Source organism: Microtus oregoni, unplaced genomic scaffold, assembly GCF_018167655.1.
Source record: "Microtus oregoni isolate MIOR12 unplaced genomic scaffold, Mior012 000045F_ref0000178, whole genome shotgun sequence".
Taxonomy (NCBI): Eukaryota; Metazoa; Chordata; class Mammalia; order Rodentia; family Cricetidae; genus Microtus; species Microtus oregoni.
Genome location: NW_024543219.1, coordinates 8,287,532 through 8,356,933, shown reverse-complemented (window position 1 = coordinate 8,356,933; position 69,402 = coordinate 8,287,532). Strand labels below are relative to the sequence as shown.

The 69,402-nt window shown below is 48.4% G+C and overlaps 4 protein-coding genes across 7 annotated transcripts; 2 read left to right on the top strand and 2 right to left on the bottom strand.

The window, feature by feature from the left end:
* Nucleotides 1-11,700: 11,700 nt before the first annotated feature.
* Sdr39u1 (short chain dehydrogenase/reductase family 39U member 1) lies at nucleotides 11,701-14,838 on the top strand. Its single transcript, XM_041633927.1, has 6 exons — nucleotides 11,701-11,793; nucleotides 12,085-12,191; nucleotides 12,279-12,361; nucleotides 12,700-12,821; nucleotides 13,599-13,742; nucleotides 13,980-14,838. The coding sequence occupies exons 1-6, from the start codon at nucleotides 11,778-11,780 to the stop codon at nucleotides 14,390-14,392; spliced, it is 885 nt and encodes a 294-aa protein (XP_041489861.1). The 5' UTR covers nucleotides 11,701-11,777; the 3' UTR covers nucleotides 14,393-14,838.
* Khnyn (KH and NYN domain containing) lies at nucleotides 13,230-25,325 on the bottom strand. 4 transcript variants are annotated; one of them, XR_005972528.1, is made up of 9 exons: nucleotides 25,171-25,325; nucleotides 24,305-24,522; nucleotides 22,685-23,802; nucleotides 22,438-22,568; nucleotides 22,261-22,357; nucleotides 17,811-17,918; nucleotides 17,532-17,633; nucleotides 14,741-17,076; nucleotides 13,230-14,638 (listed from the first exon to the last, which is right to left on the bottom strand). XR_005972528.1 is itself a non-coding variant. In XM_041633925.1 (8 exons), the coding sequence occupies exons 2-8, from the start codon at nucleotides 24,503-24,505 to the stop codon at nucleotides 16,824-16,826; spliced, it is 2,010 nt and encodes a 669-aa protein (XP_041489859.1). In that variant the 5' UTR covers nucleotides 24,506-24,522; nucleotides 25,171-25,325; the 3' UTR covers nucleotides 13,230-16,823. The 4 variants fall into 4 exon arrangements, 2 of the variants coding, with proteins under 2 accessions (XP_041489859.1, XP_041489860.1); XM_041633925.1 differs by having other exon boundaries at nucleotides 13,230-17,076; XM_041633926.1 differs by lacking the exon at nucleotides 25,171-25,325 and adding an exon at nucleotides 24,615-24,919 and having other exon boundaries at nucleotides 13,230-17,076.
* A 637-nt stretch (nucleotides 25,326-25,962) lies between these two features.
* Cbln3 (cerebellin 3 precursor) lies at nucleotides 25,963-28,656 on the top strand. Its single transcript, XM_041634100.1, has 3 exons — nucleotides 25,963-26,434; nucleotides 26,762-26,881; nucleotides 27,159-28,656. The coding sequence occupies exons 1-3, from the start codon at nucleotides 26,159-26,161 to the stop codon at nucleotides 27,354-27,356; spliced, it is 594 nt and encodes a 197-aa protein (XP_041490034.1). The 5' UTR covers nucleotides 25,963-26,158; the 3' UTR covers nucleotides 27,357-28,656.
* Nucleotides 28,657-36,380: 7,724 nt separating this feature from the next.
* Nynrin (NYN domain and retroviral integrase containing) lies at nucleotides 36,381-58,672 on the bottom strand. The gene is made up of 9 exons (XM_041634129.1): nucleotides 58,603-58,672; nucleotides 58,234-58,448; nucleotides 46,893-47,548; nucleotides 45,226-46,770; nucleotides 44,685-44,815; nucleotides 44,449-44,545; nucleotides 42,965-43,066; nucleotides 42,653-42,754; nucleotides 36,381-40,979 (listed from the first exon to the last, which is right to left on the bottom strand). The coding sequence occupies exons 2-9, from the start codon at nucleotides 58,429-58,431 to the stop codon at nucleotides 38,129-38,131; spliced, it is 5,682 nt and encodes a 1,893-aa protein (XP_041490063.1). The 5' UTR covers nucleotides 58,432-58,448; nucleotides 58,603-58,672; the 3' UTR covers nucleotides 36,381-38,128.
* Nucleotides 58,673-69,402: the final 10,730 nt, after the last annotated feature.

Below are 69,402 nucleotides of genomic sequence, written 5' to 3'. Positions count from 1 at the left end.
AAGACCTAAACTGAGAGTGTGTGTAAATGGCATTTTTATTACTGGCCTGCTGGACACAGGTGCTGATGTAAGTATCATTACCCCAGAATCTTGGCATCCGTGTTGGCCTCTTCAGAATGTAAATGTTCAGCTCCTGGGAATTGGAACCCTATCTCTAGTAAGGCAGAGCACGAGATGGGTTGAATGTATAGGGCCAGAGGGACAAATAGGAAAATTAAAGCCATATGTAGCCAATATCGCAATGAATTTATGGGGTCGTGACCTATTACAACAATGGAATACCGAAATTAACATTCCTGCTAAATCTAGAGCCTATATTTCTGAGAATAATATTAAAAGATATTACAAACGGAGAAAACCGGCCATTTGGGCTGTACAAGAACAAGCAATTGATGTCCATTCAGAGATACCAACAGCCTTGCCTCTAAAATGGTTGACTGAGAAACCAATATGGACAAAGCAATGGCCTTTAGCTGAGGAAAAGTTACAGGCTTTAGAACAGCTGGTACAAGAACAATTAGATGCTGGACATATAGAAGAATCTACCAGCCCTTGGAATTCTCCTGTATTTGTGGTTAAGAAAAAATCAGGTAAATGGAGAATGGTGACAGATCTCAGGGCCATCAACAAGGTTATTCAACCTATGGGCCCTCTGCAATCTGGAATTCCTTTGCCCTCTTTATTACCAAAAGGATGGCCTCTCATAGTTATTGATTTAAAGGATTGTTTTTTCACTATACCTTTGCAAAAAGAAGATAGAGAAAAATTTGCCTTCACAGTGCCTACTTAAAACAATTCTCAACCTTCGAGGAGGTACCACTGGACCGTCCTCCCCCAGGGTATGTTAAATAGCCCCTCCCTGTGCCAATATTTTGTGAACCAACCATTGCAAATACTACCCAAGAAATTTCCCAAATCTATAGTATACCATTACATGGACGACATCTTGTTATCCGATTCAAACATGGATACCTTGAACAGACTGTTTGAAGAAATAAAGATACTTTTACCTAAATGGGGATTGCAAATCGCTCCTGAAAAGATTCAGAAGGGAGATTCTGTTAATTATTTAGGTCATAAAATAGGTTTGCAAAAAATTAAGACACAAAACGCACAAATTAGGAGAGATCGCCTACGGACTCTTAATGACTTTCAAAGACTGTTAGGAGATATTTCCAGTCTACAACCAGCTATTGGAATAACACCTGATCTAATAATTCATTTGAACAAAACCTTGGATGGTGATAAAGATTTAAACAGTCCCAGAGAATTAACAGCTGAAGCAGAAAAGGAACTGACAATGATTGAGGAAAAATTACAACAGGCACATGTGGACAGGGTGAATCCAGAGCTCGATTGTATTCTCGTCATACTACCATCAAAAATTTCTCCTACAGGAATTTTAATGCAGAGAGATGATATTATTTTGGAATGGATCTTTTTACCACATAAACCAAGTAAGAAACTGAAAACTTATGTGGAAAAAGTCTCTGAGTTAATTATAAAAGGCAAGCTGAGACTTCGTCAACTAGCAGGCATAGACCCAGCAGAAATTATAGTGCCTTTCACTGCTGATGAACTAAAGAAATTATGGGAAGATAATGAACCATGGCAAAGAGCTTGTGCTAATTTTTTGGGAGACATTAATAACAACTATCCAAAAAGCAAGCGGCTTAACTTCATAAAGAGAACTTCTTGGATTCTTCCTCAAATCGTCCATGATGCTCCAATAACTGGAGCCCGTACATTCTATACTGATGCCAATAAATCAGGGAAGGCAGGTTACAAATCAGAAGACTTGGATAAGGTGGAACAAAGTCCGTATACTTCTGTCCAGAAGGCAGAATTATATGCCATTCTTATGGTGCTAAGGGATTTTAAAGAACCTATTAATATAGTTACAGATTCACAATACGCAGAAAGAGTTATTTTACATATTGAAACTGCTGAATTTATACCTGATGATACTGAACTAACCTCATTGTTTCTCCAGGTTCAAGATTTGATCAGGAACAGGCTTTGCCCTATGTACATAACACACATCCGATCCCATACGGGTCTGCCAGGTCCTCTAGCACAAGGTAATGCAGAAATTGATCAATTATTGATTGGTAGTGTGCTACAAGCCTCTGAATTTCATAAAAAACATCATGTTAATAGCAAAGGTTTGAAGAAAGAGTTTTCAATTACATGGCAACAAGCTAAGGAGATTGTAAAGAAATGCCCTACTTGTTCTTTCTATAACCAAACGCCACTGCCTGCAGGGGCTAATCCAAAGGGCACCCAAAGGAATGAAATCTGGCAGATGGATGTGTTCCACTTTGCAGAATTTGGCAAATTAAAATATGTACACCACACCATAGACACGTATTCAGGTTTTCAATGGGCTACTGCCCTGAGCTCAGAAAAGGCTGATTCAGTAATCACACATTTATTGGAAGTTATGGCCATCATGGGTATACCTGCGCAAATAAAGACAGATAATGGTCCAGCATATGTATCTAAGAAAATGAAACGCTTTTTTGATTATTATAATATAAAACACATTACAGGTATACCAAATAATCCTACAGGTCAGGCAGCTATAGAAAGATCAAATCGTACTATAAAGGATATGCTGAACAAACAGAAAGGGACTGAAAATACCCCCAGAAATAGATTACATAATGCTTTATTAACCTTGAATTTTCTTAACGTTAATGAGAAAGGAACGACAGCAGCAGAAAGACATTGGATAATGGAAAAGTCTGCTGAACTAAATCAACCGATTTATTTCAAAGATGTGCTGACCTCTCAGTGGAAGCCAGGAGATGTGCTACGTTGGGGAAGGGGTTTTGCTCTTGTTTCCACAGAAGAAGAAAAATTGTGGATACCATCAAAATTAATAAAGTTTCGATTTGAAGAGGAGAAACCTCTTGGAAAGGAGAAATGACAACTCATCCACAACGATGATATTCATACAGGTGGTAAGAAAAACATATAGAATGGGGGCAGGGTTCTGTTCTTATCTCCACAGGAAAACACTCATCTTTGAGAAATTCAAGGGACCCTGGATGTTTGGATACTGACAGATGGAAAAATACCTGCCCAATAGGAAATATCAAGAAAACTGAATGGGTTGTGTAAGTAATATTAAACCATATTTCTAAATTTATAAAGCTGGTTTTGAAGTTGGACTCTGGCTCAGTCCCTCTCCAATTCCAAGCCTGTTAGTAAGAGAAAAACCCAGAGTTTCTGGAGTTTCTGTCTCATGTCAAGAGCCATGATATGGGACAGAAAGAAATATGAGTTTAGAAAACATCTTTGCTTTTCTTCATATCTATCATACTTTTCATTGAATATATCTATCATGTCTTTCATTGAATATATATATATATGTCTATATGATTAATGTTTAAGTTTTTCATAATGAACAATGAGTTTTTCCTGAAGTGACATTTGAAGTTTCCAGGAAGAAGATGGGGCCCCATAACAACAACTCCACCTGGTTGATATGACGTCATGATACTGATAGCGCTACTACAAGACCTGCTTTCGGTACCAGCTGCACAAGACAGTTCCAACTTGGTTAGCTGAAATGGTGCACATCTTATACAACATTTTGGCCAGACCTGCACGAAAATACTCAGAGACTATTTGCAATTTTAAAAGACATTATCTTGAAATTTAACCATCATTTTACTTTCACAGGATCCCCCAGAAAGAACGTCGCCCCTATGACAGCTGGAAGTAATTCTAGAGAACGACGTCCCCTCTCCCAGTAAAGTTTGCCCTTGGGTTTAGGGACATCATTTAGGGGTTGATTATAATTAGTATATGATTGAGGGTTGGGGGAGGAATTTTATAAGCTCAGGGATCATTTTGAAAAAAAAAGAGGGATGATGGGATAATAGACAAATATATTGGTATAGATTCTTGTATATTGATACAAAGTTAAATTATATTGACTATTGTACGCATGCATGTTTCTACCTCTGTTTAAAACATTTTTATGTATTGACATATATTGTATTGATATATATATATTGTATATATTTACCATATTGCAGTGTACATTTCTACCTCTGATTAAGATACTTATATAATATTTGTGTATTGATATATATTTACCTACTGCAATGTATATTTGTACATTGTTTATATTTGGAGGTCATTGTCCTCATTTGTTTCACAGTCGTTTATTGTCTTATTCTTTAAGTTAGATAGATATTGAGAATTATATAGACTAATTGTCATCTAAGTTTGTCATTTATAATTAGACTAATCAGGTTCTTTAGATATATAGAGATTATACTCAGTATAGATAGATAATCTTCAACCTCTTCAAAGAGCTGTAGAAAATGGCCTTTAATCTAACTCAGAGTTTCGTGATAGTGAGACACAATTGCTCCTGGCAACACCGCTCTATTCCCGAGAAAATGTTGAGCACCAAAAACACTCCACCTGGAGCCTTTCTATTTGGCAGAACTGGCCTTTGGGCAAAGAAATGCCCATACCTCAACCACTGACACAGATACAGAGCGTGCATCAATGGATAAAGCAGGACTGTCATATCCTGCCAAGACAGGGTAAGATAGTTTTGAAAAGTTCCTTGCCTTTAATAATGGTATGTCAGTTATGTTAGGCCTTAGCCAAAATTGGTTGACTCAACGTTGCAAGCGAGACTTTGGGTGATTGCCCAGGTAGTCAGTTGTCTCTGTCAATTGTTGCACATTTTGGATATATCTCGTTTGTTGAGTAGTGTTTATTCCCTTCTCAGATCTTTGACTGAGTTGAAGATTATATAATTGTAGTTACTCTTTACATTATTTGGACTTCTTGAGATAGAATGTTTAGCAAAGCTTTTGTTCTCAATATTGTTTGTTGTATTTATTATTTGTTGTTATTGTATGTAGTTGTATTTGGTTTAGTTCTGTCTTATTTAGACAAAAAGGGGAGATGTAGGGATAAGTCCCGCCCCTTAAGGGGCGTGTTCGCCTCGGGCTAATGTCTGCCTATTTGGCGAGCAAGCTCCAAGCTCTCGCTTCTGCTTTCCTGGTCTCCGCGGGAACGGTGGTTCTGTAAGTCTATTTCTACATTAAAGCTATATATATATTTTTACACTCTGTCTGCATTCGTTTACACCGCTACACTGAACATTTGTTCAAACTCAGAATGTGAGTAGTCAAAATGCCACATTCTTTTTTTTTAGAGTATTAAATAATTTATTTAAATCTTATCACTGGGTACTTGGAGATAACATCAGAACACACAATTTTTCATAAACCTCCCTACTCTCTGCAGACTCTAAACCTTCTCCTGATGTTGAACACAAGTAGCATGTTGTCATTCGAATTCTTTTTATTTTTATTTTATTTTATTTTTTTAAACAATCTTTTTTGTTTTACATACCAATTCCATTTCCCTCACCCTCCCCTCCTCCTGCTCCCCTGCCTTACACACACACACACACACACACACACACACACACACACACAGCATTCCCCAACCACTCCTCAGAGAGGGTGAGGCCTCCCATGGGGAGTCAACAAAGTCTGTCACATCACTTGAGGCAGGACCAAGGCCCTGTCCCCCGCCCCCCACATCTAGACTGAGCAAGGTATCCCTCCATAGGAAATGGGCTCCAAAATGCCAGTTCATGCACTAGGGATAAATACTGGTTCCACTGTCAGTGGCCCCACAAACCTCCCAAGCCACACAACTGTCACCCACATTCAGAGAGCCTAGTTTGGTCCTATGCAGGTTCCCTAGTTGTCAGTGAGCTCCCACTACCTCGGGTCAGCTATTTCTGTGAGTTTCCCTATCATGGTCTTGACCTCTTTGATCATATTATTGCTCCTCTCTCTCTACAACTGGACTCCAGGACCTTGGTCCAGAGTTTAGCTGTGGATCTCTGCATCTGCTTCCATCAGTTACTGTATGAAGGTTCTATGATGACAATTAAGGTAGTCATCAATCTGATTACAGGGGAAGGGCAGTCAAGGTACCCTCTCTACTATTTCTTATATTCTTAGCTGGGATCATCCTTGTGGATTCTGATGAATTTCCCTAGTGCCAGGTTTCTCACTAACCCCATAATGGCTCCATCAATCAAGGTATCTCTTTCCTTGCTTTTCCTCTCTGTCCTTACCCCAACTCGACCTTCCAGATCCCTCGTGTTCTCCCCACTTCCCAATCCCCTTCCACCCTCCACCCTCCCCCACCTTCCATGCTCTCAGTTTACTCCAGAGATCTTGTCCATCTCCCCTTCCCAGGGAGATCCCTGTATGCCTCTCTTAGGGTCCTTTTTGTTTCCTGGCTTATCTGGGGCTATGAACTATAAAATGCGCTTCTTGAAGGTGTGTGTCCTGCCCAGGCTTCAGAATGGTTTTTGCCCTCTCTCAGCCAAAGCCTTTCCAGAGTAGATCATTGTACTAACTTCTAATTTCTTTTTCATGGGTATATTATTAGATTTACTAAAGTTGATCTTTTTTTATAAGAAGACAATGAAATCTGCATAACTGTAACACATATACAGAGGGCCTAGGTCAGACCCATGCCTGTTCTCTGGGTGTTGATTCAGTCTCTGTGAGCCTCTATGAGCCCAGGTTAGTTGATACTGTGGGTTTTCTTGGGGTGTCCATGAACCCTCTGGCTCCTATATTCCTTCCTTCAAGTCCTCCACAGGATTCCTTGAGCTCCACCTAATGTTTGGCTGTGGGTCTCTGCCTCTGTTTCCATCAATTGCTGGGTGAAGCCTCTCTGATGACAACTGGACTAAACACCAATCGATGAGTATAGCGGAATATCATTAGGAATCATTTAGCTGACTTTTTTTCCCCAATTGTGTTTGCTTCTATTCTAGATCTCTGGGCTATGTAATATCTGGGTCGTGGCCCTCGAGGTCCTGTCAGAGGTGGACTCCCTTTCATGGTAAGTGTCTCAAGCTGGACCAGTCGTTCTTTGGTCTCTCCCACAATTTATTTGTGACTTTTATCCATGTACATCTTGAAGGGAGGACAAATTGTAGGTCTAAGGTTTTGTAGACGGGTTGATAACCAAGTGCCTCCACTCAAAGTCTTGCCTGGTTACAGAAGATGACCAGTTAAGACACAGTTTGCCCCATTGCTAGGATTCTTATCTAGGGTCACCCCCATAGATTCTTGGGAGTTTCTATTGTACTAGGTTTCTAGCTCATCTCAGAGATGCCCCTGATTCCAGTTGTCTTTCCCAGTATTCTCTCCCTCCATCCTCCCTCTACCTGATTTCTCCTGTCCCCAATCTCCATCCAGAGGTCTCTCCTTGTCCACCGTCAATGAGCTATTCTATTTCATCTTAACAGTGAAATTCATGCATCCCCCTTGAGCCCTCCTTGTTACTGATCTTCTCAGAGTCTGTGGATTGTAGTATGGTTAATCTTTATTTAATCGCTATCTTAGTTGGGGTTTCTATTACCATGAAGAGACACTATGACCACAACAACTCTTATAAAGAAAACATTTCATTGGGGTGGCTCACTTACAGTTTCAGAGGTTCAGTCCATTATCATCAGGGCAGGGAGCATGTCAGTGTGCAGGCAGACATGGTGCTGTCTACGTCTTAATCAGAAGGCAACAGAAAGTGGACTGACTCACGGGCATGGCTTGAGCATACATGAGACCTCAAAGCCTTCCTCCACAATAGCACTTTCCCTAACAAGACCACAACTACTCCAACAAGGCCACACCTCCTAATAGTGTCACTTCCTATGATATTATGATGGTCAATTACATTCAAACTACCACAATAACTAATATCTAATTATAAATGAGTACATATCACATTTGTCTGGGTCTGGGCTACCTCACTCAGGGTAATCTTTTGCAGTTCCATCCATTTGCGAGCAAATTTCATTTGTTCCACAAGAGATATTCATGAGCAAATTCATTTTAAAAAGTAAACTTACAATCTGCACACGGTGATTCAAACCTGAAATCCAGAATATGGGAGGCTGAAACAAGGGGATTGCTGCGAATCTGAAGCCAGTCTGGACTGCAAAATAAAGCCTCGTCCCAAAAAAATAAATAAATAAATAAATAAAAAGAAGAAAATAAAGTTATGCAAAATTATACTTTTTCACACCTGAAATATAACAATAAATTTTGAATTAATGTAGTTTTGTTATAAAATAGTTCAGATAATACCAAGATTAATAAAATGAAGAACCTGGACCCATCACTTGATCTAAGAAATGAGAGTTCCCCAGTACTTGTCTTAGTTAGGGTTACTATTGCTAAGAAGAGATACCATAACCACGGCAACTCTTATAAGGAAAACTTTTAAACTGAGATGTCTCACTTACAGTTCCAGAGGTCCAGTCCATTATCATGATGGGGAGCAGGGCAGCGTGCACAGGCAGACATGGTGATGGACCTGAGGATGCTACATCTTGCAGGTAAGAGGAAGTCAGCTGACTTACTGGTGGTATTCTGAGCATAGGAAACCTCAAGGCCCACCCCCACAGTGACATACTTCCTCCAACAAGGCCATATCTATTCCAACAAAGTCACATTTCCTACTAGTGCCACTACCTGTGAAATTATGGGGGCCAATTACATTGGAACTGCTACAGAACTCCTCCCTATCATACTCTGCCTCCGCAGGAAAATGCTACCCTGAGTTTTGCATTATTCTCATGCATTTTCTACTTTTATAATCTATTTATTTAAAATATCATAGTTTTGCTTGCTTTTAATAATTAAGTGGAATTATAGTGTAAATACTTCTGCAACTTCCCTTTCTATTTAATATTATAGCTGTGAGGAGATATCAGGGCATGTGGAATTCTGGCTATGCCGACCTAACGGGTTTTACTGAAGACAGATAGGGCGGTTAATCTTCACTGTCAACCTGACTAGATTTGAAATCACTTAGGAGACACATGTTTAGGTGCGTCTGTCAGGGCATTTCCTGAGAAGTTTAGCTGAAAGGGGAAGACTCGGCCTGACTGTGGACTGCAGTATCCCATAGACTGGAGTCCCAGAGTGAAACAAGGGGAAAAGTAAACTGAGCCCCAGCTTTCAACTCTCGGCTTCCCGACTAGACAAATCCATTTCCAGCCACCACACCTTCCAGGCCTTGAAGGATTGTAGCCTCAAACTGGGAGCCAAAAGAACCACTACACTTCAGCTGCTTGTGTAGGGTACTTGGCCACAGCAATGAGAAAGGGATCTTATATATACACACCAATCAAGATGATCAGACATCACCTGGAGGGTGGTAAAAGATGAAAAGCCAACTGAATATGGATAACTAGATTATCAAAATGGTAGTTGTTGCTAAATGGATTTAGCAGGGATCTTTGATAAAATGGGATTTTGTAAGGAAATACACAGATGAACATAAAGGAGACTCAAAAGCCTGACTGAAGTTTGTTCAAGCAATGTATCTTTAGCAGATGCTCAGGCCCAGCAATACTTTAAAAAAACAAAAAAAGAAAGAAATCTATCTTTTTTTCATTTTACATACCAATCCCAGTTCCCACTCCGTCCCCTCCTCCCATTCTCTCCACCTTCCCCCACCCCCATCCACTCCTCAGAGAGGGTAAGGCACATTGTTTCAAGAAAAGACCAAGGCCCTCCCTGCTACATCTAGACTGAGCAAGGCATCCATCCAAAAAGAATGGATTCTAAAAAGCCAGTACAAGCAGCAGAGACGAACCCTGGTGCCACTGCCAGTGGCTCCTCAGTCTGCCCCAGCCACGCAACTGTCACCCACATTCAGAGGACTAGCTAGGACCTATACTTGTTCCTTCCCCATCCGTCTGGAGTTGCTGAGCTTCCATTAGCTCAGGTAGACTGTTTCAGTGGGTGTCCCCATCATGGTCTTGGCCTCTTTGCTCATATTCTCACTCCTCCCACTCTAACTGTGTTTTGGGAGCTCAGCCCAGTCCAGCAATACAAGCAATACATTTTGTCTCTTAAGATTCCCTTTAGTTTTGTTTTTGTTTTTGTTTTTGTTTTTTTTTTTTTTTTTTTTGGTTTTTCGGTTTTTCGAGACAGGGTTTCTCTGTGGCTTTGGAGCCTGTCCTGGAACTAGCTCTGTAGACCAGGTTGGTCTCGAACTCACAGAGATCCGCCTGCCTCTGCCTCCCGAGTGCTGGGATTAAAGGCGTACGCCACCACTGCCCGGCTTCCCTTTAGTTTTTTTGTTGTTGTTTTTGTTCTTTGGTTTTGGGGAGCTTTTGGCGGGGTTGGCTTTTTGAGACAGGGTTTCTCTGTAGCTTTGGAGCTTGTCCTGGAGCTCACCCTTGTAGACCAGGTTGACATCGAACTCACAGAGATCCACCTGTCTCTGCTTCCTGAGTGCTAGGATTAAAGGCGTGCACAACACCACCCAGCAAGTTTTTGTTGATGTTGTTGTTGTTTGAGACAGGGTTTCTTCCCTTTAGTTTTCTAAAGAAGTTGGCAATGCTGTTGAAGTGGTGAGGTGTTGATCTGACTTATTGAATAACTCTGCACTCGTAGTCTTTCTTAGCACATATTACACACAACACAGTTGTCTTGTCACATGTTATTCCATGATCATTCAGCTTTCAATGTGTAGGTGGAGAAAAAAAAAAACTCAAATCAGGAAACATATTAGGAAAGTGTTCCGGGAGTTTAGACAGAATAACTGGAATGAGGGTTGTAGTTATCAGAGACCAAAATAAGTCTGAGAAATTCTTAGTAAGTAAAATCAACTACATTTCAGGCAAGCAGAGATCTAGAGGCGCTGGAGTGATGGTTTAGTGGTTAAGAATACGTGATAGTCCTCCAGAGCACCTGGGCTGGAGAGCCAGCAACCATACAGGACCTCACGACTGGTTGTACTCTAGTTCTGGGGAATCCCCTAACTTTTTTTGGCCTCGAAGGGCACCAGGCACCCACGTGGTACCGGGACACACAAGCAGGCAAAACTACCAAACACATACTTTTCTTCTTGAAATGAGAGATCTAGAGTGGTTTGTATGGAAGTCAGGAACTCGAAGAAGAGATCTGAATTGCATACGTTTGGGGGTTCTATGAAGAATTAGTGACTGAACTCATATATCACAACACAGATGGTAATGGATAGGGGCTATGTGTTGTGGGCAGCCAGGATGACGGTGGACGGAAACCAGAGACCTGAGATGGTTCCGTGGGCAGACTGCTGTGCAGGCATCAGGAGTACCTGAATTCTGTTCGCCAACCACCTTTAATGAAAAGCTGGATATATAAAAGTCAGTTGTAACCAGCGCCATTAATCTCAGGGAACACAGCAGGAGCCAGTCTAGGCAATTGTGAGCTCCAGGTTCACTGAGACCTTGTCTCAAAAATAAAGGTGGAGGGTGATAGAGGACTATTTCCTCACATGTATTCTCTAGCACACACAAACCCAAAGACGGAAAAGAGAGGGGCTAGCGAGCGAAAAGAGGGTCCTAGGATCCAACTAGCAACATTTATCTATAGTTTGAGAATTTAAAGGAAGCGGAGCAATCAACAGACGCCAAAATTCGTTCTTAAAGTCTTTGAAGACAGAAGCACCCAGCACTTAGAGGTCTGGATATGTGTCGGTTTCTTTAGGAGCGGGTATTTCTGCGCGTCCTCCTCCCCTGTCTTTTGCAGCATCAACCTCTCTTCCCACGGAAATTTGCGGTCTTTCGATATTGCTATATATAACTCCTTCCGGGTCGGGGGAAGCGGGGTGGCGCACACCTAGTCCTGCAATTCGCGTGAGCCGAGGCGCTTAGTCGCGTCCGGTTTTAAATCTCGCGCAGGCGTGTTGGTTTCCCCGTCGCTATGCGGGTGCTCGTGGGTGAGGGAGGGCTGGGAGAGTCGCGGGGGGCTTAGGCTGAGCCCGAGAGCTGGGAGACCAGCCCCACCGGGCGCCGTCTTCTAAGCAAGCGACCTAGCCTTGGCTTCCCAGCCCCAAAAGCCGAATCCCTGAAACCCCGTGTCCTGTGTCACCTCTGCATTGTGGGGCGGGAGCGGGGGTGGGGGGGAGTGGAGGAAAGGCCTGGTGTCCTAGGGGACGGCACCAAAAAGGGCAGCCCGGCCTGCCTCCTGCCTCCTCCCGGAGTATAAACAGTTTGTGCCCTCCCATCAGGTGGCGGGACGGGATTCATCGGGACAGCCCTAACCCAGCTGCTTAAAGCCAGGGGCCACAAAGTTACGTTGGTCTCCCGCCAGCCTGGGCCGGGTCGAATCACGTGGGTACGTCCAGCCTCAGCAAGGTGGGTGGGAGGGCAGTTTGCGCGCCGCCGGGAACTGTACCAGCAGGTCCTGTGCTTTCTCCAACAGAGTGAGCTCATTAGGTCGGGGCTGCCCCTCTGCGATGTTGTCATCAACCTGGCCGGAGAGAACATCCTCAACCCTCTGCGAAGGTCAGCTGGGCCATAAAGCAGTGTCACTAGCACAGAGGCAGAAGGTCGACTCCCCTGAGCTATGCGTGGCAGACATACACTGTGCAAAGTGTGTCTTAACGTTGGAGCCGGTTCTATATCGGTGTCTAAGAAAGCCCATTGTTGCGGCTAAAGAGACGTAGTCCAAGCCTGTTATGGAGGGGGGGAACAGTCTTGGCTGTCTTAGCCACCCTGAGTTATGCATTAAGATAGATAAAGGACAAGTGGCTGGCCGGGAGAATAGGCAGGTGTATAGATGAGCAGTGAGGATATGGGTTGGATGTGTGTCGGTACTTCTGACCTTTTCATCTTCTCTGCAGATGGAACGAGGCCTTCCAAAAAGAGGTTCTTACCAGCCGCCTGGATACCACCCACTTGCTAGCTAACGCCATCACCAACGCCACACACCCACCGCAGGCTTGGATACTAGTCACAGGTGTAGGTACGTCCCAAAATCACCAACCTCTTACATTAACAGGAAGAACAGAGAAGGCAGCTCAGGCCCTTGGGGCTAGTTAGACCCCACTGAAGCACCCTAGAGGACTATCCTTTCCAGTGTAGCTTCTAGACCCTCCAGCCACGGCAGGTTTCTCCTAACCTCTGGATTTTCACTACGTGGTATTCATGGGTGTGAACTGAGTGGTGAGTGTACTTGGCTAGAGACTCAAAGCTAGGAGCCCTTGGTGGAAGCCCTCAGAGAATGGGATGGATGGTACCAGTCCTAGTGCTGAGGAAGTCGACCTACTGCCAAATACCTTGCTTTTTGGTCCACAGTTCTTTATAAACAAGTCCCCTATTAGTGTGTTACCCTTGAGACAAAATAACTGCAAACAATTAAAATGAAATACTCTACTATTTTATACATTTAATCCTTGCAAAACCTTATGAGGTAGGTACAGTTACTCCCATATTGAAGATGCAAATTGTTCATACAGAGAGTAACTTGCCAGAAAGTCACAGATGTCAGGAATGGCGGAGCTCAAGCAGCCGGGCACCCAGGTTTCTGTTCCTAAGCACTACACACTAGCAGCCTCTGGGTATAGCCCTGTAGCCAAAGGCTAGACTGGCAGGCAGGATCACAGGAAGCAGCTCAAGGGGAAAACAGTCATGGTTCTTTCTTCTCCTGTGGAGATCCAACGGATCAAAGAGAGGGAGCCTTTAATGCAGAAGGCCCAGCAGGATAGGGCCAGCCAGAGCAATGAGTGCTTTCCCACGACAGCTTACTACCAGCCAAGCCTGACTGAGGAGTATGATGAAGACAGTCCAGGAGGAGATTTTGACTTTTTCTCCAACTTGGTAACCAAATGGGAAGCAGCAGCCAGGCTGCCTGGGGAGTCTACACGCCAGGTCGTGGTACGTTCAGGTGAGGACCAAGGGCCTGGGAATCTGGCAAAGTGGACGATTTCTGGGCCGAGGTGGGCTGAGATTACAGTGAGAGAACACCATCAGTCTAGCTAACCTACAGAGGAAAAGTCCCAAGAACATCTGACCTGTCCAAACCCACATGGGAAGAAAGTGAGGAAGGGAAAAGACAAGTTAGAGTAATACAGATTTTCAAGGCTAAGCAACCTTCCTGTACCACCCCTCTTGCCTGCTTTAGGGGTTGTGCTGGGCCGCGGGGGTGGTGCCATCAGCCACATGCTCCTGCCCTTCCGCCTGGGCCTAGGAGGCCCCATTGGTTCAGGTCACCAGTTCTTCCCCTGGATACACATCGGTGATCTGGCAGGAATTCTGACTCATGCCCTTGAAGCAGACCATGTCCAAGGAGTCCTGAACGGAGTGGCTCCAGCATCTACCACAACCAATGCTGAGTTTGCCCAGGCCTTGGGTGCTGCCCTGGGCCGCCCAGCCTTCATACCTGTGCCCAGCACGGTGGTACAAGCAGTCTTCGGACGAGAGCGTGCCACCATGCTGCTGGAAGGCCAGAAAGTGGTCCCACGGCGGACACTGGCTACTGGCTACCAGTATTCCTTCCCAGAGTTAGGGGCTGCCTTGAAAGATGTCGTAGCCTAAGTAGACAAGGACCCCCCCAAGGCAGGAGCTGAGGCCTGTTGTTCCTCAACTAAGAATTGGCTCAGGTGATGCCTGTATTTGAGATGAGAAGCCATCTGGGTCTTAGAACCTCTCCCCGTCACTTTCTTCCCGTGTTGTGTTCGTCCATCTGAGAACATCAGTCAAGGTTGTAATCCCATCCTAACCTCAACCTCTTCAACTTCTTGTCATTTCTGTGTCGCACTGTCGCCCCAGTTCTCCTATATACTGTGTAGAGAAAGTTCAACAGTTATGGCAATAAATTCTATAACTAGCTTCAGCTGTCTCTTTGGCTTAGATTCTCCTAGAATTTATCTTAAGGTCTATTACCTAGATGGCTCTTCTTCCTAAATGAGGTTCTGAATGTTGTAATACTCAGTCTCTCTCCTCACCCTTCCCTTTCTTGGTCTCTTCCCAAATGAGCTGGTGAGACATGAGGTATGAGAGATTAAAGACAGTACACATAAGGACCTATTTCCAGTGAGTTCTGGTGCTGCCCTAGCCACCTGTTCAGAGGATGCCAGCAAAAATGGGGAAAAAAAAGAAAGGCCTGTAGGTTAGCCTCAGTATTTCACCCAAATGGCAGGGAATTCATCTAGCAAGCACATGCAGATCCCACGTCATACTGCGGCAACACGAAGCCAGTGTCCCTCTGTAAGCTAGGATCTGTCTCTCATCTGCTTGGGAACACTTCAGTCTCCTTCCAGGGCCCTCAGCATAAAAAGGAAACTAATTCTGGCCTTCTGTACACCTACCATCACGGCAAGCAAAAAGAGCAAGAAACCAATCACAAACTTAAAAAGCTTTTCTACCAGCAACCAGTTCAGACCATTCTCTTTGTTTCCTGGGCACTAAAAGGAGTCACTGTCATTTCCCTGATCACCTTGCCTCCAATACAGCTGTCCCAGCCTGAGTCAATCTAGTGTAGAGATGAAAATGGCCCAACGAAACAGACAGACACAGACCTAGGGACCCTCTCCTCGATCACCCACAGTCACCTCTCTGTGTCACTAGTAAGTCAGCCAGAAAAGAAGCTAATTCAGGGACTTGCTACAACTCTCAAACAGAACTGAACCTAGGGAACCTGCCTTACCTCTTAATCTGAGAAGTTGACTAGCTCTGAGTTATTTCTGGGGAAGGTAAAAATAACAGAAGCTTGTTAGGCTACACTAGAGAAAACAAACTACTGGCAAACTAAACATCCAGGTCAGGAGTGTGCCTCCTTGCAGACAGTAAATCCCTGGCACAGAAATCAAGCAGATAGCAAACAATGACTTGTGGGAATTAGGATGTAAACACTTGGCCATGATAGGTCAGTGGGGGTCATCTGTGACTAACCAGGTGTCTTCCACTCCTAGACAATAGTTTCTTAACTATACACAGAAAGCAGTACTGTGTCTTACCAAATGCAACCCACGTCTTCCATAAAGGAAATAATAAATCCCACTAACATTGTCACTGCAAAGCATGGCTTCATGAATTTGGTGAACACATTCAACACCAAAGATTTAACCGGGGCCTTTCTGACACATTTGTGAATCTGTAAACACATTTGAATGCAGCTGACCAGCTGCCTCTTCTGGGGACCCTGAGAGTTTTTAGGGAATGCAGCAATCAACCCTAACAACTATTTTGTTAATCTGTGTTTGGAAGGTTGCTGGGAAAGGGTGCAGCCATGACAGGCGTGTTCTACTGAAAACCCCGAGTTAAAACTGAGGGTGTGGACTGTGGACATCTCTGAACGTGAAGTTTTGGTTAGGGAGCCTATGCAGACACAGGCAGACACACCTGAGACATGATCCAAGATCACTTCCTCACAGGAGCCTTCCTCTGTGTACCCAGTTCTCCTCTCAAAGGTTATTTTTTATGCCTGTTGTACAGACACAAATAAAAGTCAAGCGACTCTGCCAAGGTCGCAGGCAGGCACAACCCAGTCTGGGAGCCTTCTGGGACTCTGCTGTCCCACTGCAACAGCCCGCATAGCACTGTGGCCCTGCAGACCCCCAGACAGCTCAGCCTACACTAGCCATTCAGAAGAGCAGCCTAAGGATGCTTTCTTCCTCAGCTTAGCCTTTTGCTGCCTCCAGCTTACCCTAGCCTCCAACTCAGCTTAACCTGGCCAACAGTCTCAGCCTTCAGGAGGAGCCTCTACAGCCTGCAAAGACCAGGATGAGTGCTTAAATCTGATCAAAGGCTCCTTAGAGCTGGCTGCAGTCCTGACTAAGGTCGAGCCACCTTATGGACCCCAGGCAAGAGTGTTCCCACACTCAAATCTCTTCTCCGGTGCTTCCTCCAGCCAAAGCACCATCTTAGAGGGAGTCGGGCACAGTCTGAGCAGCAGAGGACTGTAAGGAAGGGTCTGGGCTGGGGTTGCTAAGTCTGATAGGGCAGCAGCTATGCAGGCAAGTAAGGCTCAAAAGTTGAGACTCAGCAGGGCCTCAGAGAGTTGATTAATATCCCGGCAGTATGGTTCCCGCTGCAGGATGAAGTCCACCTTATGGTCCTGACCCCAAAACACCTCCAGCAGCTGGCGCCGGAGCCGCTCTGTCTCCCTGGTCTTCCGAATGCCACCTTTTTCCTCTTCCTTCCCTTGCTTCGCCTGCTGCTGATTCCCATGGTCTTTGAGGCTTCTGGAGGGTTGCTGAGCCTTAGAAGAGCCCTGTTTCCTGGAGAAAAGCAGAATAAGAAGTGATAAGCACTCGGCAGAAAAGTTGGGCCTCCAGGAGCCTCAGGCAAACTGACAATTCCCAGCTTTGGAGACGAATTCGTGAAGTTCCCTATGCTGGCCACTGAGTGGCAGTATCCCACTAGGAATGCAATGTCCTGTTTAATAACTTGCTTATGAGCCAAAAGAGGGTGTGGGGGTGCAATTGGCTATCATTACATGCAATCATCTCCCAAATCCTTCCATCAAACACACAGACCAAAAGGAAAAGAAATAAACATTTCCCTTCTTAGTACGAAGTCTGTATCAGGAGTCCCTGGGGGGACTTTAAAGGCCAGTCCCACAAACTCGAGACTACTGCAGTATAAAGCTGGCCCAAACTGTGACACTCCCATGCAAGCCTCCAGTCCTTCAGAGAGGAGATCAACAGGCTCCGGGCAGAAGCAAGGGCATTACCTGACTGTCTTCTTCAGGAACTCATCCAGGGTGGGGCCATTTCGCCCCAGAGGGTCATCTGGGACCATGAAGAGGTTTCCCACAAAGGTGAAGGGCAGCAGGCTGGATGCAGAAAGAGGGAGTCACAGGAACGGTCTCGCTGACATCACCCAGACCAAAACCACCCGGAGCTACTGGCTAGCGTCCTCAGGCATCTTCAAGCCCCTGCCCAGGATTCTCACCCAGTGGCCAGAGAAGAGCTGCTTTAGAGAAAGGTCTGAGTCGCTGCCCTATTCTCACCGCTCTCTGATGATGGCCATCCACTTGTCTGACTCCTCTGCCAGATCTCGGAACTGGTCATTGGAGACAATGATCCCATCGGTCTCTTCCGCCAGCTTCACCATGAACCTGTCTCGAGGAAACACAGAAACCATTCTGGGATTCCCCAAGGATCAATCCCACGGTATGCTATCAATGCCTGTGACCCAATTCTGGTGATGGAGGTCTGTCTCCAAACTCGTTTAAATGAAGGGTGAGGGAGGCTTCTTGGGAACTGAGGCCAGACCCTCATGCATCCTAGGCAAGTGCTTTACCACTGAGATTATAGGTAGGCTGGTAGGTAGACAGACAGACAGACTGACCGAGGCAATGGGGTCAGACAGGCAGGGCATGGTGGTGCACACCTTTAATCCCAGCACTCAGGAGGCAGAGACAGGCAAATCTCTTGAGTTCTAAGGCAGTCTGGTTTATATAATTTCATGACAGTGACATAGAGAGATTCTATTTCAAAAACAAACAAATCTTGCTAAGTTAGTCTAGCCTTGAATTCTCTCTGTAGCCCCAGCAGGCTTTGAACTCTAAATCTTCCTGACACAGTTCTGATTACAGTGTGTGCCTCCACATTCAGCCCCTCCCCTCACTTCACACAGGTGACTAACTGGGCGTAGGAACCAAGGTCAGAGAACAAACAGCTGTGAATCCAAGGTAGTGTCCCGAGGGCAGCCCATTCACCACACCCATCACTGAAGACTGAGTCTGAAACAGAGCTAGCGAGAACTTTCTCCCGCCCTACCACCAGTCATTCACAATCCCCCATTCCTCCATGCTGCCTTACTTTCCAGGGCCACAATCGCCTTAATAATCCAGACATTAAAACTGGGACTCATGCCAGCATTCCACCAGCTCACCTGCCTCACCTCACCATCCTCCATCCCTCAGTCTCACCTGCTCTTCCCCTACACAGAGCTCTTCCACACCTGCCCTTCATCCCAACCAGTCCAAGTGAGAGGCCTTGAGTAAGTCCACATGTCCAGGCTACACCTAAGGAACTTACTTTCTGGGAGCAGGCGGTATGGCTCGCTTGGTAGAGTGCTCACCTAGCTGCATGGGGCCCTACGTTCAACCTCCAGGACCACATAGACTGGGCATGGTAACACACACCAGTAATCTGGCATTCAGGAGAATCAGAAGTTCAAGGTCATCCTTGGTTACTCAGTAAGCATTGAGACCAACCTGGCTACAAGAGACCTTACCTCAAAAAATAAATAGAAAAATACAATTTTCAAGTTTTTTGTTCTTTATTAATAATTTACTTATTTTTATTTTATGTGCATTGTTGTTCTGCCTGTGTGAGGCTGTCAGATCTTGGGAGTTACAGACAGTTGTTAGCTGCCATCTGAATGGTGGGAATTGAACCCAGGTCCTCTGGAAGAGAAGTCAGCGCCCTTAATCACTGAGCCATCTCTCCAGCCCCTCAAGGTTTGTTTTTTTTTTTAAGATTTATTTTTTTTATATACATACAGATGCTTTATCTGCATGTATACCTGCAGACCAGAAGAGGGCATCAAATTGTGAGCTGCGGTGTGGTTGCTGGGAATTAAACTTAGGACTTCTGCAAGAGTAACCAGTGCTCTTAACTGCTGAGCCATCTCTCCAACCCCAAAATTATAAAGCTTTTTAAAGACACCTGAGGCCTACTTTAGTAATTTTGTTTTGTTTTATTTGTAAGATATGAACTCACATAGCCCAGGCCTGCCTCCAATTTACTGAACAGCTGAAGCTAACCTCAAGCTTCCTGCCTTTACCTCTACCTCCCAAGTGCTGGCATTAAAGGCAACTGCCATCATGGCCAGGTCCATCCACAGAGTGAGATTCACAAGGTGGTAGGCAGTGAACTAACTTTTGAGAGGTTTAAAACCAAAGAGATCAGTCCATCCCACATCCTTCTCAGTCAAAACTCCCAATCCTTCTTTCCTGGAAAATCCTAGTCACAACATGGCTCCCTTCCCTGGGCTCCTACAGTGCCTGATTTACGGTTTGTTTGTTTTTTAATCAATTTTCACTTTGGGGCCCTCTGAAGCCAAGGACCAACTCTTGCCCCAGAGTTCTTTCTCCAAGTCATGCGCCTAGTCTGAAGTGAGCAGTCAGTATCTGAAAGGCATTGTGGTCCAGAGAAGACAGGGAATCCGGATTAGGTACAACAGGTGTGTGGGAAACAAGTTTAGGGGTTGCTATGCTACATGAAGTCCACAAAGCGTGCTCTCTAGTCAAGGGCTTCCCGGCTCTGGGGTTAGGCTACCTCTTGCTCTGCAGAACTCACTCAGCAGGCCATGTTGGGTTCCACTGTGCTGATCTGTACCACAATGAAGAGAAATTGCAAGTCTATATCATGTAAGTTACTGTCTTAGATAAACCCAAAATCTAGGCCTTAAAACAAAATAACTGCACTTGGGAGGCAGAAGCCACAAGCTCAAAGCCAACCTGGCCTACAGACGAAGTACCAGTTCCAGCCCAGGGCTACAAAGTGAGATCCTGTCCAAAACGGAAACAGTAGCATCAGAAGAGTCCTCCTTGGTTTTTGTCAACTTGATACAATATACAGTTATCTGGGAAGGCGACCCCCAAGTGAGAAAATGGCTCCACAAGATTGCCTATAGGCAATGTGTGAGACATTTTCTTCATTGCTGATTGATAGAGCCCGGGCCACTGGAGGTAGGGCCATCTCTGAGCAGGTGGCCCTGGGTGGTATTAGAAAGCGAGCTGAGCAAACCAGTAAGTCGTATTCCTGTGGTCTCTGCACCAATGCCTGCCTCCAGGTCCCTGTCCTGACTTCCAATCAGAGAGGGACTATTACCTGAGAGTTTTATGACAAAATAAACCCTCTCCTCCAAATTTCTTTGGATCATGGTATTTATCACCGCAACAGAACCAAAGAAGAAAGTGAAGTACCTTTTGTTATTTTACTTACTTCTAGAGAGTAAAAGTTACATATCTAAAATGATAAAACACACAATAACTATGCTGGCTAGTTCTTAATTGTCAACTTAATCTAGAATCACCTGAGAAGAGTTCACAGTGAGGAACTTTCTGGATCTGGTGGTCTGTAAGAACGTGGTTAATTAGAGTGGAAAGACCCAACCACTGTGAGCGGCACCATTCCCTAGGCAGGGGATTCTGGATCCCATGAGCAGCAGAAGCAAGCTGAACACTACCATTTATGCAGTCATTGCTCTCTGTTCCTGACTATGGATGTGATGTGACCAGCTCCCATAAGGTCCTGCTGCTGTGACTTCCCAGCTATAATGGACTGTAACCTGAAACAGGGAGCTAAAATAAACACTCCTTAAAGTTGCTTTTTTGGACTTTTCTGGACTTTCTGGACACCAGGCATGCACAAAGTGCACATACATACATACAGGCAAAACACTACTACACATAAGATTTTTTTATTTTACACAAAATAGAAAGGTTTAAAATAGCTAATCAGTTTTAAAGTGTGTATATTTCCACACCATGTGTGCACAAGTGTAGCAGAAGTATACCCTACGTTTTCTGTCTAGCCTATATGGTAACCTCTGTCAAGGGAGTTGACCACTTACCCTCTGTATCTACCTCTGTAAATAGAGGTAAATGCAGGCATCACCCTTCTCCTGTCTTTCTTCTTTTTAGTTTATTGAGACAGGGTCTCACTTTGTAGTCCAGGCCAGCCTGGAACATACTTTGTAGCTCATGATGGTCTCAAATTCGTGGGGATTATCCTACCTCGGGCTCTCAAGTGCTGGGATTACAGGTGTGACTACCACACCCAGCTTCATGCAACACTTAATTGGGCCCATGCAAAGGTTAAGAGGGTACCGTCACTGGACTCTTGCTTAGCACCAGGACTGAGGTAAGCACATACCTTATCTTCTTTTGATATTCACAAGGAGGGTGAATGAATGGAGAAGGACCCTGAGACAAAGAGGTTGATTCACTAAGAGGTGGGGTCAAGGCCATAGAGAAAGCAGATCACTACTGAAGCCTGGAGCTCTAATTCTGACATTCTGTTCCATTCTGAGACTGGTGGTCTCTCACGGAACTGTGTTCTAGGCAGTCCTAGTATTCAAAGATTGTGTTTCTACATCTTATGTATTTTGAAGATTTTCCCAGAATGTTCAAAGAATTTCTCTACATGTTTGGAAATTCTGCCAGCCATTCATGTCATCAGCCTTCCCGGCTCTCCGTTACAGAGCATTTTCTAGACAGTAAAGCACTTTCTATAAATACAAGGTGAATGATGAGCAGGCCAACACAGTTGTCCACAGGCCCTCTCGTGTCACCTGCAGAGCTGACTTACCTACCCCATCATGTGTCCCACGGAAACTAACTCCACTACTGAAGCTGGAAGACAGAGGTCAGGAGCATCTCTCTCCTGCTCAAAGTCCCACTAGACTCCTTCAATAAAACTGGGGGCCAGGGGAGGAGCAAATACCTGTCATCATAAGAAGAAATCCTCTTGCCATCCATGATTCGTGAGGGTGTCAGGGAAAGCAGACTCAGGGAGTACAGCTTCTGCAGGAAGTGACTCTCTACAGAACAAGATACAACAGGGTTCTCCTCAAGGTAGACATGGCCTGACCCAGGACACAGATCGCCAGACCCAACTTACCTCTGACCTTGGAATCCTTACTGAAGCGCCACTGGGGCACAAAGACAGTTATGTCACGATGCCCACGGTCCCAGAAGTACTGCACAGCAAGAGCAATGCCCCGGCTTGAGAAGTAGTGCTGCAGGCCATGCCTGCAACGGAGAGGGTCAACGCTCAGGACCCACAGGAGGAGGCTGCACGACCAGCCCCTCGGCAGATGTCTCCAGGACAGACCCCTCCTCAGAGCTCAACCCCCCCAGCTACTTACACCATGGCTACGTTGCTGCCGTCAATGACGATATGACGGAGGTCTGGCTGGCCGGGCACATTAGCAAGGCACAGGGTGAAAGGGTCCTGTAAGGCTTCCTGGAAACGCTGTGTGCCAGTCACCAAGTTGCCCCCTCGAGCGCCTCGTTTAGACCCTCGACCTCGAGCCCCAGCCTGTTGCTTGTCTCCCCTGTCTCCCCGATCTCGGTCTCCACAGGGCCATGGGGGTTCCGGCGCAGGTGGAGGGCTAGGTACTCTGGGAGGTGACATGCTCCCATTATGGAGCCGCTGGAGGAGAGAGGCTCCCCGAGTTTGAGCTGCCCTCTGAGAGGGCACATGGGCACCAGAAGAGTCACCCTGCATACTGAACCCTCCTCTTTGCTGAGGAACCTCCTCCTTCCCCAAGGCCTTTCCCTTCAATGGTGCCTCTGCTCCTCCACCTACTGGTTGTGACTTGAAAGCCACTCCTCTCTCCCAGATCTCTTCCCCAGAGGGCTCCTTCCTCCCTGAATGTGTGTCCCTGACACCTTCCTGTTTACTTCCCTGCTTCTCCATAGTAGGTCTTTCTCCTCTTGCTGCCCTTGAATCTCCCGACCCCACCACTCCAGTACCCTGGGACTCCCCACCTTGACTCAAGGGAGCCCTAACTCCCTGGAATGGAGCACTCAACAGGCCTCCACTCCCCTGCCACTCAGGAGAGGGCAGCACCTGTGGACCCTGCTCTCCGGATGCCTCCTGTGCCAGGCTTAGAAGCTCCTCCTGGACAGCCAGAGGCAGCTGCAGCAGGGCCTCCATGTAGACATCCTCCCTAGTCTGCAGCAGAGCAGAGAAGTCTCTCAGCACTCCAGCACTGGCAGGGGCTCCAGGACAAGACTGCAGCTGAAGATCCCAGCTCAGCCGCTGCACTAACTCCTCCACCCGGCTCTGAGCCATCACAAATGCCTCCGTTAGGCCACTGATCATCAGAGAGCCAGGAACCAGGGGCACCAGGTGGGCAGATGTGCTCCAAGCCAGGCAGTCAAGGAAGAAGCCGTGGGCTCCCCGAAAGACGCAGTGCAGTCTGGGTGGGTAGCGGATTTCACTCTGCAGTTCTGGGCTGCAGAGCCCCTTCAGGTATTCCTAGATGGGAAGGTCAGAGGGGAACCTTCTAGAAGCCATCTCCTTCAGGTTCATTGTTCTCCCTGAGCTCCAAGCGCATGCATCATCCAAGTAGATACTGTTATTATTCCCATTGTAGACACAAGGAAATTTAAGACTAGATCAGAAGGCTGTCAAGTGGTGAAGCTGTATCAGAACTCCTCGAGGCCAAAGAAAGAAATGTGGCCACCCCCTGCCACACCCACTCACTCCCAGTGAATTCCTAGGCAAGGGCCACCTGCTGTGCCATTGCTCTATTATCCCCAAGGGCACAAAGTAATTTATTTCCAAATGCCTGCAGTACCTGGGCCAACAGGGCAGAAGTGAAACCAAAATTCTACATAAAAAATAACTGCTGAGTTCCTCAAAGCTCAGGACAGAAGCAGTCAGTAAGATAGCAGAGGCAGAAATCCTGCCCAGCCGCTCCTCCGAATCTGCCTAGGGGAGGGGCGGGGTCCTAAAAGGACGTGGGAGAGGAGTTCACCTTGGCTCTGCAGACGTTCTCCTTGGGGCCCTCAAGCTGCAGCCAGATATGAGGGTTCTCTGGGCAGTCTTTGGAGAGGATGCTCATTCCCACGCTGAAGATACGCTCCAAGCGAGCCTGCTGCTCCCGAACCTTGTCCTCTGCCACCGCAGACACCGCAAAGCGGTCAGGAGTCGGGGAAGCCAACCCGCAAGTAGACATGGCTTCTTCCTGGGGTCCTGGAAGAGCAGAGGCAAGCTCAAAGTCTCTGTCTCTCTTCAGCCCAAATCTCAACCACACGGCCTACACCCCCACAATCAACAAGTCGCACCTAGTCACAGCACCGGTAAACAACCCCAGGAGGTAGCACTGCCACCTCGGAGGTAGAGAGGTTAGAAAATTATCTATCCACAGGCCTCTCCCGGAAAGGAAGTCCTTCGTAAACAAGGCTATAGGGGATAGACGACCGGCCTCAGGACACAGATGACCACCGCCCAAAGAGGGGGAGTTCCGTGAAGGAGCCTCCAGCTCATTCTGAGAGTCGAGAGTCGTAAGAAGTGGGTGGGTGAGGAAAGATTCCCAAAGCTCAGAGGTCTCTACAAGTTTTGAATAGAAAAGAGCCTCTCCAGAGACAACTACTCGCCGGAGGCTGTAACTAACTGGGTAGTCCTGGGAAGGGGGTGCCCTTGCCCAGTGTTCTTTCTCTAGCCACTCCTACCTCCCGCCTCTCTTCTCGGAGACGTGCGTCGCTAAGAGTCCCACCCAGGACCCGGGGCCTGGCCCGCCCTCTCACAGACTGCCGTAGTGGCCGCCCCCCCCCCCCACCAGCCCGATCACCCTCCGGCCTCGGCCTCCAGCTCCCGATCGCCGGGAAGGGGCGTGCCTACCGCCAAAGCCGCGAGTCCCGCTGTTCCTCTAGGGGCCCGGGGTCCCCGCGCTTCTCCCTCACCCCAGGGGGCTGGGGCTGGGGACCCGAATCTGGGAGGGCCTCCTCGGCGTCCCACCCAACCTACACCCCGGTCGTCAACAACGCGTTCTGGTTTTGGAGTCACTTCCCGGCCTGGGGCGGAGTCAGACCGGCTCCTCCCCCGCCAGGGCTGCGCTGCCGTCTCCTCCCGCGCCCGCCCTCCCGGGCTCCGCCTGCTGCCCTGCGGCCCACTGACTCGCCCTCCACGTCCCCCGCTCCCCTGCCGGGCCTACGGGTAGCCAACACTTCTGTCCCCACCCCCAACCCCAGCCCCACCCCAACGCCTCCAGCCGACTCTCACGTTCGCCTCCCGTTCTTGGGGGGTCCTTGCGTGTTCTGCTCAGTTGAAGGTTCCAAGAGGGAAAGTGACTTGCCCAGAGTGACAAGAGAATACTGCCCTTGGCCCAAGCACTTTCGCCAAGTAGATTGTGGGGAAAGATAAGGACACACTTTCCAACATTAACAACAACAAAAAAAGATTCTACAGAGAAAGACAGATTGTGAAGAGTTCTGAAAAGGAGAAGATGAGGAAGGAGCTAAAGAAACTTCGTCGTGTGTGTGTGTGTGTGTGTGTGTGTGTGTGTGTGTGTGTGGTTGTTCTCCATCACCCACTCTCTGGCCTCCCTGCTACAGAATCAGGCGTGTCCTGCCTCCGTGCCTCTTCTCCCTCCCCGAGCCCAACTGCTGTCACTCCACGCTTTGCCAAGGAGGAGGGAACTGCAGTGACAGCAGGAGTAAGGAGAGGCCAGGCAGAGCTCTATAGGGAAGGGGGTGCCCAAACTAGGTGACGGACCCATAGGGAGGACAGAGGAGCGGAGCTAGAGGTTCTGAAAGCTTGAAGCAGGGGAAGGAGAGCAAAAGGGAGCCAGAAGACAGGGAAACCTGTGAATACAGAGTCCCGGGCAACGATGGGAACTCAATGGCACAACCACAAGCTGCCCTTGGCCCTGGTGCTTCTGACCCTAGGGGCTGGGTGGGCTCAAGAAGGGTCAGAGCCTGTCCTGCTGGAGGGAGAGTGCCTGGTGGTCTGTGAACCAGGTCGACCTGCTGCAGGGGGACCTGGGGGAGCAGCCCTGGGAGAGGCACCTCCAGGAAGAGTGGCGTTTGCTGCAGTCCGAAGCCATCACCATGAACCAGCAGGGGAAACCGGCAATGGCACCACTGGTGCCATCTACTTTGACCAGGTAATACCCTTGCCCCATGCAGAGGACCTGCAAGGACCTGGACTCTACCGTCCAAGCCCACTTTGCAGCCCTCAGACTTCAAGAAAACCATTTCCTGCATCTCTTGGCACACCTTCACCAAAGATGGCCACCGACTGTTTGCCTTCCTTCACTCATACACACAACCTTTCTTCGCCATTTCTCCTAATCTTCGAATCCACAGATTCCCGTCGCACTTGCTTGCCACCCCTTTTGTCCTTACCCATTGCCCAAACACCAACCTCAGTGACGCATGCGCCTGAGCCCCAGGCACCCTGGATCCCACTCAACAGGATCTGCTCCCTGTAGGTGCTGGTGAATGAGGGTGGTGGCTTTGATCGGACCTCAGGCTGCTTCGTGGCCCCTGTCCGTGGAGTCTACAGCTTCCGATTCCACGTGGTAAAGGTGTACAACCGCCAAACTGTCCAGGTGACCAGAGTATCAGCCCCATCTCCCGGGGAAGGGAGGGTCATAAGCACATCGCTGGGCAGCTCTTCTATTGACCTGTATCCTGGGGACCATGAGCAAGGGAGGAAAGGTCCTGCCTAGCAGGGTATGGCAGATGTGCAGAGCCCAACACAGGCCACCCCTCAGCCCTCACAGGAGAGCCCATTAAGCCTCAGGTTCCCAAAAGGAAGTCCTTGGAAAGATGAGGGTCCTGAGCTAAGGGCTACGAAATAGGAGCTAACTGAGCTCCCCTCCTCAGGTGAGCCTGATGCTGAATACATGGCCGGTCATCTCAGCCTTTGCCAATGACCCTGATGTGACCCGAGAGGCAGCCACGAGCTCTGTGCTGCTTCCCCTGGACCCTGGGGACCGTGTGTCCCTGCGCCTTCGTCGGGGGAATCTTCTGGGTGGCTGGAAGTACTCAAGCTTCTCTGGCTTCCTCATCTTCCCACTCTGAGAACCCAAGCCTTTAAAAGACAGATATTTAGCATCTGGTCTTCTGCCTTGCCCTGCCCTGCCCTGCTCTGTCCTGCCCTGCCTTGCTCCAGAAACAAGCGTCTTTGGAGCAAGAGAAAGGCCCCCTCAGGCTGCCTATAGCCCACCTTCTTGCATGAGATCCTATGCCAAACACCCAAGGCTAAGAGCATAGAAGAACAGAGCTATGGATTTTCTAGATGCATCACTCCTCAACCCCCACCACTCCAGTTGCCCGCCCAGCCTCTGCTGCCCCTCGCCTGCCTGCAGTTCTGGCTTAGAGCAGGATTGGCAAGAGGAGAGCCTGTACGACTTCACAGACTCCACTCCACTCCTCCTGTTCTCCGCCCTGGCTTCCTGCTCAGTGTTATTTGGTGACAGGTGGCACAGGTAAGCCTGACAGGCTCCCACAGGGACCCAGATGGACCAGCCTCATAGTACCTGCAGACTCCATCCTGTTAGGAGTGCCAGCATGAGAGATCTCAGCCAGCACCATACTAACAGGGGCTGACAGCCCAACCATAAAAAGAAGTGTGGGGAGGGCCACCAGAGCATCCGTAGCTGAAGAGATAGGATGAGGGCATGTGCCTACCCTGAACATGGTAAACATTCTGCAAATAACCTGGGACAGTCAGCAGGCAGGAATCCTGCCATCCATCAGTGCCAGGTCCCAATGGACTCTGACCCTCATTTCCTGACCGTGTGTGCATGCGTGTGTGCGTTTGCTCTGACCAACAGACAAAACCAGAGCAGGTATACAGAGCTGGAGGCACGGTCAAAGGTCACATACGAGCCATGGAACAACATTTCAGTGACCATGTGTCCTCCTTGGCTAATTCCTAAAACTGCCCCACCTTTGAAATCTGAGTTTCGGTCACTCCCCACTCTTGCTGACTTCCTCCAGCTGTCTCTCAGCTACCTTCTCTGCACCTACAGCCTGTCCCTACCGCTAATCACTCTTCCTTCGATCCATACGGTCTTATTCTCCTTCTTAAGTTTCCTGTTACTGAGGAAGCCATGGTTCGCCCCTCTAGCTGCTCTTCCTCCAGCGTCAGAAACCCTCTTTCATCCGTTGTATCCATTGTCCCAGTGGTCCAGCATGAATGGATCTGTCTGGAGAACTGTGGTCGGCGAGACCTGGACTTCTCACTTTGGTGAGGATGCAGTTTGGAGCAGGCATTACAGGATTGGAGCACATATGACTTGTGGAAGAGAAAATGTCAATTTTTTTAAAGGCTATAATAGTCCTCAAGTTAAATAAATACCAGGAGCAAGGAGAAAAGGAGGGAGGGAGGGAGGGAGGGAGGGAAGGAGGGAGGGACGGAGGGAGGCAGGCTAGCGGTGTAGCTCAGAGGCACCAGGTTTGAACTCCAGCGCTGGGGTACGGGGTGGGGAATGGGTAAGAAAGAGGGGGGAGCATTTTCCTTCAGCATTTGTCTATACCCGTGTGACCAGGAAGAATAGTTTAAACAAGGTAAGAGATCATACTGTCTCACATGGAAGAGTCTGCAGCAGGGCAGGGAGTCCAGGATGAACAGCTGCTCACAAAAGCCCAGGCTCCCTCTTTGCAGCTCTGTTGTCCTTGGCATGACACCTTGTGGCCCAGGATGGCTTCTTGAGCTTCAACAACTACATCAGCCCAGCAGCCCTGGATAGGAAGAAGAAAGAATCCGCTCCTTAGGAGGTTTTCTGACAGCTGCATACACCATTTCTGAGTGTATCTCCTTGCCAGAATATACTCACACTTGGTCACACCATGCCAGGACAGGCTAGGAAACAATCTTAACTTTTTGCAATAGTGTGTGTGTGTGTGTGTGTGTGTGTGTGACAGAGAGAGAGAGTCAGAGGACAACCTTGGGTGTTGGTTCTTGCCTCCCACCATGTTTGAGACAGTGACTCTAATGTATCATTGTGTACACCAGGCTAGCTCATCTGGAAGCTTCTGGGAATTCTATCTTCCCCTAGGAGCACAAGGATTACAGGTGCATGGGCTATGGCCAGCTCGTATGTGGATTCTAAGGGTTACAGGTGCATGGGCTATGGCCAGTTCATATGTGGATTCTAAGGTTATCAGGCTTGCACAGAAGGTGTTCTAACCCCTGGGCCATCTCCATAACCCATAGACTTTACTCTAGGGGACTATGTCCAGCTAAAAGTAAGGAAGAAGAGTAATTGAACATTGGAAGATTTTCAAGATACAGTAGACTAGATCAGCTCTTGCAAACACCAAGTGGCTTAAGACGCTGTTTATTTATTGCCATTTCTGTATGTCAGCAGTCTCACAGAGTGTGACTATTCTCTGATCGAGGTTTCACAAAGTCAAAAATAAGGTGGAAGGCAGCAGCCTTCCTCACTAGAAGGGAAGAAGCCACTTCCAAACTCTTTTTGAATCCAGCTCCTTAGAGTTGTGGCGCTGAGGTCCCCAGGCTTCTCCATTTTCTAGCCAAAAGCTCTAGGTCCAGCCCCACCCTTTCACCTTTCACTCTCTCCGACCAATACCTGCTCCGCGTTTCTGACTTCCATGAGAAAAATTCTTGGAGTTTGAAGATTCAGTGCTTAGACTAGCCCTACCCAGAATACACAAAACAATCTTTCTGCTTTAAGGTCCCCACCTGCAGTGTATATGCAAAGTCCCCATTCCATGGAACAGCGTATTGGAATGTCTTGGTGATTAGGGTATAGGCACTGAGATGTCTGCATACCACAGACCTTGAATGTTGAGAAAAACACTTGACACAATTGACCCACTGCGTGGAAGGATGTGAGTCTGAGATACCCAAGAAGGTCAACACCAGCAGGTCTGTTCTGTTTTGTTTCGTTTTTTTAGTTTACTTTTATCTTATTTGCATGGGCGTTTTATCTTTGCACCACATGCATACAGTTCCCTCAGAGGCTCGAAGAGAGTGTCAGATCCCTTAAGACTGGAGTTACAGCCAGCAGTGAGCTACCATGTGTAACGTGAGCTAAACAGATCCTCTGCGAGAGCACCAGGCTCTTAATCACTGAGCCATTTCTCCAGCTTACACATGCACACACATACACACACGCACACATATACACACACACGCACACACATACACACACGCCCACACATACACACACACACACATACACACACACATACACAGGTTTTTATCAGTTTAGATGGTAAATCAGTTCCTACCCAACCAAGAATCCACTAGTTGCCCATCCAGAACTCCTTGGCGTGGAGAGAATACCCCTCTTTTCTTTTGACCCAGACATACTAGCTTATCTTTAGGCCACACAGCTGTGTGTCCCTCTTTTTTTGAATGTGAAAACCAAATTCAAAACTTGATCTGAGTGAGACAGTATCCATCTCATAATCTACAAACTAGCTTTTATGAGGGTAGGAGTGGAGGTTTAAAACTGGACAATCCATGGGGCTGGAGAGATGGCTCAGCTGTTAAGAGCACCGACTGCACTTCCAGAGGACCTGGGTTCAATACACATGGCAGCTCACAAACTCATAACTCCAAGATCTGACACCCTCACATAGACACACATACAGGCAAAACACCAATACACATAAAATAAGAACAAATAAATTTTTTAAAAAACTGGACAAGCCAGCCTAGCGTGATGGTACACACCTATAAACTCAGCACTCCCGTACTGAAGCAGAAGCAGGAGTTAAAGGCCAGCCTGGGCTACCTATACTCTGCCACACATGCCCACACACAAAACCTTGTGTAATGCTTGTAGCGATGTTGTTGCTTTATCAAAATGTTCAAAGCTCTTAAAGGAGCTGGCCTATTAGACTTGCGATTTCATTAAAATATTCAGTATTTAATTGGTTTGTAATCATTGTGTAAGCGTTTTGACTTGTAACATGTACAGAATCTGATTTGCTGACTGTGTGTTTTTGGATTCAGTTTTTGCTTAAGTACACAGATTAAATAGTAAGCAAAGTCTTTGTGGCCGTAAGTATTTCTTTGTAGGGACCAAAGCGCCTCCGATTTGGGGATCCTAAAAATAAAATCCAATGTCAACATCCACTCTGCCCCTCTGCCTAACAGCTAATTTCCACAGAGAAAGTGGGCCAAGGAAGAATCCACTGTAGCTCTAAACCACAGCCTCCAGCCAGCCACACGTGGTCCTTGTAGTCAAGCCGTTCTCTGGTCCGCTTCACCCGCCACAGAATCTAAGTGCAGCGTTCAATTCCCACCTTCGAACTCTGGCCTCACCCCAGCACCGCACCCCTCCATTCTCCCCCACCCCCCACCCCTCGCCGTCAGCAGACTGGAGCCCCTCCCTCCACCACACCCACTTCTGCCTCTTCCTGTGCTTCCCCGTGGAGGCAGACTTCACCTCCTGGTGAGGTGGCTGTCTCCATCCACCAGCATGGAGCCTGTTTCCTCTGAGCACATCCCTTGCCCTTCTCTACTCCTTCCCATCAGTAGTTAGATTTAAGAGCGTGCATCTCTTAAATTTAAAAGAGAAAAGGATAGGTACGGGAGTGCTGCAGCTACTATCCTCGGCTCTCTAAAGCCCTGAACCCTTTAGCTTAGTATCCACTTGCCTGTCTTTTGGCTTTAATTTCATAATGTAAACATTTGTGACCAGTTGGCCTGTTAATCTCTGGTGAAGTTGGCCTCTGCTGCTCCACCCACACTGCCCTAACAGGCACCCAGCCTCAGTGTCACTACTGTCCCTGGACATCTGGTGCTGCTACCCATGCTGTCCCTAAGGTGAGACCCCGTTGCCCATGTCCTAACAGATATTGCTGGAGTATGCGCACATGTCCGTATCTTCTGCGCATGTCCTAACATGTTGCTGGAGTATGCTCAGACGTCTGTATCTTCTGCGCATGTCCCAGACCCTGTTTCTAACCGTCTGCCACTTTCCTTTGTTCGTTTGCCTGTTGCTTTGAGGTAGTCTTGCCAGACTGGTGTCAAACTCAGCAATCCTCCTGCTTCAGCTTTCTGAGGTGCTTGGACTACAGGTGTGCACCGCCATGCCTCGCTCACTCTCTCTTTTTTTTTTAATTTATTTATTTATTAAGGATTTCTGCCTCGTCCCCGCAACCGCTTCCCATTTCCCTCCCCCTCCCCCGATCAAGTCCCCCTCCCTCATCTGCTCGAAGAGTAATCAGGGTTCCCTGACCTGTGGGAAGCCCAAGGACTGCCCACCTCTATCCAGGTCTCATAAGGTGAGCATCCAAACTGCCTAGGCTCCCACAAAGCCAGTACGTGCAGTAGGATCAAAAACCCACTGTGATTGTTCTTGAATTCTCAGTATTCCTCATTGTCCGCTATGTTCAGCTAGTCCGGATTTATCCCATGCTTTTTCAGACCTAGGCCAGCTGGCCTTGGTGAGTTCCCAATAGAACATCACTCATATTTGGTTTCTAGCCATAAATAAAGGACATTGAGCTTATAATTCATGTTCCTAGAGAAGCTAAATAAGAAGGTGAATCCAAAGACAAACACATAGGCATCCTCATGAATATTAACCTTCATCAGGCGATGAAAGGAGACAGAGACAGAGACCCACATGGGAGCACCGGACAGAAATCTCAAGGTCCAAATCAGGAGCAGAAGGAGACGGAGCACGAGCAAGGAACTCAGGACTGCGAGGGGTGCACCCTCACTCTCTCTTAAATGTTGCTTTCTCTCAAGACTCTGTCCTGAACTTCTTTGGCCTTAACACACTCTCCGTAGTACACATGTTCATCCACATGGTGACGTCGCCCCATTTTTACACTTTCTGAACAGTCGCTCCCTTCTGAGCAGACTCCCAATGCCACCTTTACTCACCTTGCTGAGAGGTGAATTACAGGCTCTACTCACCAAGGCTTTTTTCCCTCCCTGTTTACTTTGTAATCTGAACTTTCCTGTCACCCAAACTAGAAACCATCTTTTCTCCCCCAGGGACTGACTCCCTATCACCCACCACAGCCAATGGTTCTGCCGTTGCTTTCCTTCTCCCTGGCTAGTAACTAGCAATCTGCAATCTAGACTTCTAGAAAAGCCCCATAATCTGCCCCCAGCCCCCAACCCTGGCCACCTCCAGTTCTTCTCAACACCCATCACTCTCCTTACTTGGGGATCACCTTAGTGGCCCATCACAGCATAAAGCCCTTTGAAACCTAGAGTGCTGGAGTGCAATGCATAATCTTGAACACGCTGTGCCAGCTGTCTCACAGTCCAGCTGCTGCAGCTCCTCGGCTCCATTGTCATCACCTGCAAGAACTTGAAGACATAAGAAATTGTGCCATTCAACTGACATGCCTTAGAAAATGAAAGTATAAGGTTTAAATCAAAACTCGGTAGGCCCAAAAGAATTGTTCTTGGACTCAACAGAAAAAATAAAAATCAGGATTTTTTAAAAATATTTTTTAAATGCATAAAATTGTGCATGGTTTGTTGGCTGCACGAATGTCTGTGTACCATCTCTGGGTATCATGTGTGTTCAGTGCCCACAGAGGCCAAGGTGCCAGATCCCCTTAGAACTGGAGTTATGGACAGTTGTGAGCTGCCATGTAGGTGCTTGGAATTGAACCATGATCCTCTGGTAGAGCAGTTAGTGTTCTTAACCACTGAGCCATCTCTCTAGCCCCAAGAACATGATTTAGTTTGTAAAGCATTTTAATCTGGGCCAAATGGAAATGGACAATTTTATTTTTAGATTTTTAAGTTTTATTTTATGTGTATGAGCATTTTGCCTGCATGTCTGCATGTGTACCTTGAGTCAGAAGAGAGTGTTGGGTCCCCTGAACCTGGAGTTAGACAACTGTGGATTGTTGCGTGGGTGCTGGGAACCAAGTCTGGATGCCTTTCTCTGCAAGAGCAACAAATGATCTAACCACGGAGCCATCCCTCCAACCCCCAGATGGAGAGATAGTAACTGGCACTGTGTGATGCACTAATAAAATACAGAGAAACCAGAGACTGAGGCATGGGGAGTAATTCCACAACAAAGTAAAAACGCTTGCATGAGAAAAAGCATGAATAACTGTTTCCAGGTGGTACCTGATAGGCATGCAGGCCCAGCCTCTCCTTCAGGGGCACATGACCTTCAGAGAGCTAACCTCATCTCTCTATGCCCCGACTTCTTCATCTATAAAACAGAGCTATTAACTGTGTCAGGTGTAGTATGGAGGACCAGTGGGCTACTTCCCGCCACCGGGCTAGCTTAACCCCTGAAATAATCACACAGAAATTGTATTAATTAAATTACTGCCTGGCCCATTATATCTAGCCTCTTATTGGCTAACTCTCATATCTTGATTAACCCATTTCTATTAATGTATATCGCCACTTGACTGTGGCTTACCGGCATGAGTCTAACCAGCATCCGTCTTGGGCAGGAGAATCATGGCGTCTGCCACATTTCCCTTCTTTTTTTTTTTTTTTTATTTTCAAGACAGGGTTTCTCCGTAGCTTTTGGTTCCTGTCCTGGAACTAGCTCTTGTAGTCCAGGCTGGCCATGAACTCACAGAGATCCGCCTGCCTCTGCCTCCTGAGTGCTGGGATTAAAGGCATGCGCCACCACCCACACTTCCCTTCTTTGCAGACTTTTGTTTTGTCTACTCTGCCCACCTAAGGGCTGCCCTATCAAAAGGCCAAGGCAGTCTCTTTACTCAACCAATGAAAGCAACACACAAAGAGAAGAAGGACCTCCTACACCAGTCAGGTTTGGAAAGCACTTAGCTTAGCGCCTGGCAAATACTCAATATACATGAGTGGTTGATGTATAAATTAGTAAACAGCTGAAGAGCTGTGGGGTTCCAGGGTTCTTCAGCGATTTCTGAAGGCAGACAGGACGTTTTGAGTTCTAGTGGCCCTTTACCTGTTACAATGTTTCTATATTCCAAGCACGCTCAGTTTTCCAGTGGACACAAGTTAGTCACTAGCCTCCTGCAGTGGTAGGACGCTCACAGATACTCATGTGAGTTTGTCACTAGGCTGGAAGGGCTGTATGGTTTGCCTTAGGTAACAGACTGTCTATGTGGCGGTGGCAGCTTTACCGTCCCTGCTGGATAAGGAAGCCTGCCTACCAGTGCCCTAAAGGAGAGAGAGAATGATGGGTGGAAATGAGAGGGGCCGTGACTGCTAGTTAACAGTGCCCACAATACTTGACTGTAGGCAAACTTTATTTACTCTCCAAATAAATAGATAGATAGATAGATAGATAGATAGATAGATAGATAGATAGATCGATCATGGAATCTCAGCCAGGCCGTGATCTCAAAATTTAGGATGTCAGATTAGGAGGATGAGGAATTCAAAGTCAGCCTTAGTCACATAGTAAGTTGAAGGCTAGCCTGGGCTGCATAAAACCTTGTTTCAAAAAAGAAAAAAAAACATTGGGACTCTCAAATATCTACTAAAACCTTGTAAAGTTCCTATAGGCAAAGAAATTCCTAGAAGCCAGTATGAGTAAGAACAGATCATTGCTTCAAGCCATCTAGAATAGAAAGTAATGGGATTTTTGGCGCCAACCTTTCCAAACGGGCTTCCATTTTAGCATCCCTATTCTCTTGCTCTCACATGCAAGGGATGACCTTTCTGAATATCACACCGGTTGTAAGATGGGGACTTTGTTGCATCGGCTCTCAGAAGCCTCATATCAAACCACGCTATACTGTGTCATTTCTTTCTCTCTCCCCTGACTTTGGACTCCAGTAGGACAGAGACCACGTCAGTCACATGACCTGGCATCCTCTCCACTCCTAGACAGAACATGGCACATAGTAGGTGTGCCTTAAATATGAAATGGAGGTCTCCTGGGAGCTTGCACTTTCCTCCTGCACTCTGTAACCACGCCAGCACCAAGCAGAACTCGAGGCACAAAGAAAAGGCAGCAGAAACCAAGGCCCAAAGTCAGGAAGCTTAGCAAGAGTAAGGACTCTGAGCTTGGGGGTAGGGGGACACGAATTCCAGAAGAAGAGTAATAATGAACCACACCTCCACAGATGTCCCACCCTCCTTATCCCCCAATTCGGTAAAACAAAACAACAACAACAACAACAAAACCCATTGGCTCCATTTTAATCGATTTATTGAAAAATAAATGAAAACCGCTTGAAAGAGCATATGATCAAAATTGTTCTTAATAGGAAGAGGGGTTTGAATACAGCCCTGGGCGGGGGCGGGGGGAGCAGAGTGAGGCTGGGAAAGAGGCAGAGGTAAGGAAATACAGTACCTGCTAAAAACTCTACATCTAACCTTTCAGCGTCTTGGGTGTCACCCCACACTCATCCCTGGGCAGGGCTGACAGCTGGACTGGCTGAGGAACAGCATCAGGTAGTTTATCTAGAAAAGTTGGGAGACGGCATCAAAGGGAATGGAGGTACCAAATCCGAAAGGCTTCTCCTGCTCCAATCTGTTGCTAGAACCCCTATCATGGTGAACTTGAAGTCACTCAAGAAGGTTCATCCGGATCCCAACTCAGCCACCAATTTGCTGTATGACTTTGGACAGTCATTTTCCCTCTTTTCTCTGCCGTGAAACATGCTGGACTCAAAGCAGCTTCTCTGGCCCCAGCACTCTGCAGTGTCATGACTGGTGACCCGTGCTGGGCCAGGAAACTGGAATGGCTCCTGAGGAAATGAGCCAGAGCGGCGTGGTGCTGGCCTTCCTCTGCAGACTGACAGCTCAGAAGTGTGGACATGCATGGGAGAGGCACTCGTGTCTGGGAGAGGCCCACTCCCACTGCAAGAGTGCTGTCTACATGACTGGCTCTAAGGGAGCTCCACACAGGCAGATCAAGAGCGCCGCAGCTGCTCAGGGCAGAGCAGCCCCGTGGCGTCTGAGGAGATGGCAAGGTACAGTACAGGCAGGAGATGGCTGTGGGTTTGGGGAGGGGGTGAGGAGAGTAAGAGGTAAAGCTACCCAGCACCTGGCCACGCGTCAAACTACCCTTGTCAGACGCCCTCCCCATGAAGCAGAGCGTGGGTACCACTTGACCTAATAGAAGCAGCTCTTCCAGTAGAGAGATGCCACACTGGGCACCAAGGTCCATGATTCCCACGAGGTGACCACCATCACGGCAGGGGTCAGGAATCACCTCCCTTGACTGGAATCAAATGAGGTAGGCCAACTCATCTTCCACTCTCCCCTTCCCTTACATAGGTAGGTGGCGTAGGTGGCATGTGGTTGATCATCTCCACCCAGAGCCATCATCCTAGAGGCACATGAAGGCTAAAACCCTTTCTTGACAGCTGAGAAGGCAGAGGAAACTGACTGGAGAACTACTGTACCCTCCCCACCCCCACTCCCTACCAGCATGTGTCCGTGCCACTGAAAACTCCAAGGGCAAAGGCTCGCCAAACCCACAGTGTAAGGGGAGGCACTCGCACGAGAGCCAGCGGCGTGGTACCCACTGTGAGGTTCCGATTCGCACTATTAAATATACCAGGTTTAAGATACTGGGGGAGGGATGCACACACTAAGATACGCCTGCATGTGCATGAAGGGACAACACGGCACTTGGGGAAGACTGTGAGCCTGGCCTACTTTAGTAAGGAGCCTTCTGCTCCCAAGTGGAAAACTGCCAGAACCCACACATGACGACGTTTGGCAAGGTTTCCAAAAACCCTAAGCTGGGATATTTCCATAGGGACATTCATCCCTAGGTCAAGGCAATTCAGCAAAGCTTTATCAACAAAACAACTTCACAAAAGGCACAACTGGAGGCCCCCCAAGAGCTGAGAGCCTTTCTTAGAGCAAAAGGAGACCTAGCAGCAGAAACCCAGGACCCCCAGAGCAGGTAGCTCCCTGATGGCTCTAATCATTGGTCCAAGTCATTGAGGGACAGGGCTGCGCCACCATTGGCAAAGGCCTTCATTAGACTGCTAGGATAGACACACCCCAACTTCTCTGGGGTAGGGAAACCCCAAACCCTATAGAGCGATAGGCTCAATCGGTCGCCAATATAGAAGGGACCCACCCACTTGGCACTGCTGCCATTCCTGGGGAGAGACAGCAAGAGGACCTGGTCACCCACATTCCACTCCTTGTTCTGGATCTCCCTCTGGAAACGCCTATTGTCAGCTTTCTCACCAGCCTTCTCTGCCATCCTCCAGTGGAGGTCCAACAGCTCCCGCGCCAGCCGCAGCAGGAACGTGTCCATCTTGAGCCCCTCGATGTTCGCGCTGCTCATCTCCCACCACAAGGGCTCCATCAGCCTCACCTCATCCCCAGTCAGGACCTGGTATGGGGTGGCCTCTGGGTTGGAAGCTCTAAAAGCCAGGTGCAGCAAGGGAAGGGAGGCTGCCCACTTTTTGCCATGCAGGAAGATGAACTCCTTCAGGGCCCTCTTGAATTCCCAGTAGGCCTCTGAACTCATCAAACAAGGGAACTGAAGGGTCCTACTCAGTGTGGTCACCTGAGCGCCTAGGGCCAGCCCACAGCTCACCAGGACATGTCGGGCAAACTGGGGGCCTTGGGCTGCCTCCAGCCTTATGGGAACACCCCATCTCGCAAACACGTGCTGCAGTAACAGCTGGGCCACGGCCATGTGTGTATAGGGCTTCAGAGGGAATGCCTCCACCCACCGGGTGTTGGCATCAGCCACGATGAGCACGTGCTTATGACCTTCCTCGCTGGCAGTGACGGGACCCACCACCTCGATCTGCAGACTTGACCAGGGAGCGGTTGACCTGACAGGCCACGGGGACTCAATAACTTTCAACTCACCCCCTACGAGATTTTGGGGAATGCAAAACAAACAGCTCCTGCAGTAATCTTTCACGTGCTCCTGCATCCCAGGCCACCACCCCAGCAACCGCAACTTCTTATAGGTCTCCTCTGGCCTCTGGTGCCCCCCTAAGGGGATGTCATGCACAAAAAAAATCAGATCCCTCCGAAGTTGCCTTGGGACTACCCAGACCCTGGGATGCTTTTCGCCCTTGAACATAAGCAGGCCGCTGTCTTTGTCAAGGCTGAGCGAATTAAAAGCAGAACTGAAAGGGGAGGGCCCGGACAATTTCTGCCCCGCCTGCAGTTTGGCAATGATCTCGGCCACTGTGCCATCACTCAGCTGTAAGGCCAGCAGGTTGGGCTTCCTGCCTTTGGTATGGGGAGTCACTATTGGCACCGGCACATCCTCCGGCAAATCCCACCACTGCCCGCCCCCTTGGGCGCCCTGCTTGGCCAGAGTATCCACTGTCACAGCAAACAGAGATCCCCGATAAGAGGTTCGGTAGATAAAGGGGAGGGATGAGAAGCCAGAAGTGAGGGATATAATATAGGAGAGCAAGCTCGGATAAGGTAGAGAAGCCCCATCCGATGAGAGGAAGCCGCGGGCTTTCCAGAGTGGCAGGAGCTCCCAGAGGACGCTGAAGATCCAGTTGCAGTGGGTGAGGAAAACCACTGGCAGGTGGGACTGGCCAAAGCGCTCTAGGCCACAGGCCACGGCTGCCAGGTGGGCATAGGTAAGTGTATAAGGGAAACAGGAAAAGGTAAGGGAGACTGGGGGGCTGGTGGGGGACAAGATGTAGAGACCAAAGCCAGCACACAGCTCATCATCACGGTAGAAGCAATAGCCAGATATATGAATGCAGATAAATGTAGACAGGTCAGTAGAAGGAGGCAGAAGCTGGAAAACTCGAGGCATTGAGGAAGCAGGTGTCAGCAGCCGGTTTTCCCCCAGCAGGCCATGGAGAAGGGTCAATTCCAAATCCCTCTTGCCTTTGTCCTGAACCAAGAGAGACCATCGAATCAACCACGCTTTGGAAACCCTACAGCTTTCCCACGTCTCGCTGTCCACAGTGGTCCGGGAGGCATAGGAAAGACGTAGAACCACTGGATTGTCTCCAATGCATCGGGAAAAGTGTTTGAGGGCCCAAGCCACAGCATAGGGGCTGTCCCCCCCTGACTGTGGACCCTCACTGTCTTCATCAGGGAGAAGAGGTTTCGAGGTATAGGCGATGGGGTGCTTCCTTCCTGAGTGCTCCTGCTGCAGGATGGCCGTCAGTGACACTTGGCTAACGGTCACTTCCAGGTAGAAGGGCAGATCAGAATTCGGGGTTGACAGGCAGAGGGCAGACACTAGCGCTCGTTTCAGGGCCAGGAAGGCCTTCTCGTGTTCCTGGTTCCACTGCCAGTCTGGCTTCTGCTTGAGAAGGCTGTGCAGGGGGCCCACGAGGACTTCATAATCAGGAATAGCATCCCGGTGCAAATCCATGAAGCCCACAAAGAAAGACAGAGCAGTGAAGTTGCTAGGGATAGTGAGCTGAGCGAGCTGGGCAAGAACCTGCTGACAGGGAGCCTGCCCATCCCAGGGGACATCCGTGTAGGGAGAGGACACCACTGGCAGAAGGTCAATATCCAAAGCCCCCTCGGAGGGGTCATGCAGGCTGAGACACTGGAGGATTTCCTCAGAAAAGGAAGGGCATTCAGCTCCAAACACTGACGCAAGGGAAGAGTCACGGTCGTCTTGTTCATCAGGCTTTGGTATTTCCAGCTGCTCCACCAGCTCCTCTGCTGGGCTGTCCTCCCTCTTCTCCCTGACCTCTTCCACATTCTGTGGGCCCACCACTGGCTCGGGATCAGCCTCGTCGCTCAACTCAGAGATGCTGGCTGAGCTGGGAGGAAGGGTCTTCCACACCTTCAAGAAATTGCCAATGTCCATGTCCAACCTATTACCAAAACAAGTAGAAGAAGGAGAGGGGGCAGCCCCACCCCCCACAGATTATTCGTGGTGAAAGTCACATGTGTGGTCACCCCACAGGAACCCACCTCATTCCTAAGAGTCCTTCAGCATGGCAGGGGTCAGTCAGAAGCCAGCCCATAAACACTTGGTCTCTATCTTCACACTTGCTAGAACTTCAACAAGGATTCTTCTGTGCTTTCAAAGTTTATCAAACCAAAACCTTATTGACTGTGATGGTCAGTCTTAATTGTCATCTTGACATAATCTAGAATCAACTGAGAAAGTGGTCTCAGTGAAAGGGCTGCGCAGACCAGGTAGCTGGTAGGCATATCTGTGAGGAATTATCTTGCTTACATTGAGGTGAAAAGACCCTCCACTGTGGGTGGTGTCATTCCCTAAGCAGGGGATCCAAGACTGTGCAAAGTGGAAAAAGTAAGCTGAGCACTAGCAAGCACACATCTATGGCTCTCTTCTGCCTGAAGACATGATGTGAACAATTCTCCCCAAGCTCCTGACACTGGGACTCCCCCCCAAGTCCTGTGAGCAGAAACAACCCTTTCTCCATACTTCGCTGTTGCCAAGGTATTTTATCTCAAGGACAGGGAACAAAGCTAAAGAGACTGAAACCATGAAATGCTTAAATTAGTTTTGACTTAGTGGCTGGGTAAGAGATACCTAGCAGCCTCCGCTCTTACCTCAGAGTGAACAGTCCAGGGTAAGATCGACCCTGGATGGGAAGCCTAGCATGCAACAGAGAAACCTCAGCTTCATGTCCACACACTGATGAAAAGGGGTGGAGTGCAGGTGTGTGTGTGGAGAGGTGGCCTAGGGAGCACTGCCCTGCCCACAGGTCCCAACCAAGTTCCCCTGAAGGTCCCAGAATGCTGTGGGGGGCAGGGACAGCAAATGTGGCTCAAAGCACAGAGAAGCTATATAGAGCAGCTATAAACTAGTTCTGCCAAAGTGACCTTGGAAAAGTCACTTGCACCTCAGATTCCTCGTCTGTGAAATGAGGAATGTTATCATTTACATCATTTATATCTCACATGTTGTGAGGGTCAACATGATGCCCATATACACAGACAGCTCTCGCGGACACAATCAAAGAAAAGCAAGGCTCCTTGCTGGCACACATCACCAGCAGCATAAAGCAAAAACAGCCAAACGGTCCCAGGCAGAGAGGAGATTCTTCTGCATGGAAGGGAATGCTACACGGCCGCTAAAGTGTACTACAGGAATCTTCATGGCATAGGTCTGAAGAAAGCAAGAAAAGATAACGCACAAATGCCAGTTGTGGAAAGATACATGAAAAGGCGTGTGTGCAATGTTAAGAGCATAATGTAAAGAGTGGGTAGAAGCATCAGACTGTGGCGTATATATAAAGATGTAAAGTGGCCAAACCACTCTGCTCAGTATGGAGAACGAGGTAAATGTGGACTAGTGCCAAGAGTCGTCTCTGCTCACTATAGAGAACGAGGTAAATGTGGACTAGTACCAAGAGTCGTCTCTGCTCAGTATGGAGAACGAGGTAAATGTGGACTAGTACCAAGAGTCGTCTCTGCTCACTATAGAGAACGAGGTAAATGTGGACTAGTGCCAAGAGTCGTCTCTGGTCAGTCCTGGGAATGTCCGGGAGGTAGAGACAGCCTGACAAATTACCTGTTTGGTTTCTTCAGAAATTCATCCAAGGTGGGGCCATCACGACCAAGGGGGTCATCTGGGACCATGAAGAGATTCCCCGCAAAGGTGAAGGGCAGCAGGCTGGACCCACAAAAGAAAGAGGCAAGAACATGGATGAACCCAAGATCCAGCCACTCTCTGTTGCTTCCACAGGGCTGAGATTCCCCCATTCACCAGCAGGTACTGTAGAGCCCTATTCTAAGGCTCCTCTGCCTGCCCCACCATCTTTTTCTGCCACAGGCTGCCCACGTCAGTGGGAAATGGGAGCTCAAGACCCCAGGGATGGCTCACCGATCTTTGACCATCAGTTTCTTGGAATTATTCATGAGGATGTGAATCTGCTCATTGGTGACAATGACACCATCAGTCTCCTCTGCCAGCTTGATCATGAACCTGCAAGGGCAAAGAAAATTACCAACAGTCTAGCAACTACCCTCTCACTTCCCAGACCCTCTGGAAAATGAACTAGATCTCCCCCCAACTGGTCAGACAAAATCTCTGCCCTCTGTAATCAAGACAAGGTTCTATAGCATATTCTCTCTTCCATGGGGCCATCTGGGAGCCCAGCATTCTCCAAAAGGTGTGTTTGGCTGCATAGGCCTCCAAGTGTGCTTACAAGCATACACCCCTTTCATATACGAGGCTCATGCATCTCAGAACCCATCCTCTGGTTCACAGTCACACATGGGCATTTTCTCCTCCCATTTTTGCACCTGTAAAATGTAGATAAAATACCCAGCCCATATTGCTGTAATAATGAAACTGAGATGATGTTTATGTGTCTAACTCAGGGCCTAGCGCACAGCACACAATATTCTTCATCAAGGCCCAATACTCATTCATGACGAGATGCACACCCACATAAATACTAACACATAAAATCACGTGGCTTAATAAACAAAACCATTCTCTTGGGGATCACTTTCCTTCTGAGGAGGGCTGGGACCAGGCAGTCCCTGGGATTTTCACATGCTGTTCCCCAAGTGCCCAGCAGACGGCGCTTCGACAGGAAAACCATCTTCCCTTAAACCCTTGCTTGGCTGGAATTTGAGGATTTAAAAAACTCACCCAGGCAGGAGTCAGCTCTGGAAGTTTGGCCTGCCCAGCCCTTCACAGCCTTGAAGGCTGGATGGATTGCAGGGAACATAGGAAAGAAACAGAACCTTTCCCCACCCAGCATGTGAGGTGACCAGTGAAGCCAAAACCTGTCGATTGAGCATCGGACTGCAGCAGGGCCTCCCCTCCCTGCCCTAGGACAGACTGGCAGGGTCACAGCCTCCCCTAGGCTCACTAGCTCTGTAGCCACGCCAGATGGTGAATGCTTAGGCAAACCGGCACATCTACCTCCATTTCTAGAGCCCTGCCCAAGGATCCATCTACATTCAGTCACAAACACCTCTGCCCAGCATCCGAGTTTGAGGAAGAAAGATTGAAGGCATTCCTTGAGATTAGAACTTCAAGCCAAACAGGCACTGAAAAGCCTAGGGTACCTCTGCTACCTATTTGAAGGATAAGGTTCCTCCTGTATCCAATGAGATAAGCCTGGGCCCATAGGCCATGGAGAGGGAGAGCCAGCTAACTCAGGGAAACACAGCACCACCGTTCCCAAGATGTCAGCAACCTTGTGTTTGGGAAGGGCCGACCTTCAGCCATCTCATTTGTGCCCCAATACCTCCTCTCAGACATGGCATTTGTCTCTGTTTTCTCCTGAGAAGATATGGGACACCATCCGAGACCACCCCCAGCCCCATGGAGGGACCTGGGAAACGGCCCACCTGTAGTCATAGGTGGTGATCTTCTTGCCGTTCTCCAGCTGGGAGGGAGTGATGGACAGCATCTTGAGTGAGTGAAGCTGCGTCAGAAAGTGGCTCTCTGAGGGCAACACAGAACACAGAGGTAGAGGAAGGGCTAAGTGGGCCACGCCATGGTAGGGTGGAGGGAGAATGAGGCCGAGAGGCAAGGGGGGACAACCTGGTGATGTGGAGGGGCCGGGCAGCACTGGGCATCTCACCTCTCACCCTCCGGTTCTTCTTCAGCTGCCAGGTGGGTACAAACACGGTGACCTCCCGGTGTCCTCGATTCCAGAAATACTGCACTGCCATGGCAATGCCTCGGCAAGAGAAGAAGTGCTGGAGGCCGTGTCTGTGGGATACGAAAGTGAGGAACCACTCCCAGAAGGCCCTGCCTTACCATGTCGCCCTTGCCCTGAGGCCCAAGCAAGTGACGACCCAACAGTACCGAAGACGCTAGCAATCCCCTTTCCTTACCCACCCCACCCTTGACCCCCACCCCCGAGAGAAGGACTCTCTATGAAATCCTAGCTGTCCTGGATGAAGCTTACTATGTAGACAAGGCTGGTCTTGAACTCAAAGAAATCCTCCTGCCTCTGCCTCCTGAATGCCAGGTTAAATGTGGATGGGCAACCACACCTGGCCCGCAGCCCCACTGTACACACCGTTCATTGTGTGCCACGCCCCTCATCTTTTGCTACCCATGTATTTAGGAAGGAATACCCGCCTGGCTCCCCAGCACAACCAGCCCACGCTACTCACACCATGGCTACACTGCTGCCGTCAATGACCACTCTTCGCAGTCCTGGATTCCCAGGCTCCCCAGACAAGTCCAACTCGAAGGGTGTGTTCAAGGCCTCATGGTACCTCTGGAAGCTGGTCACTGTGTTGTTGGCCTGTGGGTGGTGAGCTGACTTCCTCTGGGCCCCCTCCCAAGCCCCAAGAAGTCCCTCCTTCAGGAACTGATGTTTATTTCTGGAGGCCAAGTTGTTACTGGCCTGGAGACCCTGCCTTCCAGTCTTTCCCTGGCCCTTTGGCACGACAGCTCTACCCTTTGAAGCCTGGACCTCATTCGGGAGTTTGGCTTCATCCAGGCTCAGTCCTGCAACTGTGGACACCTGGGCTGCGGATGTTTTAGACGCTCTGGAGGCTTTAGAAGCTGCGGGTGTTTTTGTGGTCGAAGGTGTTTGGGGAGTGGCAGACCCTGCTTTAGTGGCATTCCCAGTTTGGACTTTGGGGGTTTGGGGGACTGCAGGTGTTTTTACTGAAGGCATGTTCTGAGCTGCAGGGGTCTGGGGAGTCGTGGGTAACATGGGAGCTGCTGGTTGACTTGCGGTTGCTTTGGGGGCTGTGAGCTCCGCAGGAACTGCTGACTTTGGTGGCGCTGAAGGCACTTTGGGAGCTGCAGGCTCTGTATCCACTGCCGGCTTTAGGGCTGGAGGCACTTTGGGAGCTGGAGGCAGCCCTTCCTTGGTGGGTGGGTGGTCGACTTTGGACACGGCTGTAGCCGCGGACGCTTCAGGAGTCTCAGACATTGCTGGAGCTTTGGGTATTGACTGACCCATCATCTCCGCCTGAGCCACTGTCCTCTCTTGAGCTGTGGGTCCCCTTTGCTCTGTGGGCAGTGCTGAAGGAGACTTTTTCAGGCCATCACCATATGACAGTGAACTTCTTTCATCTTCCTGCTCCGCTTCAGCTTGGGGGGCAGATGTCAAGGAAGGCTCTACTTGTGGAGGTTCTGAGGTAACAACCTCTATGATACCACAGTCCCCCGGCACCCCCGATAAACTGATGACCTCTGAGGGGGTCTCCGGCCTCGGGCTATGCTGTAGGGCTGTCTCCCTTCCTAGCTCTCCATCTGGTCTACAAGCCTGGTTTTCTGCACTGGGTAGAGGAGTCAGCTCTTTCGGCTTCCACTCCAGGTTTAAGGGCAAAGGGTTCTGTCCTGGCAGCTTCAGCTGAATGGGGCCCATGGGTCTCTGCCAGAATGGGAAACTGAAGCAAGCCTGGGATAGCAGCCAGGCCAGGTGAAGAGAATGCAGTTCGTTGATCTTCCAGAAAGTTGCAGCAATAGCCCCTGGCCACAAGGGCCCAAAGGCTGGCCCCGGGACCCAGGACTTCCAGGATGGACACACACTCAGAGCCGACACTGGTGACCGCAATGAGATTCTGTCTTCTGTCCTCTGTGCCTGCCTTTGCTGCAAGAGGGCTTGTGTGTGATTGGCAGAGCCCTGGCTGCTGGCGGCTGGCTCGAGGGGCCCTTCCTCGCGAGCACTGGTCACCTCACCTTGCTTGCTGGGACGGATCCTGAAAAAAAAAAAGCCCACGTTTGCTGAAAAGATGAGAAAGGCAGTTTGGCCCCAAATTACTACTTCCCTGGGATCCTGAGCAGGGTCAGGGGTTGAGAAAGCCCATTTTCCAGTACTTACCGTACCAGCTGGCATGCCAACTCCTGCTGACTGCTCTGGGCTGGGGTCGGGGATCCAGTTGCTCCTAACCTTGCCAATTTCTTCGAATTCTCTGAAGCCTGATTCAAGGCTCCTATCTCTAGGAAGGGTCCAGGGCTCTCTCCTACGGTCACCAGGGACAAGCCTTCCTTTTGCTGCTGGCCAGGACAGATCAGGACCTCTGGGCTGGCACAGGTACTAGAGCTGCCAACGTGGCTGAGCCACTCAACAAGGTCTTCTTTGCCAGCAGCATCTCGCACCAGGTTGAGGAGCAGCTCCTGGACTGCTGGGGGAAGCTGCATCAGATCCCCTGCATATTGGTCACCACGGATCCACACCAGGGCCCCAAAAGCCCGGGTCACCTCTGTCTCCCAGCCACCCCGGGGGGTGATCATAGGGGCAGGACCCCAGCGGAACCGCGCCACCAGCTCCTCCAGCCAGTTCTGTGTCATGGTGAAAGACTCAGTCAGTCCACCCACCATCAAGGAGCCTGGGGGACCGGGCACCAGGTAAGCCAGAGTACTCCAGCAGAGGCAGTCCAGGAACAAGCCTTGTGCCCCTAGGAAGGCGCAGTGCAGGACTGGTGGATAGCGAACCTCCTTCCACAGCTCTGGACTGCACAGACCCTTCAGATATTCCTAGGCAGAAGGGAGAAACAAAGGGAGCCGGCCTGTGAGTGGCTAACCCTAGTCGTCCTCTGCACCTTAAAGGCCAACCCCTTGCTAAGCTTATAGCTAACACCACCTCCCCCTCCATCCCCTCTTTCCAGGAAATGGTGACAGAATGAATGAGACTCAGAGGAAAGAAGAGAAGATCCAAGTTTGGCATCAAGAGCGCTCATGCTAGTTCTAATTTGGCCTTATTGGACGAGGAAGGATTGTAGGAAATGTACCACCTTCTAAGAATTCCAGCCTCTTCACCTAGAGCATGGCAAGAGGGTCCAGGTCTCCCTTGGCACTGCAGAACGGCGTGGCTCCCGGGAGGGGTGGGGGGGGGAAGGAGCTACACACTATTAAGTATTCTCGCATGCCGAGAACAGGGGCAGTCTGGGGCAAGTTATTAACGCCTCCTCCCATCAGTGTCTCCCTTCCGGTTCTGCCTCACCAGTTTACTGGAAGCTTCAGGGAACTAAGTGAGCTTAGCTTACTGAAGATGGTGCCTGGCACAGCCTGTTCCATCCTCCTGTCTCAGAAGAGGTGGCCCAAGGTCTGCACCAGATCACAGCCTACATCACCTGACTAAAACCAGAGCTCTCTGAACCCCCTCTGGCTGACAACACAGTGACTTCCAGGTAATCCTGTAGGATTCTGGCTTAATCCCCCTCCAGAAGCTCTCAGGCACAACCTGTACCAGTAACCGTGGAAACGGTTGCCTAGTGGTAGAGATTAAGATGCTGGGCCATTTCCCTGATTGCTAAGGAAGTTGAGCATAACCTTAAGTGTCTTTTGGCCATTTGAACTTCTTCTGTTGAGAATTCTCTGTTCTGATCAGTGCCCCATTTTTTAATTGGGTTAATTAGCATTTTAAAGTCTAGTTTCTTGAGTTCTCTATATATTTTGGAGATCAGACCTTTGTCTGTTGCGGGGTTGGTGAAGATCTTCTCCCAGTCAGTAGGTTGCCTTTGTGTCTTAGTGACAGTGTCTTTTGCTTTGCAGAAGCTTCTCAGTTTTAGTAGGTCCCATTTATTCAATGTTGCCCTTAATGTCTGTGCTTCTGGGGTTATACATAGGAAGCGATCTCCTGTGCCCATCTGTTGTAGGGTATTTCCCACTTTCTCTTCTATCAGGTTCAGTGTGTTCGGGCTGATATTGAGGTCTTTAATCCATTTGGACTTGAGTTTTGTGCACGGTGAAAGATGTGGGTCTATTTTCATTCTTCTACAGGTTGACATCCAGTTGTGCCAGCACCATTTGTTGAAGATGCTTTCTTTCTTCCATTGTATACTTTTAGCTCCTTTATCAAAAATGAGGTGTTCATAGGTTTGTGGGTTAAAATCTGGGTCTTCTATACGATTCCATTGGTCGACTTCTCTGAGACAGAGACCCACACAGGAGCACTGGATTGAGCTCCCAAGGTCCCAATGAGGAGCAGAAGGAGGGAGAACATGAGCAAAGAAGTCGGGACCACGAGGGATGCACCCACCCACTGAGACAGTGGAGCTGATCTATTGAGAGCTCACCAAGACCAGCTGGACTGTGACTGAAAAAGCATGGGATAAAACTGGACTCTCTGAACATGGCAAACAATGAGGGCTGATGAGACACAAAGGACAATGGCACGGGGTTTTGATCCTACGTAATGTGATGGCTTTGTGGGAGCATAGCCAGTTTGGATGTTCACCTTCCTAGATATGGACGGAGGTGGGAGGTCCTAGGTCTTACCACAGGGCAGAAAACCCTGACTGCTCTTTGGACTGGAGAGGGAGGGGGAAAGGAGTGGGGGGAGGGGGAGAAGGGTGGGAGGAGGGGGCATAGGGTGGGAGGAGGGGGAGGGAAATGGGAGGCTGGGAGGAGGTGGAAACTTGTTTTTTTTTTTCTCCTTTTCTCAATAAAAAAAGAAAAAAAAAAGATGCTGGGCCAGTGTCACATCCCGCAGACTCACTTCTTGTCTAACCAGAAGGGAAGCCCCTAGTGCGTGTTTTCAGGGAGAGCAGCTGGCTTCCTCTAACTACCAGCGCAATCCCGGGACCCTCAGGAGCTCTGAAACAATCTCTTAAAGCGCTAGCCCAAGCAGACTGACTTCACCCTCTTGTCCTTACACATCCATGTCCTTAGCAATCACCCCTCCTGTCTTCCCCAACAGTTCCATTCAGTGACAAGTGCTCCCCATGTATTTTTTTACTCTCCAGCAGCCTTCTTGAAGACCACACTAGCCCTGTGCTCAGGGCACACTAGCCCTGTGCTCAGGACACACTAGCCCTGTGCTCAGGGCACACTAGCCCTCTGCTCAGGACACACTAGCCCTCTGCTCAGGACACACTAGCCCTCTGCTCAGGACACACTAGCCCTCTGCTCAGGACACACTAGCCCTCTGCTCAGGACACACTAGCCCTCTGCTCAGGACACACTAGCCCTGTGCTCAGGACACACTAGCCCTCTGCTCAGGACACACTAGCCCTCTGCTCAGGACACACTAGCCCTGTGCTCAGGACACACTAGCCCTCTGCTCAGGACACACTAGCCCTGTGCTCAGGGCACACTAGCCCTCTGCTCAGGACACACTAGCCCTGTGCTCAGGGCACACTAGCCCTCTGCTTGGGGCACAGGACATTTCCCCTGCTCATCTCGTTTTACCTCCTTCCCAGATACAACTTTCAAAAAAATCTGACGGACACCCCAACATCTCTTGCCCAAGCCTCATCTGGTTCCATGACCAAGGAAAGGCAAAATGTGACAGGAAGCAGATAACTCTCACCTTAACAAATATTCTCCAACCCATGTGCACCACATCTCAACTACAATATATATATATATATATATATATATATATATATATATATATAGTCAAAGAGGCAAACGGAGGAAGAAAGTTGTGTGTGTTTTTTTAAATGGGGCTGGGGAGATAGGTCTTTGGGAAAATGCTTATTGTACAAACATTAAAGCCAGAGCTCAGATCTCCAGCAACCTGAGTGACAAAGGGTCCTAGAGGCTCACCCGCCAGCCAGTCTAGTCAGTCAGTGAGTATCAGGTTCAGTGAAACTGCCAGCTCAAAAGGTAGAAAGCCATCTCAAAGAGATGGCTCAACAGTTAAGGGAGCTTGCTGCTCTTCCAGAGGACCCAGGTTCAATTCCCAGCAACCACATCTGACATCTCACAATTGCCTGTAACTCCAGCCCTAGGGGATCTGACACCTTCTAGCCTCTGCGGGCACCACCACACTCACATGGCACACTTACACACACACACACACACACACACACACACACAGAGGGAGAAAGCGAGCTGAAAATAGTGATTGTTCCATCAATAGTTCAACACTTATGAAAGGTATAGTAATTGAGATAATTTTTAAAATGATAATATCAACTAAGATTTATTTAGACCTCTTAATGGGCTAGGCACATAGATGATCCAATATATTTCTCTCTCAGTCCTACAAAGGAAATCTCCATTATCTTCTTTTTCAATGAGGAAAGAAGGCCACATGTTCACTTATAGGCAGGGATAGCCAGCACAATGACCCCGAAGTCTGGGGTCGTACCCATGATGTTATCTACACTGTAAGTCAAAAACAGGTACAGAAACAGCAGGCATTTACAGTCCAGAAAATAATATGAATAATCTATAGACAAATGACACAAAACGGGAAAACATCAAAAGGAAAAAGGAGTGATATTATTTATAAAAATGTATTACCTAATGTTCCATAGGTCCTTTGTCACCTTGAAGTTAAATAAAAACATTAGCACCAAACAATATTATACCAGCCTATGCATGTCAAGGTGCTTTTACAACTTCATAGGATTCTCTCTCTCTCTCTCTTTTTTTTTTTTTTTTTTTTGTTACTTAAGACAGGGTTTCTCTGTGTAATCCTGGCTATCCTGGAACTCACTCTGTAGAGCAGACTGACCCCGGACTCACAGAGATCCTCCTGCCTCTGCCTCCCAAGTGAGGGGATGAAAGGTGTGCGAGTCACCACTGCTGTCTGGATCGCCTCCCTTCTTATAAAGTCAGTGTTCATTATCCGCCTTCAAGTGTTTGTTATCTGCCTTCAAGGGCCACTGCAATTTACATGAAAAAAATTCTAAAAAGGCTAAGAAAAATGACAGAACCAAGAAGCTTTGAATTCGAGTGAAGGGAATGCGAAAAACAGGCTGAGTTCTTAGAAAAGGAGATCACTCTGAACACTTAATATTCCAAACACAGAGAGAGAGACAGACAGACATAGATTTTCCTACCTTCAAAAGGCTTACTATTGTTACTCTTCTCAAAACAGTAAGCAATATGGCCCACAGTAAATAGAACAGCATTTTTAGTGTAAAAATTTTTAGTTTTGGTTTTCGTTTTTTTTTTTTTTTTTTTTTTTTTTTTTTTGGTTTTTCAAGACAGGGTTTCTCTGTGGCTTTGGAGCCTGTCCTGGAACTAGCTCTTGTAGACCAGGCTGGTCTTGAACTCACAGAGATCCGCCTGCCTCTGCCTCCCGAGTACTGGGATTAAAGGCGTGCGCCACCGCCGCCCGGCCTAGTTTTGATTTTCATACCATTCCACCATGTGAAATAGAACACACATAACTCTTAGACAGTTGAATGTAACAACAGCAATGAATGTCCCTCCTCTCTCCCCCCCCCAAAAAAAAACAAGAATTAAAAGATAGGCAAAAGGCCAGAGTTAGTCAGGTATGATGGTGCATGCCTTCAATCCCAGCATTTACAAGGCAGGGCCACCAATCCCAGTATTCACTCACTCTGTAGAGTTAGAGACCAGCCTGGTCTACAGAGTGAGTTCCAGGACAGTCAGGACTACACAGGGAAATCGTGTCTTGAAAAGCAAGCAAGCGGGGGCTGGAGAGATGGCTCAGTGGTTAAGAGCATTGCCTGCTCCTCCAAAGGTCCTGAGTTCAATTCCCAGCAACCACATGGTGGCTCACAACCATCTGTAATGAGATCTGGTGGCCTCTTCAGGCATACATATAGACAGAATATTGTATACATAATAAATAAATTTAAAAAAAAAGAAAATAAAAGCAAGCAAGCAAGCATGGACGGACAGACGGAAAGAGAGAGAGAGAGAGAGAGAGAGAGAGAAAACAACATAGTGATGCCCCAGGAGAGCAGTAAAGTGAAGCCTTAAAGTCAAAAGCCAAGAGTATCTACATGCCATGTGAGGGCCTAGAGTGTCTACATGCCATGTGAGAGTCTAGAGTGTCTACATGCTGTGTGAGAGTCTAGAGTGTCTACATATGTTTGAGGGTCTAGAGTGTCTACATGCCATGTTAGGGCCTAGAGTGTCTACATGCCGTGTGAGGGCCTAGAGTGTCTACATGCCGTGTGAGGGTCTAGAGTGTCTACATGCCATGTGAGGGCCTAGAGTCTCTACATATGTTTGAGGGTCTAGAGTGTCTACATGCCATGTGAGGGCCTAGAGTGTCTACATGCCGTGTGAGGGCCTAGAGTATCTACATATGTTTGAGGGTCTAGAGTGTCTACATGCCATGTGAGGGTCTAGAGTGTCTACATGCCGTGTGAGGGCCTAGAGTGTCTACATGCCGTGTGTGGGTCTAGAGTGTCTACATGTTGTGTGCGGGCCTAGAGTGTCTACATGTTGTGTGAGGACCTAGAGTGTCTACATGCTGTGTGTGGGTCTAGAGTGTCTACATGCCGTGTGCAGGCCTAGAGTGTCTACATGCCGTGTGAGGGCCTAGAGTATCTACATATGTTTGAGGGTCTAGAGTGTCTACATGCCATGTGAGGGCCTAGAGGGTCTACATGCCGTGTGAGGGCCTAGAGTATCTACATATGTTTGAGGGTCTAGAGTGTCTACATGCCATGTGAGGGCCTAGAGTGTCTACATGCCGTGTGAGGGCCTAGAGTATCTACATATGTTTGAGGGTCTAGAGTGTCTACATGCCATGTGAGGGTCTAGAGTGTCTACATGCCGTGTGAGGGCCTAGAGTATCTACATATGTTTGAGGGTCTAGAGTGTCTACATGCCATGTGAGGGTCTAGAGTGTCTACATGCCGTGTGAGGGCCTAGAGTGTCTACATGCCGTGTGTGGGTCTAGAGTGTCTACATGTTGTGTGCGGGCCTAGAGTGTCTACATGCTGTGTGTGGGTCTAGAGTGTCTACATGCCGTGTGCAGGCCTAGAGTGTCTACATGCCATGTGAGGGCCTAGAGTATCTACATGCCGTGTGAGGGCCTAGAGTATCTACATGCCGTGTGAGGGCCTAGAGTGTCTACATGCCGTGTGAGGGCCTAGAGTATCTACATGCCGTGTGCAGGCCTAGAGTATCTACATGCCATGTGAGGGCCTAGAGTATCTACATGCCGTGTGAGGGCCTAGAGTGTCTACATGTTGTGTGCGGGCCTAGAGTGTCTACATGTTGTGTGAGGACCTAGAGTGTCTACATGCCGTGTGAGGGCCTAGAGTGTCTACATGCTGTGTGTGGGTCTAGAGTGTCTACATGCCGTGTGCAGGCCTAGAGTGTCTACATGCCGTGTGAGGGCCTAGAGTATCTACATATGTTTGAGGGTCTAGAGTGTCTACATGCCATGTGAGGGCCTAGAGGGTCTACATGCCGTGTGAGGGCCTAGAGTATCTACATATGTTTGAGGGTCTAGAGTGTCTACATGCCATGTGAGGGCCTAGAGTGTCTACATGCCGTGTGAGGGCCTAGAGTATCTACATATGTTTGAGGGTCTAGAGTGTCTACATGCCATGTGAGGGTCTAGAGTGTCTACATGCCGTGTGAGGGCCTAGAGTATCTACATATGTTTGAGGGTCTAGAGTGTCTACATGCCATGTGAGGGTCTAGAGTGTCTACATGCCGTGTGAGGGCCTAGAGTGTCTACATGCCGTGTGTGGGTCTAGAGTGTCTACATGTTGTGTGCGGGCCTAGAGTGTCTACATGCTGTGTGTGGGTCTAGAGTGTCTACATGCCGTGTGCAGGCCTAGAGTGTCTACATGCCATGTGAGGGCCTAGAGTATCTACATGCCGTGTGAGGGCCTAGAGTATCTACATGCCGTGTGAGGGCCTAGAGTGTCTACATGCCGTGTGAGGGCCTAGAGTATCTACATGCCGTGTGCAGGCCTAGAGTATCTACATGCCATGTGAGGGCCTAGAGTATCTACATGCCGTGTGAGGGCCTAGAGTGTCTACATGTTGTGTGCGGGCCTAGAGTGTCTACATGTTGTGTGAGGACCTAGAGTGTCTACATGCCGTGTGAGGGCCTAGAGTGTCTACATGTTATATGAGGACCTTGGCGATTCATGAATTCCAGAAGAGTCCTGAAGGACAAGAAAAGGATTGTTATCCTTTTTGTGAACTTTTAGAAAGAGGACAAGAATTTTTTAATGTAAATTCCTTGGTTGAAAAAAAAAACATAAACAAAAAGAAAGATTAGATGCTCAGTCACAGCCGATATGTAGGCCAACATGGAGAAGGAGTGCCACCCTGATTTAGAGAATTTGCAAATTTCTGTGGTGTAAATGTCCCCACCATGGCTATAAATATCCCTCTGCCAGCTTACAAAGTTCCTAAAATTTTAACAATGCGTGTATGTAAGCCAAATCCAGCACACATCTGACCACAACCAATTTCCACAGTTCTGCTCGTGCAGTTTCAGGGACAGGCCAGCTTCCACCTGAGAACCATGCTGGAGCTCCAGAACATAGACTCCAGAAGTCACTTCTACTGCCACTGTCACCTCTATCCGTCTTCTCCAGAAACAAGGGAAGCAAACATGTCAGTTCTTCTGCCGGGCACTCAACCCACACAGTGCAGAAGGAATGTGCCGGGTCTAACCTGAGCTCATTTAACCACTATTCAACTCCCCTTTCCTCTTGTTGACCCCACCCCTGGGAAGCCAGCTTCCCCGGGTTTGTTTTCTTACCTGGGATGGGATGCATAGCCACACCTCCAATCGTGTCTAAGTCCCGCCATTGCACAGAACTTAAACACACAAGTTTAACTGAAATCTGTCTGGAAAGGCAAGCATAAATAATAGAAAAACATATCCAGGCCCTTATTTAAGTAAGCCTGCATCTTCCTGGACCTCTCTTCCACTCAGACCAGAACAAATGACGCCATTGTTCCTGCTCCATCTCTCTCGAACCTTCCAGTTTTCACAAGTCCTCTATACCAGTGTTATACATGGAAGGCCACTGTTAAAATGCAAAACTCCAGATCCCTACAGCTACACCACATCCATATGAAAAACACGACATCCTCACATTAGGAAATGCTCATAGCAGGTGTGCTGGTTTAACTAGAAAACTAGGAAAGGCCCCATAGACTCATAGGTTTGACTGCTAGAACCATAGGAAGTGGCTCTATTAGGAGGTGTGGCCTTGTTGGAGGAAGTGTGTCACTATGGAGGTGGGCTTTGAGGTCTCATACGCTCAAGCTAGGACTAGTGTGGCAGTCTCTCAGCTACCTCTTCAGGACTATGTCTGCCTGCATGCCACCAAGTTTCCCACCATAATGATAATGGACTAAACCTCAGAACTGTTAAGCCACCCAGTTAAAAGTTTTCCTTTCTAAGGGTTGCCATGATCATGGTGTCTTTTCACAGCAATAGAAACCCTAACTAAGACAGCAGGTCATCAAAGCCTCCCACTTTACAAGACTTTACACTGAGAAAGACCTGATCCACTATAAAGCGATTTCCTAACAGCAATACCCGACTTCTGCCCATTGTTGTCCTCTGCGTTTTGCTGAAGTATTTGAACATGCATTATTTCTGTTGGCCCTCACAACTCTCACGTGAGAAGAATACTATTACACTGTTTTAGAGCTGGGCCTCTTCAGAGACCCGGCCCTCTATCTGGGCCACAGTGTGGTGACAGCATGTCAAATCCAGTGCTCCTTACTCTTGGATTTCACATCCTCCCCTGAATTTCTTCCTTCTCCTCATCACCAGTACAAGAAGGAAGTTACCCAGAATCCCAGAAAGCTGGTGGGGGGAGGGGCACAGATGGATGGCAGGCCTTTTAATCCCAGCACTCGGGAGGCAGATGCAGGCAGATCTCTGAGTTCAAGGCCAGTTTGGGCTACAGAGTGACTGAGTTCCAGGGCAGTCAGGGCTACCCAGATAGACTCTGGCTCAAAAAAGGGGGGGGGGGGGGGAATCTCAGCAAGCTATGTTTCCAACATCAACAATGCCTCTCTCTCCAGTGCAAGGAGGGATGCAAGAGAAAGTTGACAGAGCCACTGGATTTACCAGGGCTTGGAGTGAGAGCCTTGGAGGTTAAAATCTGTGGCCCAAGGAGGCAGCAGTGCAAGCTGGAGCTGACAAGTTTGAAGCCGCTGGCTGACCTCAAGTTTAAACAAGAAACACGAAGCGGGCATCCCAAACAGGGCTATTCAGGGGCAGGGGAGGTGGTGGCTTAGTGACAAAGGGCTCACGTAGCGTGTGCAGGCTCTGGGTTCAGTACCCATCCCAAGGCAGTGCCCTTCAGAAAGTAAGTACTTGTCCGTCCGTTGGTTCTCCATGAAGACTGGGCCGTGGTACTTTACAGTAACAGAAAGATTAAGGACATAAAGAACTCAAAAGCCTCTTGTTGCCCTACCCCCCCCACACACACCAGCTCTCGGGCTCCAACATATCTAGGCAGAAACCTTCCCTTCCCCCAGCACCTCTGTCAGAACTGGAAAACTGCTGAGGCAGCAGCTAACTACAAGTATTAAGAGAGACATTTCCCAGCCTCCCTGTGCGGCTGGCAGCTGCTGGGCCTCCCAGACCTTTTCTGACTGGGATAAAGCCCCAGCCAAAGACTGAGAAAAGGAAGCCTAGGTCATTCCCACAGGAAAAGATAAGGCGATCTCAGGGAGTGGGACCTTGGGTGTGATGGAGGCAGAGGGAGGAGGCCAAACAGAGAAGCTGGTGAAAAAAGCCAAACTGAACACAAGAGCTACAAGCTGAGGCCTGGTCTGTCCAACACAGCTACACACAGCAGGCCTTGTCATCTCAAAAGTCCACGAGCCTCCTCTCAGATCCCTGGCATCCTAAGGCAGATTCCAGAGCAGATGCATTCGGCCCTGAGCCCTGTGAGAGGTTACTGAACACAACAAGGATATGTGGCAGGGTCCTGAGTTCTAGTCCAGCCTCCATCAGCCTACTCCTACCTGACTCTAGACTTGGGCAGACCCTCACCTTCTCGGAGCCCCAGTGCCTCATCTAGAAAATGCCAGCACTGCTCTAGAAGTATCTCTAGCCCCCGCCCCCCTGTATTCGGAGAAACAGTCCAGGATTTAAGCAGACAGAAAGGACAGAGGCCTTCCAGAATCTTGGTGAGAACAAAGACCTGTGCTGCAGAGGCCACAAAAACTCAGGCCCTTTCATGGATCCCAAGATGGAAAATCAGGGTTTTGAACACTGAGGCCTGGCCGAAGAGGACGCTCGCTAGGCAGAGGTTCTCCCAGAACACTTGAAAGGATAGAAAGGAACCCTTGAAGGACAGACATGACACTAGAAGGACAGAAGTGACTAGCAAGAAAGGGGAGGGACCGAGCTGGTGCTGCAGATCTGGAGGGAGGACGGCCCAGTACCTGCCAGCCAAACAGCAGAACCCAAATAGAAGACCTCTGGAGACCAATGATCCCCACGAGTGAGGGAGAGGGGTTGACTAGAAGGGCTAGGTGGGGAGTGAAGAGAAGCTGATTACCTTGGCTTTACCCGTATTCTCCCGGGGCCCTTCCAGCTGCAGCCAAAAGTAGGGGGTGTCGGGACGGCTCTGGAAGGCGTTCACCTTGACCCTGAAGATGCGCTGGACTTGCAGCCACTGTCGGTGCACCCGAGGCTTCGATTTCGACTGCACCATGAACCATTCCTGCGCGGGGGGCCTACCCCCAGACAAGAGCATGGCTGCCCCTCCTGTCCCTGGAAAGCGTGAGACAAGTGTCACCGGTCCCAGCGCTGAGGCCCCCAGGCCGGAGGCCCCCAGCCACCTAGCTCCGCAGCCTAAGCCACTCCTCCCTTTCCCTGCGGCGCCCCCCCCCCCCACCGCCTCCCTGCAGCGGGCTCGGCGACCCACCCGCCAGAGCTCCGCGCCGCCCTCCCAGCTCCGTTCCTTTCCGCCGCTGCTCAGGAGACAAGCCCTTCCTGCAAGGGGTTGTAGCTAGGGGTGGGACCGGGCGGGATCCCGCCACCCTCCCCGCCACCCCGCCTTCCCCCTCGACCTCGCAGCCAGGCCCCCTGGATAAACTTGCCAGGGCTGCTGGATGGCTTAAAGGGGCGCTGGAGACCAAGGGAGGGAAGGAGAGGAGGCTGAGCAGGAAGGAGAAACCGGGCAGGGTCGTGGAAGCACTGCCTTCCATCCAAGTTTTGTGTCCGGGGGACAAAGTTAATTTTCTTCTCATTCCCCTTTCCTCGAAGGAAGGGAGAGGACGAAGAGGAGAGTTGGTCTCTGAGACCCTGTTCTGAGATTTCAAGCAGGGATCTACACACACATCACTCCTTCACACACATACACACCACACATTCACACACATAAACACACACCTTCACACACATACACACCACTCCTACACACACACACACACACACACACACACACTCAAATAACTCCACACACACCACTCCTACATAACACCCCACTTCTACACAGACACACATCACACCTTCACACATACACCACTCCTACACACACACATACATACATAAATACACACACATACACACACACACACACACACACACACACACACACACACATACCACTCCTTGGTGGTCTGCACCTCCCTTCAGAGCCCGGGCCTCACCCACCTCTTCGTGGCAGGAAAGGGTTAAAGGAGAATCGGGTGGAGAGCCTACAGAGGCCAGGGCCTCCAGAAACTCTGGGCTGGAGACCAAGCAGGAAGTAGAGGGTAAGAGTTCTGACTCCCACCCCCCACTCCAGTCTGGGGACCTCCTCGGACTGGCGCCCAGCCCAGACCCTGCGGAAGCCCCCCAGGCCTGAAGGGGCAGGGGAGTTAGCTGCCTGAGTTTTCAGCAGGAATCTTGTGAGAGCCCCTTTTCAACAAGTGTGAGTCAGGTCCTGAGGAGCCAGTGGGAGCTAGGGTCGCCTTCCACCCTTATCCCCAGCCAGCAAATTGGCATCAGTGGTCCAAGACTAGCCCCGGACTGGGGACACCTTCAAAACCCTGGCTGCCCTGGAGGCATCCTCCCTACAAAGAACACTTTATGCGGTCTTGTAGCCCAAAGTGGCCTGGCACTGTGAAAGCAGAGTCTGCATTTGGGGCCTCAGGGGGACCTTACTTTCCAAACAAACCAAGTCACAGTCTGACAGACACAGTGTGGCCCCACCCAGGCAAACAAAAGGCAGCTGAATTTAACTAAGGCCTTTCCAAGGGCGGCTGTGTTATAGAGGTGCGCGCGTGTGCATGTGCCTGTGCGTGTGCGTGTTCGTGTGCGTGTGTGTGTTCACGCAAGCTCATTTCATCAGCGTCCAAGGTCAGTGGGGAGGGAAATGCGGTAAAGCAATGACCAAGCTGAGGAAAAGATTCAGGTTACTTTCAGCCTAGACTGGATGGTCAAGCCCCACCTTTAATCCTTATCCCTATATTGGAGTCCAGAAAAGTATCTGTGGGGCTCTGGCAAGTCAACTCCCCAGCCTGCCATCTTGAAGGCTTTGAAGTCAAAGGCTGTCTGAGGGAATGCCTCTTCTCTCTACCTTTCCTCCTCTAACTGTTCTGTTTACCAAAGGGCAGGCGTGGCAGTGCACCCCAGAAACCCCAGCACTTGAGAGGGTGAGGAAGGAAACCCTGATTCAGAAGGGAATGAAGGGCCGTGCCTCAGTTTCCCTTCTTTAGCAAGGTCACAGCCACACAACCTTATCCTCACTTCTTCTATAAATGATGCTAAATTCTTTCTGGGCTCTGCTAGTGATTGTGGACTTCGAGCACAGTTACTATTGTCAAGGGAAGGCCCCAGGTTTAGAGGAGAGCAGAAAGAAGCCAAGCATAAGGCACTTCATAAACAGATAACAGAAGCAATTTATTTGAACTTTTGTGCTCAGTTGCTTAGCTTATAAAAATGGGGTAGTGGTCCATTGAACACTATGGAACAGGTAAAGAACCTGACACTTGCTACCTGGTCATCTCTCTCTCCCAGATCTTGTCCTCTGCCCCATCTCAGCTCAAGCCAGTGTGTCCTAGAGATTCTCTTCCTGACTCACCCCTTACTGCCTGCTCATCCACCTACTTGGATGGATTGGATCTGGCCAGAAAGCCTGGTTATTGCCCCTACTTTGTCAGCATGAGCTGTAAACCCTCAAGCAAGTCAGTAAATCCCTTGGTCCCTTGGGGCCAAGTTCATTCAACAATTTTAACACTTATTTTTTATCTGCTGTGAGCCAGGTTCTTGGGGTACAGCTTTGACTTGGTTTATCTTTTTGCTTCTTGGGATGGGTCCTGTATGACTCAGAATGCCCTAGAACTCACTATCTCATTCAGGCTGGCCATGAACTTGAAATAATCCTCATCTCTGCCTCCCTAGGGTTGTGCTCACTTGCATGCATCAACATGCTCATCTTCTTTTAATTTTTGAGCCAAGTATCTTCCCAGCTCATGTTTAACTATATTCGTTAATGTTTTGAGGGTTGAAGGGTTTCGAGACAGGGTGTCTCTGTGCAGCCCTGCTTGTTCTGGAACTCTCTGTAAACCAAGATGACTTCTGCCTCCCAAATACTGGGATTAAAGTCATGCTCCACCATGCCTGGCCTATATTCATTAATTCCTTACCTACAACATTAGGCTAAAAGTTGCTTGATTGTGTCAGAGGCCTCCTGAAACCTGGCATAAATCTACCTGGAGTAGAAGGATCCTGACTAAGTAAAAAACTAGGCAGTGTCTAAGCATGTCTGGCACCATCTAAGAAACCCTGCCATGTTCGCATGAGGAATGAGAGGTCCCCAAGCCAAAAGATTATCATGATTAAGGAGGGACCTTCATTGTGAGCTTGACTGTTAGATCCCATCCTTCCAAACCTTCAGAGGGAGGGGCCGTTGTGTCACTCAAATACCTAACCCAGATCCACACCCATCTAGGAAGGGGTGGGGAACCCTATGAACCCCATGGCCCTTCCTAGAACCTTCTGGTGACAGTAACTATGAGAAGAGGCGGGCATTGCCTGGATTTTTTTTTCCGTTTATTTATTTATTTATTAAGTATTTCTGTCTCTTCCCCGCCACCGCCTCCCATTTCCCTCCCCCTCCCACAATCAAGTCCCCCTCCCTCCTCAGCCCAAAGAGCTATCAGGGTTCCCTGCCCTGTGGGAAGACCAAGGACCACCCACTTCCATCCAGGTCTCATAAGGTGAGCATCCAAACTGCCTAGGCTCCCACAAAGCTAGTACGAGCAGTAGGATCAAAAACCCATTGCCATTGTTCTTGAGTTCTCAGTAGTCCTCATTGTCTGCTATGTACAGCGAGTCCGGTTTTATCCCATGCTTTTTCAGACCCAGGCCAGCTGGCCTTGGTGAGTTCCCGATAGAACATCCCCATTGTCTCAGTGTGTGGGTGCACCCCTCCCGGTCCTGAGTTCTATGCTTGTGCTCTCTCTCCTTCTGCTCCTGATTTGGACCTTGAGATTTCTGTCCGGTGCTCCAGTGTGGGTCTCTGTCTCTGTCTCCTTTCATCGCCTGATGAAGGTTAATATTCAGGAGGATGCCTATATGATTTTCTTTGGGTTCTCCTTATTTAGCTTCTCTAGGATCCCTAATTATAGGCTCAATGTCCTTTGTTTATGCATTGCCTGGATTTTGCAGTAGTCGCTAAGATCTTTCACTCTTGGAGGGCTCCCATCAGAGCAGAAGCGGCTTCCTGGAGGCATAGGGAATTGTCAAAGTCTAAGGAGATTCCAAACAAGAATAGAGGAGCCCCAAGGGAACCGTTACTGCTCTAAGGCTCACTAAATAGGGTACTTTCCCAGAGTGCCCAGCATCAAGATGGGAAACAGTGTTCTCAGAAGGGTGGCGAAGAAAGTTTACAGAAGGGATCTTGCCAGGCATGGTGATTTCTGCCAGTCACCACCACTCTCAAGGAAGAGGCAGGAGGATCAGGAGTTCAAGGTTCAAGTTTTTTGGGCTCTGAGGTATTTGTGGTACTTTCTTAGCTTTTACAGAAAAAAAAAAACACTTCCTTTTTCTGTAGTAGTTGTTATTGTTTGGGGTTTTTGTTTTGTTGTTGTTTTGGGTTTTTGGGGGCTTTTTTGTTTTTTGGGGTTTTTTGTTTGTTTGTTTGTTTGTTTGTTTTTGCTTTTTCAAAACAGGTTCTCTCTGTGTAGCCTTGGTCATCCTGGAACTCACTCTGTAGAACAAGCTGATCTTGAACTCAGAGCTCTGCCTGCCTCTGCCTCCTGAGTGCTGAGATTAAAGGCATGCATCACCATGCTCAGCCCTAGATATGTTTTTCAATTTTATGAAAAAAAAATTAAAAACGAGAGGCTGGAGCCATGGCTCGGTGGTTTGAAATGCTTGTTATTCTCGGCAGAGGACCCAGGCTTGGCTCCAAGCATCCGCAGGTGGCTTCCCAACCATCCCTAACTCCAGTTCTAAGGTAGCAATCAAATGCCCTCTTCTGACCTCTGCAAGCACCAGGACACATACACACACGCAGGTAAAACACACACATAAAACAAATCAAAATTCTTTTCAATTTAAAAATTAAATTCAAAGATGAAATGCAGGGTACATTCTAACTGTGCCCTTAGCTTTAACGTTTTATTACTATTATGGCATGTGTGTGAGAACAGGTGCTCTTGGGCCACAGCACACGTGTGCAGAGGACAACTTTTGGGACTTGATTCTTCCTTTCCACTGTGAGTCTAGGGGTCAAGCGCAGGTCATCTGGCCTGTGTAGTGAGCACTTTGACTGGCTAAACACTCTTTCCAAACCTACCTTATTTTATTTACCCACTTGTTAATGTTTGGTGACAGGTTGCATGGAACCCAGGCTAGCCTCAGTCTCCCTATATAGTCAAGTATAACTTTAAACCGCAAATCCTCCCACCTCCACCTGAGTGCTGAGATTACTTCGACCTGGTTTATGTGGTCCTGGAGGTCAAAGCAAGGGCATCACGCATGCCGAGTAAGCACTCTGCCCACTGAACTATGCCCCCAAGCCCCTTCCATTTTTTTTTTGTATGTTTTTATATGGGTAGAAAAAAAAAGACCTACCATCAGGAATGTCTTTGTTATTTGCTGGGACCTTAGGAGTCTAGTTCACAGGGCAGACAACCTGACTTCCTTGTCCATTTTGCCCCAAAGGGAAACTTATGGATAGGAAACATATGTACACTAAATGACAAAGCCTTTGCCTCTCAAATGACAAATGTCTTTCATTCTAAGTGGTTGGCTTCATCTGTCCTTGATCATATTACAGTTAACAGATCTGCTGAAGGACTCACTAGTGACAAACAACCCTGGAACTCACATTCCCCGGTATTTAGCCTGAAAGTCCCTGGAAGGGAATTGCTAGAGTAGAAGAGGGACATGAAAGGATGGTTCTCCACAAGGGAGGTCATTTAGAACTGTGGGAAATTATGGAGGCAATAAAAGTAATGAGGCAAATGACAGACCAATTCCTACAGGAGAAAGAGAGGAGCACATGCTAAGTGCTCGGTGCTGATCTTACAAGGAGTATGGGTCAGGAGTTGAAGAATTCATCATCCTCCTTTCAAGTCCTTGCCATCCTTTTTAGATAATTTAATTTAAGTTGCTCATTTTTCAGAGACAGTCTTGCTATGTAGTCCAGGCTAGCCTTGAACTTGTGACTCTTTTTTTCCCTAGACAAAGTGTTGGGATTATAGGCATGTGCTACAACACCCTGTTTTGTTTTTAGACTTCTACTGTATTCATAATTTCTTTGTACTGAACTACAAAGAAACTAACTTCACATTTTTAACTTACTTATTTACTGTTTCTTGAGATAGTGTTTCATGTAGCCCAGGCTGGCCTCAAACTTTTTACACAGCTGAAGGTAACCTTGAACTCTTGACCAACCTGTCTCTACCTCCCAAGTGCTGGGGTTTTAAGTGTGCCCTGTTGCACCCTGCTATATTTTTAAATCAGAGACAAGATCCCATTAAGTTACTTGGAGCTCACTCTGTTATACTGATATTTTGTTTGTGTTTTAACAAATAAAGCTTGCCTGAAGATCATAGTACAGAACTAAACCACTAGAGGCTAGGCAGTGGTGGCGCACACCTTTAATCCCAGCACTCAGGAGGCAGAGGCAGACAGATCTCTGCGAGTTCAAAGCCACCCTGGGCTACACTAAATTGATCCAGTCTAAAAAAGAAACAGAGCTCACACAAAGGTGATCCCAGCATTTGGGATCCCAGCTGGAGACAGGAGTGATATGGCTGGGCAGAGAGGGGAATATAAGACGGGAGGAGACAGGAGCTCAGTGCAGTCTGAGCAACAGGCAGTCTGAGGACAGGAGCTCCCTTCTGGTCTGAGGATTCGGTAGTGGCTGGCTGCACTGCTTCTCTGATCTCTCAACTTTCACCCCTAATATCTGATTCGGGTTTTTTATTTATTAAAACCAATTAGAATTCGTGCCACACTCTGAGTCTCAGCAGACTTTTTATTTGCAATCCTTACTTCTGCCTGGGATGAAAGACTGGCACCACCAGGTGCAGCTATATTTTTTAATAATATTAATATCACACGGCTTTTGTTATTGTTTGTCTTTTATTTGTTTGTTTGAAGCAGTGTCTCGCATAGCACAGACTTTCTGGGTAGGACTATTGAGGCTTTGGTCTCCACATTCCACATGCTGAATCACGGACAACAAACACCATCCATACATGAAACTGGAACTCAGGGATCCACCTGCCTCTGCCTCCCAAGTGCTGGCATTAATTTTTAAACCACATGGCATAATTTTTCAATATTAATAGGAGAAAGGTGTGTATATATATATATACACACACACATATATAACATACATATACACATATAACTAACATATATATGTTATTACACGAATGTTCCAGTACCTAAATGTCTCTATTATTAATAATTTTCTTGCCAGTATGATGGTTCACAATTTGTAATCCTCTAAAGTGACAGAGGCAGAAGGACCACCCCAAGTTTAAGACCAGCTGGGCTACGTAGTAGGAGCAGCGGGCCGCTTCCTGCCTCCCAGCTCCCAGCCACTGGCTAGCTTTACCCAAAATAATTACACGGAAACTGTATTCTTTTAAACACTGTTTGGCCCATTAGCTCTAGCCTCTTACTGGCTAACTCTCATATCTTGATTAACCCATTTCTATTAGTGTGTGTAACACCACGAGGTGGTGGCTTACCGGGAAGATCTTAACCTGCATCCATCTTGGAGAGAAGAGCTTTACTTACTTCTGTTCTTCCCAGCATTCTGTTTGGTCTACTCTGCCTATCTAAATTCTGCCCTATCAGGCCAAGCAGTTTCTTTATTAATTAACCAATGAAAGCAACAGATAGCCAGATGACCCTCCTCCATCAGGGATACAGAGTGAGACCCTGTCTCAAGACCAATAAGCAAAGAAAGAAATGTAAACTGACAATAGGCAGTGTTTCTGCCTTTCTTCACAACTCCTTTCTGAGCCAAACAGCTTCAGCTATTCTCGTCTTGGCTTGAGCTGGCAAGACTGTCTGCCCTGGTAGCACATCAGATTCCGTGATCTCTGCCTTGGCTCCACCCTAGCATCTTTCTAGCCTTTGTTAGAAGAATCAAGTGTTGCATTCACAAGGATATACTTCCCCAAGTCCAGGACACCAGAAAATCTTGATATCTCCCACGCCTGCCCCATCTTTACAACCATGGAGCCCTTGGTGCGCTTTGAACAACTGGTTCAAAAGAACAAGATTTACAGCTCCTCCAAGTGCCTCACGGACTGAGCTGGGGGTTTGGGGCTAAGTACACTTGGAGGATGAGCACCTGCAGACACTGGAGGTTACAGCAGCCACTGAAGGCAGGTGAGAGACCAACTTGGTCTCAGCAGCACGAGAGGTCGGACGCCATCAGGGTTAAGCAGAACACTATAGGGAGAGGAGCTCTGGAGAGCAGCAAATGATTAACGAAAGCCACTCTGAAGTACGGAGCTCACGTCCCAAGGCTCGTCCAGTCACACATTAAGTCCTGTAGATAGATTTGTCCTTCCTTTAACTGACATCTATGGTGTCCATCGTTTGCCAAGCTCTGTTCTAGGTGTCTGGAAGAGAGCCTGCAGGAGCCAGAGTGTGTGCTCATGGACCCTCTATCCTTGGGTGAAAAGTTAGTAACTGCACAATGATTTCTTTGTAACTGCATGAAATATTAAGAATAAAAAGTAATGCTGTATAAAGGCCAGGTGCGGTCATGCACTCCTTCAATCCCAGTCCCAGGACTCAGGAGGCTGAGACAGGCAGATCTATATAAAGTCAAGGCCAACTTGATCTACAAAGTGAGTCCTAGGCCAGTCAAGGCTACGTAGTGAGACCCTGTGTCAAATGAATAAATGTGTATACTTTGATTTTATTTATTTATTGGCAGTTCTGGGGTTGCTTCCAGGGCCTCAAGACATGCTAGACTCTACTAGTGAACTATACTCCCAACCCTAATTTGTCTTTGTATTTTATTTTTATTAGGTGTGTGTGTGTGCCCGCGCATATGCGTGCACAAGCGAGCACACGCGCCGTGTCATGCTTGTGGTAGCCAGAACAACTTTCGGGAGTTGTTTCTTTCTACCAGTGGGGCCAGCCAGGAGATTGATCTTAAATTCTCACACTGGAGGACAGGGCCTTGACTCTTTACACCGCACCATCTCAGTGGTTTCTTGCTTTTTATGTTGAAACAAACTCTCACTAAGTTGCCCTATCTGGCTTTGAAATCCACTCTATAGCTCAGGCAGGATTTGAACTTGTAATCTTCTGCCTCCCCTTTCTGGCTGTCTGAGACTTCAGCCTTGTTCCACTGAGCCCCACTGAGACTTTACTTTAACTAAAAGTTGTTTTAGTTCAGAGCAAAACTGAGTGAGAAGTGTGGAGTTCCCAGACACTTCCTATCCTTCTTGGCAACTTTCTCCATCATAATATTCTGCTCCAAGGTAATACTTATGCGTGTGTGTGTGTGTGTGTGTGTGTGTGTGTGTGTGTGGTGTGTGTGTTATATCAACCAACACTGATGCATCATCATCAGCCCAGACCTATGGTCTACATTAGAGCCCTGCCGCCTGTTGTGTCTTGCTCCATTGCCCTCCGCCTTGAGACAGAGCCTCCCACTAAACTGGGAATTTGCAGACCTCTGCTATGGCTGTCAGGCTGGCAATGGAGTTGTTGGGATCATCACACAACATGCAGTGCTGGAGTTAGAGGTAAACAGAGTTTCGTCAGGGTATTTAAGTGGATGGTGAGAATTCAAACTCAGGTTCTCATGCATGCAGAGTAGAGCAAGCACTATTTTTTTTAAGATTTATTTATTCATGTATTTTATATATATGAGTGTTCTGCCTTCATGCACATCAGAAAAGCACATCAGATCCCATTACAGAAAGTTGCTGAACCACCATGTAGTTGCTGGGAATTGAACTCAGGACCTCTGGAAGTACAGTCAATTGCTCTTAACCGCTGAGCCATCTCTCCAGCCCATAGCATGCACTGTTCCCCATTAAACCATCTCCCTGACCCAACCCATTTTTAAACAAACAGAAACAAAACAATATATCTAAACAGAGACTATCAAATATAGGAAGAACAGATCCTATAGAGTTCCCAGGAGGAAAGTGGTACAATCAAGTTAGTATCTTACACACTAGCTGGCTCGTTTGGAGCTTCTCTGGTCTGGTTGTAAGTCTTATCGTCAGAGCCTTACGGATGTGGATGCTGCAGACACCATTTTGTCCAGGTTATTGGAACCACATTGAAGCTGGTACAGTGGCATTCCCCTACTCCATTCTAAATCCAGACTCTGGTTAACTGAAGAGCATCTCTTTCTTTTTGGTAAGGGCTTACTCAAACATGCTCAGTAACTCCTTAGCAATGGTTTCCCGCATCATTTCCTATGAAAAACATTTGGTGATAGAAGTGGAATAGAGTGAAGCCGGGCGGTGGTGGCGCACGCCTTTAATCCCAGCACTCGGGAGGCAGAGGCAGGCGGATCTCTGTGAGTTCGAGGCCAGCCTGGTCTACAAGAGCTAGTTCCAGGACAGGAACCAAAAACTACGGAGAAACCCTGCCTCGAAAAATCAAAAGAAGAAGAAGAAGAAGAAGAAGAAGAAGAAGAAGAAGAAGAAGAAGTAGTAGTGGTGGAATAAAGTGGTTTTGAACACCAGTCCCTGCCAGGCATGGTGGCACAAGCCTATAATCTCATCACTTAGAAGGCAGAGGTAGGAAGATCAGCCACATAAGACCATCTCAAAAGGGGTGGGGGCACCAGCTGTGCTGTTCAGAATCTACATCATCACTCTAAAAATCCCAGCTTCCTCAACCTTAAAGGATAATGAATTCTATGATGAGCTATAGGTGTCCAGTCTAAACAGGCCAGAATTCACTCATCCTAGTGGTCTGTCACTAAGTCTCTCCGCTTTTAAAATAAAAAATACAATAAACTTGATGCTCTTATGAAATGTCATTTTATTTTTATGTTGGCAAATGGCTGATGATAAAATACAGCCCAGATCTCTCTTGTCCTGATACACACACATTTGCAATGTGATGTTGGACTACCACCCCTCCCGTATTCAGAGCGGAGTCCACTGAATGGATATACCCAGTCTGACCTGGCTTTCCACCTGTGTTGACCAATAGGATTTTGTGATGGTGACATTGAACTAAGACTTTAAAAAGACCTTGCAACTTTGGCTGTGGCTTGTCT

What these genes read in the sequence shown, in the direction of transcription:
- Sdr39u1 (XM_041633927.1), top strand. An exon ending in GATACTAGTCACAGGTGTAG is followed by an intron (nt 12,822 to 13,598) that starts GTACGTCCCAAA and finishes TTCCCACGACAG; the next exon opens with CTTACTACCAGCCAAGCCTG. An exon ending in CCAGGTCGTGGTACGTTCAG is followed by an intron (nt 13,743 to 13,979) that starts GTGAGGACCAAG and finishes TGCCTGCTTTAG; the next exon opens with GGGTTGTGCTGGGCCGCGGG.
- Cbln3 (XM_041634100.1), top strand. Translation starts at nt 26,159, where the DNA reads ATGGGAACTCAATGGCACAACCACAAGCTGCCCTTGGCCCTGGTGCTT. An exon ending in GTGCCATCTACTTTGACCAG is followed by an intron (nt 26,435 to 26,761) that starts GTAATACCCTTG and finishes TGCTCCCTGTAG; the next exon opens with GTGCTGGTGAATGAGGGTGG. An exon ending in ACAACCGCCAAACTGTCCAG is followed by an intron (nt 26,882 to 27,158) that starts GTGACCAGAGTA and finishes TCCCCTCCTCAG; the next exon opens with GTGAGCCTGATGCTGAATAC.
- Nynrin (XM_041634129.1), bottom strand. Translation starts at nt 58,431, where the DNA reads ATGCTCTTGTCTGGGGGTAGGCCCCCCGCGCAGGAATGGTTCATGGTG. An exon ending in TTGGCATGCCAGCTGGTACG is followed by an intron (nt 46,771 to 46,892) that starts GTAAGTACTGGA and finishes TTTTTTTTTCAG; the next exon opens with GATCCGTCCCAGCAAGCAAG. An exon ending in AAACTGATGGTCAAAGATCG is followed by an intron (nt 42,755 to 42,964) that starts GTGAGCCATCCC and finishes TTGTGGGTCCAG; the next exon opens with CCTGCTGCCCTTCACCTTTG.
- Khnyn (XM_041633925.1), bottom strand. Translation starts at nt 24,505, where the DNA reads ATGTCTACTTGCGGGTTGGCTTCCCCGACTCCTGACCGCTTTGCGGTG. An exon ending in ATTTCTTCTTATGATGACAG is followed by an intron (nt 17,919 to 22,260) that starts GTATTTGCTCCT and finishes TCCTCGAGACAG; the next exon opens with GTTCATGGTGAAGCTGGCGG. An exon ending in ATGGCCATCATCAGAGAGCG is followed by an intron (nt 17,634 to 17,810) that starts GTGAGAATAGGG and finishes TTCTGCATCCAG; the next exon opens with CCTGCTGCCCTTCACCTTTG.